The following is a 71,747-nucleotide window of genomic DNA, read 5'->3' on the forward strand; positions in this document are numbered from 1 at the left end:
ACCCAAGTTTGTCCAACCTCTCCTAACAGCTCATACCCTCTAATCCAGGCAGCGTCCTGGTGAGCCTCTTCTGCACCCTCTCCAAAGCCTCCACATCATTCCTGTAATGGGGTGACCAGAACTGAATGCAATACTCCAGATGTGGCCTAACTAGAGTTTTATAAAGCAGCAGAGTTTTATAAAGTATCATATCCTTCCATGCCTTGCCTATTCAAGTGCTGGAAACACTCAGCAGGTCAGGCAGCATGTGTGAAGAGAGGAACTGAGTTAACATTTTAGGTCTAGGACCCTTCATCGAGATCTTCTTTCCAATATCTATTCTCGCTCCCTCACCTTCAGAAGATTCACATGGGAGATGTACTATCACACGATCTCCAGGCACACGACAAAATCAATCAATGTTTTCCTGATATTTACAAATTCCACAATGTGGCTGAGTAAAGAGCTTGCATGACTTGCCTTATTTCTACAATCTTGCATCCTTAACCCAGTGAAGCAGATAATCAGATAAACCTTGAAAACAGGAAATCTCTTCCAAAATGTTACAGAAAGTTAGAAGGTTTGCACATTTACATGTAGCAACCAATTTAAGCTCTTACCTCGAGTATTCAAAGCAGGCTAGTGCCAAACACCTTAACCCTTTAACACCAGCTTTTGACCCAGACAACAAACCTATGCTGAATGTAATTGAAAAGCAACAAACCCATCTGGTCACCACGCTGTAGGAAGGAAGTAAATAAGCTGGAGTGGTTGTAGAAAGGACTCACGGTGATGTTGCGCAGAAGGAGAGTCTGGATAGCACTGGGACTCTTTGTCCTGGAGTGAAGGAGACTGACGGGGTGACCTTCTGGAAGTTTATAAAATTATGAGGGGCACAGGGCGGGGTAGATAGGCACAGTCTTTTTCCCAGGGGCAGCTTCTTCACACAGAGGGTGGTGGGTGTGTGGGATGAGCTGCCAGAGGAAGTGGGAGAGGCGGGTACAGTTACAACGTTTAAAAGACATTTGGACAGGTCCATGGGTAGAAAAGGTTTAGAGGGATATGGGCCTAATGCAGGCGAATAGGATTATTGCAGATAGACATCTTGTTGCCATGGAGGAGTTGGGCTGAAGGGCCCGTTTCTATGCTTTAATACACTATGAATATCTAAATCTACATTTCTAGATTAAGACACTGGGGAAACATCTTCTCAAGCCCCCTCAGAATCTTAATTCAGTGAGATTAGCTCTGTGATTGTTCTAAACCAACCGGCTCTAACTTTCATCAAAGGGCAACCTCCTTCACACCAAGGTTGTGCACTAATCCTCAAAGCTGGCAGGAGAAGATTGAGACAACGATTAAAAATGAATATAAAGTTTCTTTTCTTTGTAGGTAAAATATGAGGTTGTTCGAACCTCTTTAAAACATCAACTGGGGTTCAAATGGAGTGTTGCATCCAATTCTGGTCACTAGGGAGGACGTGCTGGTCTTGAAGAGGGGGCCAATGAGATTTACCAGTTGTTCAGGGATGAGGGATTTCAGTTCTGAGGATGGAGAGGAGAAACCAGAGTTGTACTTAGACGGGAGATTGGATGGAGGTGTACGGACTTAGAATGGGAGAATATAGGGAGGCCATTCCCCCGGGACCACAGGACATGGGTTTGGAGCTTGTGCAGAAGGTACAAGGACAAATGTGAGGAAAAACTCTGTTATTCAGAGTGGTTAATTTCTGGAATTACCTTCTGTGATGGAAACAGAATCAATCAAATCTGCACTAACGGGACGGTTTGCACCTGAACTGGAGGGGGACCAATATCCTGGCGGGAAGGTTTACTAGTGCTGCTCGGGGTTGGGGAGGTTTAAACTGGAGTTGCAGGGGGGTGGGAGCCAGAGTGGCAGGGCAGCAAGTGCAGAGGCTGTGGGGAAAGCAGATGTTAAGCCGACAAGCAGAGACAGAAATCGACTGGTTGATGTGTGTGGTGGGACTAATGTTCTGAGTTGCATCTAATTCAATGTGAGGAGTATTGTAGGTAAGGCAGATGAACTTAGAGCGTGGATCCATCCGTGGAATTATGATGTTGTAGTCATTAGTGAGACTTAGTTGCAGGAGGGGCAGGACTGGCAGCTCAGTGTTCTGGGGTTCTGTTGTTTTAGACACGATAGAGCGGGGTATTAAAGGGGGGAGGGGTGGTGACCATCAAGCACCCATTTACACGGATCCCATCTTATTCTTCCCACATTCTCATCAACTCTCCCCAGATTCTACCCCTCACCCACACACTGGGGACAATTTACAGCGGCCAATTAACCCACCGTCCTGCATGTCTCTGGGATGTGGGAGGAAACCGGAGCACCCGGGGGAAACCCACGCGGTCACAGGGAGAACGTGCAAACTCCACACAGACAGCTCTGGAGGTCAGGATCAAACCCGGGTCTCTGGAGCCGTGAGGCAGCGGCTGTACCAGCTGCATCAATAACAGTCTATAAAACATCACTGGGACTGGTTACTCCATCAATGTCTAAGTTACAGGTACAGCACCCTCAACGGCACCACTTTACAGTCACCGGGCAAGCAGTCAGTGCTCATCAAGGTCTCACATACAGCATTACAACAATGGACCAATGCTCTGTTTTAACTAATGTCGACTGAGTGATGTGTGACCTCAGGACACCCAGAGATCTCCAATGTTCCTCTTCAAAATATCATCATGGGACCTTTCAACCCTCAGTAGTCCAGGCCCCAGACGGAGGTCATTCATCCACAAGAGCTCTGCATCTGCTGGGAAGATCTGTCATAGAACCTCACAGAAATCCAACCAAAATAACTTTCGCAGCAAAGAATAGCAGAGGCGACCACAATAAAATCAATGAAAGGATTGTGACAATGAAAGGAACAGTTTGCAGGCTGACTGGGTTATTAAGGGGTTACAGAAAGCAAACACCCCCTCCCTCCTCCACCGGCGCACATTGTCTGCAGCGTGCACCCTCTACACAACGCACTGCAGTTACTCACCCAGGCTACTCCGACAGCACCTCCCAAACCCACCCCCTCTCCCACCAAGGACAAGGGCAGTGGGTGCAGGGGAGCACCACCACCTGCTGGTTCCCCTCTAAGTCACACCCCACCCTGAATGGGAAGTATATCACCGTTCCATCACCTTCACTGGGTCTAAATCCTGGAACTCCCTCCCCATCAGCACCGTGGGGGCTCCTTCACCAGAAGGACTGCAGCGGTTCAGGAAGGTGGTTCACCCCCAGGGTGAGTTAGGGATTGGCAATAAATGCTGGCCTTGTCAACAATACCCACATCCCAAAAATAAATTTCAAAAAATGCAATGAACTAAAAGGCAGCAGGAACGCCCGATTTCTGTTGTCTACACCTGTCAGAAGGCATGGCCTTCCGATCACTATCTCTTACCGTCTACCTCACCCTGTGGCATAGCAGATAGCAGTCTCACTGTGTGTATCAGCCTAAGACTGATACCGAATCGGATACTTTACAAAGATATGTTTGAAAAACCAGATATAATCTCAGTCTCTGGAGTGGCAATGAAATTCCTCTTACTGGGTTAGATTTACGGGGAAAACTGCAATTAAAAAAAGAATTCTCAGAAGTAATTTCACAGCCCGTGTCTGCTGACAAGGTCCCTGACTTGGGATGGAAGAAGGGGCACCCGTCCCCAGTCTCTGACCACTGCTCCTGTGCAGGAAGAAATAATGCATTGGTTATTGCAGTGAATTTCACATCCTCGGGACCCAGCAGTGTGGCTTTAGAACAAATAGGGATCATAGAATCATAGAACAGTACAGCACAATACAGGTCCTTCCAAAGTGTACCACCTCACACTTCTCCAGATTGAACTCCATCTGCCACCTCTCAGCCCAGCTCTGCATCCTATCAACGTCCTTCTGCAATCTTCGACAATTCTCTACTCTATCCACAATTGCACAAAGGAAGATGGCCTTACCCACAGCACAGTGGCGCAGCAGGTAGAGACGCTGCCTCATAGCTCCAAAGACCCGGGTTCAATCCCGACCTCCGCCGCTGTCTGTGTGGGAAGGTGGGGAGAATAAAATGGGATCCGTGTAAATAGGTGGTTGATGGTCGCCATGGACTGAATGGGCTGAAGGGTGTCTTTCGGTCTTGCATAACTCTATGACTCTAAACTTCACTGCATTCTCATATTCACTCCCTGAAACACCTGCTTTAAGGGCCCTGATTATACAGTCATAGAGCACTATAGCACAGAAACAGGCCCTTTGACCCATCCAGTCCATGCTGACCTGGTTTTCTGCCTAGTTCCATCTACCTGCACCTGGATAATATCCCTTCAAAACCCTCCCATCCACGTACCTGTCCAAACTTCTCTTAAATGTTACAATTGAACCCGCATCCACCACTTCTGTTGGCAGCTCGTTCCACACTCGCACCACCCTCTGAGTGAAGTAGTTCCCCCTCAGATTCCCCTTAAATATTTCACCTTTCACCCTAAACCTATGACCTCTAGTTCTGGTCTCACCCAACCTGAGGGGAAAAAGCCTGCATGCATTCACCCTGTCTATACCCCTCATAATTTTGTATACCTCTATAAGATCTCCCCTCATTCTCCTGCGCTCCAGGGAATAAAGTCCTAACCTATTCAACCTTTTCCTCTAACTCAGGTCCTCAAGTCCCGGCAACATCCATGTAAATTTTCTCTGCACTCTTTCAAGCTTATTGATATCTTTCCTGTAGGTAGGTGACCAGAAATGCACACAATACTCCAAATTTGGCTTCACCAATGTCTTATACAACTTCAACATAACATCCCAACTCATGTACTCAATGCCCTGATTTATGGAATTATGGATCTGTGTTCCCAGGTCCCTCTGTTCTACCACACACCTCAGAGCCCTACCATTCACTGTGTAAGTCTTACCCTGGTTTGTCCTCCCAAAGTGCATCACGTCACACTTGTCTGCATTAAATTCCATCGGCCATTTTTCAGCCCATTTTCGCAGCTGGTCAAGATCACGCTGCAAGTTTTGATAGCCTTCCTCGCTGTCCACTACACCCCCAATCTTGGTGTCATCTGCAAATTTGCTGATCCAGTTTACCACATTATCATCTGAATCATTAATATAGATGATAAACAGCAACAGACCCAGCACCGATCCCTGTGACACACCACTAGTCACAGGTCTCCAGTCAGAGAGACAACCATCTACTACCACTCTCTGGCTTCTCCCACTCAGCCAGTGTTGAATCCAATTGGCTACTTCATCCTGAATGCCAAGTGACTTAACCTTCTGGAGCAGCCTCCCATGCAGGACTTTGTCAAAGGCCTTGCTAACGTCCATGTAGATAACGTCCACCATCTTCCCCTGATCAACCTTCCTGGTAACGTCCTCATTAAACTCTATAAGATTGGTTCGACATGACCTGCCACGCACAAAGCCATGTTGTCTATCCCTAATCAGGCCCTGTCTATCCAAGTACATATATGTATATCCTGTCCCTCAGAATACCTTCCAATAATTTACCCACAGCTGACGTCAGACTCATCAGCCTATAATTTCCTGGCTTATTCTTAGAGCCTTTCTTAAACAACAGAACATTAGCTATCCTCCAGTTCTCTGGCACCTCACCCATGCCTAAGGACATTTTAAATATCTCTTCCAGGGCCCCAGAGAGTCGTGGACACAGCTCAGCACATCACGGTAACCAGCCTCCCCTCCATGGACTCTGTCTATACCTCTTGCTGCCTCAGTAAAGCAGCCAGCATAATCAAAGACCCCACCCACTCGGGACATTCTCTCTTCTGCCCCCTCCCATCAGGCAGGAGATTCAAAAGCCTGAAAGCACGTACCACCAGGCTCAAGGACAGCTTCTATCCCACTGTGATAAAATTATCGAATTGTTGTACTACCCTGTACTACCTCAATGCACTGTGCAATGAATTGACCTGTACGATCGGTTTGTAAGACAAGTTTTTCACTGTACCTCGGTACAAGTGACAATAATAAACCAATACCAATACCCCTGCAATTTCTGCACTAGCCACACTAGGTCTGAGGGGACACCTCGTCACACCCTGGGGATTTATCCAGTTTCCTCCAGTTTCCTGCCACATCCCAACAACGTGCGGGTCGGTGGGTTAATTGGCTGCTGTAAATTGCCCCCAGTGTGTGGGAGAGGGGTAGAATCTGCAGGGGGAGGGTTTGATGGAAATGTGGGGAGAATGGGTTACAGGGAAAATCAGTGGGGGAATGGGATTGCACTGTGAGCTGGCATAGACTCGATGGGCTCTAAGGCATTCTTCTATGTCAGAAATATAATGTAGGGAAACAATGTCCATCCAATTTCAGCCAGTGGAACCAATGGGACCTTGACCATTGATCGGGAGACACCAGAGACAACAGATGCTGGAGTCTGGAGCAACGAGCAGGATGCTGGAGGAGTTCAGCAGTCGAGCAGCATCTGCCTGCTGAGTTCCTCCAGCATCGTCCTTGTTGCCCACTTAGCTCATTGGCCTTTGTTGAGTCTTGCTGGGAGCAAGGTCCAGTTAAAGTCCATCAATCCACGATTCAACCCGTCACAGATCCCAGTGGTTTGGCACCTGGCTCAGGGAATGTTGTCCCTCACTCCTGATCCCACACCAGGCCTCAGATCCCATGCTCCCTGGAAACTCACCTGGCTTTGGTTCCCTTTAAAGTGACCAGGTCCACTGAAATGCCACAATGCAATGTTATTTTTAAAGTGAATTGAAACGTCTGAATATTAACAAAATAACATCCAATAGTCCAGAAGATCTGCCAGTCTGGCAGCATCAAAGTCCCAATTACCAGAGTTTTAGTTACATTTTGCTCGGAAGTTATCCTGGGACCTCTGGAGAAAATGAAGAGCTTTGTGGAATGTACCTGGGCACCAGCAGACACCCACCGTGGTCTCCTGCTGATGTCAGTGACTGTTCAGGTCAATGCATTGGAGTATGAGTACAGAGGGCAGCAGGTGACCAAAGACAAATGAACATCATGCAATGCAGTCAGAGGCCATTTGGCCCATTGTATCTTCACCAGCCCTTTGAGGGAGGCACCAATCAGTCCCACTCTCCCTGCACACCTCCCCTGTCAATCATTTCCCCAATTTCCCTTTGCAAATCCCTGTTGGGATCTACGATAAGATAAGATATCTTTATTAGTCACATGTACATCAAAACACACAGTGAAATGCATCTTTTGCGTAGAGTGTTCTGGGGGCAGCCCGCAAGTGTTGCCACGCTTCCGGTGCCAACATAGCATGCCCACAACTTCCTAACCCATACGTCTTTGGAATGTGGGAGGAAACCGAAGCACCCAGAGGAAACCCACGCAGACACGGGGAGAACATACAAACTCCTTGCAGGCAGCGGCGAGAATTGAATCCTGGTCGCTGGCGCTGTAATAGTGTTACACTGACCGCTACACTACCGTGCTACCATCACCCTGTCCTGGATCACCATGGGGAATAAAGTCTCCACACCCCCTCGATCTTTCTATAAAGTCTCACTCCTCTCCTTCACTTCCATGACACGCAGGGTTTCTGTTTCCTGGCTTCCCTACCCAACAATAAACAGAAATGTCCCAGACCCCAGTGGGATCTCAGTGGTTAAAGGGCCGGAACCTGCCGGACCCATAGCTGGGATGATGCCAAAGTCCTCTTACATAGAACACAGAACCGTCCAGCACAGGAACAGGCCCTACAGCCCACCATGTCTGTGCCGACCATGATGCCAGATTAAGCTGACGCAATCTGCTCGCACATGGTCGGTATCCCTCCGTATTCATGTGTCTGTCTAAATGCTTCTTACACACCACCACCATGTCTGCCTCCACCCCCACCTCTGGCAGCCCGTCCCAGGCACCCACAACTCTCTGTGTAAAAACTTGCCCCGCACATCTCCTTTAAACTTCCCCCTCTCACCTTAAACCCAGGCCCTCTAGTATTTGACATTTCCACCCTGGGAATAGACTCTGACTGTTTGCCCTGTCTCTGCCTCTCATCATTTTATAAACCTCTATCAGGTCTCCCCTCAGCCTTCACCGCTCCAGAGAAAACAATCCAAGTTTGTCAAACTTCTCCTTATAGCTCATGCCCTCTAATCCAGGCAGTGTCCTGGTGAACCTCCTCTGAACCCTCTCCACATCCTGTAATGGGGCAACCAGAACAGCACACGTCTAGCTGGAATGGACAAAATGGGCTGAATGGCCTCCCCTGTGCCATTGGGTGAGTCTCATTCCCTGTGGCCTGCACTTGAGGACAGGTGTGTGGGAAATGTCCCGGGTCACAGCCACACACGGGAGGGAGTGAGTCTGGGTGCCCTGCAGTGGGAGTGTGGACAACGGCCCAGAGTCAAGGGCACAGAGTGCGAGATACCCCGGGTTAGGGATCCATCCATGCAACAGGAGGTGGGGGTGCCCCAGGTTCACAGCCGTGTCCCGGGAGGGACACCAATCGGGAGAAAATCCCCAGGGAGTGGGGGAGTTGCCCAGGTTAACGGTCACAATGGGGGAACACGTCCCGGGCTTTGGGAATGAGCCGGGTTCGGGGTATCCCGGGAATGTTCCTGGGTTTGGGAATGTCCTGGGTTTTGGGAATGTCCTGGACTCGGGGTATCCCGGGAATGTCCCGGGTTTGGGAATGTCCTGGACTCGGGGTATCCCGGGAATGTTCCTGGGTTTGGGAATGTCCTGGGTTTTGGGAATGTCCTGGACTCGGGGTATCCCGGGAATGTTCCTGGGTTTGGGAATGTCCCGGGTTTGGGAATGTCCTGGACTCGGGGTATCCCGGGAATGTTCCTGGGTTTGGGAATGTCCTGGGTTTTGGGAATGTCCTGGACTCGGGGTATCCCGGGAATGTTCCTGGGTTTGGGAATGTCCTGGGTTTTGGGAATGTCCTGGGTTTTGGGAATGTCCTGGACTCGGGGTATCCCGGGAATGTTCCTGGGTTTGGGAATGTCCTGGGTTTTGGGAATGTCCTGGACTCGGGGTATCCCGGGAATGTTCCTGGGTTTGGGAATGTCCCGGGTTTGGGAATGTCCCGGGTTCGGGAAGGTCCCGCGCTCTGGGGCGGCTGCGGCCACCCCGCGGTCCCAGCCACGGATCTGGGGCAGCGGGCGCGCGCCTCGTCCCCGGGCCCGGTGGCGCGCGCGGCTCCGCGCGCTGATGGACCCGCGGGGAGGCGCGCGCGCGGGGTCCGGACCCCAGAACCGGCGCCAGGAGGGAGGAGGTGGGAGGGGTGGGGGAGTGAAGCATGTGGGGGAATGAGGGGTGAGTGAGTGAGGGGTGAGTGAGGGGTGAGTGGGGGTGGGGGAGTGAGGGGTGAGTGAGGGGTGAGTGGGGGTGGGGGAGTGAGGGGTGAGTGAGGGGTGAGTGAGGGGTGAGGGAGTGGGGTGGGGGGAATGAGGGGTGGGGAATGAGGGGTGAGTGAGGGGTGAGTGAGGGGTGGGGGAGTGAGGGGTGAGTGAGGGGTGGGGGAGTGAGGGGTGAGTGAGGGGTGAGTGAGGGGTGAGTGAGGGGTGGGGGAGTGAGGGGTGAGTGAGGGGTGGGGGAGTGAGGGGTGAGTGAGGGGTGAGTGAGGGGTGGGGGAGTGAGGGGTGAGTGAGGGGTGGGGGAGTGAGGGGTGAGTGAGGGGTGAGTGAGGGGTGGGGGAGTGAGGGGTGAGTGAGTGAGGGGTGAGTGAGTGAGGGGTGAGTGAGGGGTGGGGGAGTGAGGGGTGAGTGAGGGGTGGGGGAGTGAGGGGTGAGGGGTGTGAGGGGTGGGGGAGTGAGGGGTGAGTGAGGGGTGGGGGAGTGAGGGGTGAGTGAGGGCTGGGGAGTGAGGGGTGAGTGAGGGGTGGGGAGTGAGGGGTGAGTGAGGGGTGAGTGAGGGGTGGGGGAATGAGGGGTGAGTGAGTGAGGGGTGAGTGAGGGGTGGGGGAGTGGGGTGGGGGGAGTGAGGGGTGGGGGAGTAGGGTGGGGGGGAATGAGGGGTGGGGAATGAGGGGTGAGTGAGGGGGAATGAGGAGTGAGTGAGGGGTGGGGGAGTGGGGTGAGGGAGGAATGAGGGGTGGGGAATGAGGGGTGAGTGAGGGGTGGGGGGACTGAGGGAGGAGTGAGGTGTGGGGTGAAGGAGGTGTGAGGGAGAATGTGGAGAGTGGGGTATGGGGGAGAGGGTTTGGGAGGGTGAGGGGTGGGGGGGATTGACGGGTGTGGGAGGGGTGACGGGTGTGGAGGGGTTAAGGGGAGTGAGGGGTGTGGGGTGGTGAGGGGTGTGGAGGGGGTGAGGAGGGAGTAAAGGATGTGCAGGGAGTGAGGGGTGAGGGGGAGTGAGGGTGTGAGGGGTATAAGGGGTGAGGGGGAGAGTAGCCACCCTGTAGCTGAAACCCCAGTGCAGGTACAACCACAGAGCCGTCCGTGGTGGAGAACATTGTAGAAACCACAATGGGGGCAGTGTTGGTGGTCACCGAGACGTGGGGACTGACCGGAGAGAGCCAGTGTGGGGCTGCGTCTGACTTACTGCAGAATGTGTTTGGTTGAAGTAACGGAGGGAAGTGGTGCCAGTGTGGGATTTGTGGATTTCCCAAAGCCGTTTGTTCAGCTGCCAGTTGATGAGGTTGTCACCAAGACTGAAGGGTTTGGATCAATGTGGGGAGGGGAGTGTTGGGGGTGGGGGGTGAAATTGGAAAGTAGTCATGATCATTTTTGTTCGATTCGAGTAAATTGTAGGGTGGAGATGGTAAATTGATTTATTATTGTCACGTGTACCGGGGAACAGTGAAAAACTTGTCTTGCATACCGTTCATGCAGATCAATTCATTACACAGTGCATTGAGGTAGTACAGGGTAAAAACAATACAGAATTCAGAATAACGTGTCCCAGTTACAGAGAAAGTGCAGTGCAGGCAGACAATAAGGTGCAAGGCCATGACGAGTTAGCTTGTGAGGTCAAGAGTCCATCTTATCATACTAGGGGACCATTCAATAGTCTTATAGCAGTGGGATAGAAGCTGTCCTTGAGCCTGGTGGTACATGCTCTCAGGCTCCTGTATCTTCTACTTGATGGAAGAGGAGAGAAGAGAGAATGACCCGGCTGGGTGGGGTCTTTGATTATGTTGGCTGCTTTACCAAGAAGTGTAGACAGAGTCCATGAAGGGGAGGCTGGTTTCCGTGATGTGCTGGACTGTGTCCACAATTCTCTACAGTTTCTTGTGGTTACAGGCAGAACAGTTGCTGTACCAAGCTGTGATACATCCGGATAGGATGCTTTCTATGGTGCATCGATAAAAATTGGTGAGGGTCAAAGGGAACATGCCAAATTTCTTTAGCCTCCTGAGGAAGTAGAGGCACTGGTGAGCTTTCTTGGCCATGGCATCAACGTGGTTGGACCAGGGCAGGTTATTGGTGATGTTCACTGCTAGGAACTTGAAGCTTTCAACCCTCTCGACCTCAGCACCATTAATGTAGGCAGGTGCATGTACACTGTTCCCCTTCCTGAAGTTAATGACCAGCTCTTCAGTTTTGCTTTCATTGAAAGGTTGTTGTTTCCCCAGTGGTTGGTATTAGGTCCACTGCTTTTCTTGATGCACATTTATACCTTGAACTTGGGTGTATAGGGCACAATTTCCGATCTGGGGGTAACTGAAAATTGGAGGTGTGGTGAAGTGTGGGGAGAATTGTGATAGACATCAGTGCTGGTGGACTGGGCGGTGAGGTGGCAGGTCATACTTAATGTGTTACATTTCAATAGCACAGCCCCACACACAAAGTGCACTTTACAGCAGCCAATTAACCCACCGACCCGCATGTCTTTGGGAATTGGGAGGAAACCGGAGCACCCGGGGGAAACCCACGTGGTCACAGAAAGAATGTGCAAACTGCACACAGACAGCACCAGAGGTTGTCTCTGGAACCTGGGTCTCTGGAGCTGTGAGGCAGCAGTCCTACCAGCTGAGCCACCCCACCCTACTGTCACCTTAAAAAATATGTGAAGGACTTTCTTTGCAGATACAGCTGAATACTGATGAGATTCATTTCTTTCATATCTTCATTTCACTGCACGTGTCAATAACTTTGCCAGCACTCCATTAACCAAGCACTGACCCACTCAGAATGAGCAGATTTAACTCTCCATTATAAACGTAGGTAGACAGTCAGGCTAACACACAAACTCAGGCACTAACATTTACAAATTAAACCTGCAAGTAATGCAGAAAACGCTGGAAACACTCAGCAGGTCAGGCAGCATCTGTGGAGAGAGAAACTGTTAATGTTTCAGGTTGAAGATCCTTCAACAGAACTGGAAAAGAGAACAACGTGTTAGTTATAGTTTGCGGAGAATGATCTCCCCATCTCCATGTCTGTGGATTGGCAACATCCACCTCAAGCCCACAGATTCCCATCGTCTCACTTCACTATACTTCCACCTCCCCCAGTGAGGACTCCGTCCCATTCTCCCCCAGTGAGGAATAGATAGAGTGGACAGCCAGCGCCTCTTTCCCAGGGCACCAATGCTCAATACAAGAGGGCATGGCTTTAAAGTAATGGGTGGGAAGTTCAAGGGAGATATCAGAGGAAGGTTTTTTACCCAGAGAGTGGTTGGGGCATGGAATGCGCTGCCTGGGGTGGTGGTGGAGGCAGGTACATTGGTCAAGTTCAAGGGATTACTAGATAAGCATATGGAGGAATTTAAAATAGGGGGATATGTGGGAGAAAGGGGTTAGATAGTCTTAGGTGAGATTTAAAGGTCAGCACAACATTGTGGGCTGAAGGGCCTGTATTGTGCTGTACTGTTCTCTGATTCTATGATTTTAGTGATAAAGATGTCAGTATAGTAAACCTTTAACACTTTGATTGAACAACCCAGTACCAAATGTTGGTGTACTTTTCACTCTCAGTACATGGACATCTCTGGCGCTCTGGTATTTAACAGTATATATATCCATCTAATTCTGAATTTTATATTTACAGTTAAACTGCAACCACAGAGACATTTAGAAAGCAACGACTACAAAGGCTGAGGATCTGGTGGATGCGGTCAAGGTGCTACATCACTGGATGGTAGGTGTGATTACCCTGTGATCTTTACATAGGAATTTAGAATGAAAACAGTTGACAGGAAGACTATAGATGTGAGACAGACAGACAGATAAGAACATATGAAGCAGGAACCGGAGGAGGTCAGTTCATGACTGAACCAATCAGGGTCTCACCACCATTTTCCCACTCTCCTCCCCATATCCCTTTTGACCCTCTGGGTCACATCTGTTAACCGCTGCCTTGAATATATTTAATGACTACACTTCCCAGCTCCCTGAACTACAGCACGGAAACAGGCCCTTCGGCCCAACTCGTCCCATGCTGACCAAGATATCCACCTAAGCTAGTACCATTTCCCTGCATTTGGCCCATATCCCTCTAAATCTTTCCTATCCATGTACCTGTCCAAATGTCTTTTAAATATTGTTAATGTACATGCCTCAGCCATTTTGTCTGGCAGGTCTTTCCATATACTGACCACCTTCTGGGTGAAAAAGATTCCCCACACCTTAAACCTAGTTTTTGATCCCCTTTCCCTGAGAAAAAGACTGTGTGTATTCACCCTATCTATGCCCCTCATTATTTTATTCACCTCTTTGAGGTCACCCCTCAGTCTCCTACGCTCCAAGGAATGAAGTCCCAGCCTGTCCAACCTCTCCCTATAACTCAGGCCCTCAAATCCTAGCAACACTTTTGTAAATCTTCTTTGAACTCTTTCCAGCTTAATGATGTCCTTCCTATAGCAGGGCGCCCCAAACTAAACACAGTACTGCAAGTGCGGCCTCACCTACATCTTGTACAACTGCAACATAGCATCCCAATTCTTATACTCAACGCCCTGACTGATGGAGGCCAAATGCCTTCTTCACCACCCTGTCTACCTGCGACACCACTTTCACTGAACTACATACATGTACTCCTAGGTCCTTCTGTACCACAACACTCCCCAGGGCCCTGCCATTCACTGGGAAAGTCCTACCCTGGTTTGACTTCCCAAAATGCAACACCTCACCCTTATCTGAATTGAAAGCCATTTGCCGTTCCTCAGTCCACTCACCCAGCTGATTGAGGTCCCCCTGTTATTTTTGACAACTTTCTTCACTGTCCACAACACCGCCTATTTTAGTATCATCCACAATCTTACAAACCATGTCTTGTACATTCTCATCCAAATTGTCTATATGATAAACAAACAACAATGGGCCCAGCACCGACCCCGGGGGAACAGCACTAGTCACGGGCCTCCAGTCTGAGAAACAACCTTCCACCATCGCCCGCTGCTTCCTACCATCGAGCCAATTATGAATCCATTTAGTTAGCTCTCCCTGGATCTCCTGCAATCCAACCTTCCAGACCAAAGAATTGAAAGAATCACAACTCTCTGAGCAGAAATTCTTCCGCACGATCTAAGATGGGCAACCCCTTATTCTGAAACTATAGCCCTAGATACCCTAACTAGATGGAACCATATCCCTAGATACCCTAACCAGGAGGAACCATATCCCTAGATACCTAACCAGGAGGAACCATATCCCTAGATACCTAACCAGGAGGAACCATATCCCTAGATACCCTAACCAGGAGGAACCATATCCCTAGATAACTAACCAGGAGGAACCATATTCCTAGATACCCTAACCAGGAGGAACCATATCCCTAGATACCTAACCAGGAGGAACCATAACTCTTAGCATCCATCCTGTCAATCCCCCTCAGAATCTTACGGTTTGATCAAATCCTTGCTCATTCTTCCAAACTTCGAGGAGTAGAGGAGCAGCCCAATCTATTCAACATTCCATATGGCAGCTCCTTCATCCCAGATAGCAACCCAGTGAACGTTCTCTGCACTAATTCCAATGCAAACATATCCTTCCTTAAATATGGAGACCAAAACTGTACACAGTACACTGGACAAGGTCTCACCAGTGTCTTGTAAGGTTGCATCAGAACTTCGTTCCCTCCGCTCCATCTGCCGTACCGGCTGGGATCACCCTCACACTCCTTCCACCGGTTCCCCTCCCTGCCTCCCTCCCTTTATTCCACGCTCCACCGTCCTCTCCTGAGATTCTATTATCTCCTGCCCTTTGTCGCTTTCACCTATCACCCCCCAGCTTCTGACATCATTCCCACCTTCATCTGCCTATCCCCACCCCCCTCACCTGGATCCACCTATCACCCACCAGCTTTCGCTCCACCCCTTCTCTTCACCGTTTTATACCAGCTATCTCCTCTCTTTCTTTCCAGTCCAGACCAGGAGGTTCTCGACAGGAAACGTCGACTGTCCGTAGATCCTGCCTGACCTGCTGTGTTCCTCCAGCATTTTGTGCAGATTCCAACATCTGCAGTCTCCCGTGTCTCAGAACTTCCCTAATTTTATGCTCCATACCCCTTACAAGAGAGGCCAGCATTCTATTTGCCTTTCTAACTACTCGCTGCACCTGCATTCTAACTTGTTGCGTTTCATGTAACCGGACACTCGGACTCCTTTGTACCACAACATTTTGTAACCTCATTCAACTTAAATAATAATTTGTTTTTTCTCGTTCTTCTTTCCACAGTAGGTAACCTCACACTTTCCCACATTCTCCTTCCATCTGCCAACTTCTTTCCCACTCACCTAACCCATCCATATCCCTTTACAGACATTTTGTGTCCTCCCCACAACTTGCTTTGTGTTGTCAGCAGATATGGTCCCTTCATCCAAGTCATTAATGTGGATTGTAAATAGTTAAGCCTTCTGCACTGATCACTGTGACACCCAAATACTTTGAAAATGACCCATTTATCCAACTCTCCATTGCTTAGCCACCTCTCTATCCATGCCAACATATTACCCTCATCATGTTGTATACCCCCAACATATTACCCTCATCATGTTGTATACCCCCAACATATTACCCTCATCATGTTGTATACCCCCAACATATTACCCTCATCATGTTGTATACCCTCAACATATTACCCTTATCCCATACATGCTTAACTTATGTGACTCTCACCTTAAATAAGGAACCTTCTGTAAGTCCAAATACATTACATATACAGGTCCCTCTTTATCCACCCTGATTGTTCCATCCTCAGAGAACACAGCAAACGTGCCAAACACAACCTTCCTTCTATAACACCACACTGACACTGCTTGCTGAAGCAGGAATTATGCAGAGCAATATTATTTTAATGGCTAGGCAAACACCTACTTTATATTTTACTGATGTTGGTTGTTTTTTTAATTTAACCCTTTGATGAGTCACTTTGTTAAAAATGCAAATAAAGAATGGGGGAAGAAGATAAACAGATAAAACACATCAGGAAAGAAGAGAAACAGAATATTCAGGAAAGAAGATTTAGCTGGACTAACAGTGTAAGCAAAATAGAAACAGACTATAAGAGCAGATAAACTTGAGCAAGGATACAGAATGAAAACAAAGAGAAAATAAGAAATGAAGTGAAGGGAGGAACCAAGTTAATGGAACATCCCAACTCCCCCAAACATGGGAAAATGTTTTTCTTACAGCATCCTCTGTGGAAGTAGAATCAGCAACTACTTGTGCAGGGGTAGGGAGTCTAAACACTGTAATAGTGGGAAGAATAACTGGTTAATTTATTTAAATTTATGTGAGAAAGACTGGCAAGTTTGAAGTACCGTTCACACCCCTGTCAGTATTCCCCAAGCCATCTTACAGCCAATTAGAGAACTTTTGAAGTTTAATCAATGTGTCGCTGGCAAAATTCAGCTTAGATCTGGGGGTCACATAAAAATTATCCAGAAGTTTTAGTAAAATGGACATTTTCCTATCATTATTCAAAAAAAAACACAATACTCAGACCACTGCATCATCCAGATTGCTCTCTCCACATTTCTGCAGGTACCTTATGAGCTGAAAGACAGAGTGGTGCAGCGGGCAGAGCCACTGCCTCACAGCCCCAGAGACCTGGGTTCAATCCTGATCCCCGGCACTGTCTGCGTGGAGTTTGCACATTCTCCCTGTGACCATGTGGGTTTCCCCCGGATGCTCCGGTTTCCTCCCACATCCTAAAGATGGGCAGGTCGGTGGGTTAATTGGCCACTGTAAATTGCCCCCAGTGTGTGGGTGGGGGGTAGAATCTGGGGGGAGTTGATGGGAATGTGGGGAAAATGAAATGGGATCAGTGTAGGGTTGGTGTCAATGGGTGGGTGATGGTCGGCACGGATTCAATGGGCTGAAGGGCCTGTTTCCCTGCTGTGTGACTCTATGATTATTGTACAGAACTTCAGAATGAGGGCACGTTCCCCATTAATCAGCCTCACTCAGTCCCAATTATGGGCAGCTGACGTTTGAACCATTACCAGTTGTGAATTGACCAAATTGTAGTTGAACCATCTCTTGACTAGGAGATAAGATTTCTCTTGAGACTCTTGTGGAATTTCCTGATCCTGATCCCCATCTTGATGAAGGTCCTGACACAGAATGTGGACCATCCCTTCACCCCCCCCCCCCCCTGTATGCACCCACAGATGCTGCTCAGCCTGCTGAGTTCCTCCAGCAGATCATCTGTTGCTCCAGATCCCAGCGTCTGCAGTCCCTGGTGTCTCCAGTGTGGAATTTCTGTTCAATTTTCAGGAAAGTGAATGGAGCCAAAATTGTTTTTTAAATGTAATTTTCTGTGAACCTGGTTTCTTGGTGGAGTGCTCTGAATCCCCTAAACAGCCCCACCCAAAAACCTCCAACTATTTGTCCCACAGCCCACCCACTGTCCAGGGTGCTTCACATCTCCAAGCAGGCAGACACTGGAGGACTGGGATCTTGCTCTGTGACAGGCTGCCCTCACTGTTGGAATTCCTTGTGTATCATCTCCTCCTCTATCCACTTCCAGAGAAAAATTCAAAAATGTCCAAACTGTCCATTCAATGTTTCATTCCGAGGGATCAGAATGAGGTTTATTATCACTGACATATGTTGTGAAATGTGTTGTTTTGTGGCAGCAGCACAGGGCAAGGCAGAAAAATTACTACAGGTTAAAAAAGTGAATAAATAGTGCAAAAGAGGAATAACGAGGTAGTGTTCATGGGTCCACGGACCATTCAGAAATCTGATAGCAGAGGGGAAGAAGCTGTTCCTGAATTATTGAGTGTGGGTCTTCAGGCTCCTGTACCTCCTCCCCGATGGTAGTAACGAGAAGAGGGCATGTCCCATGTCCCGGGTGGTGAGGGTCCTCAGTGATGGATGCTGCCTTCTTGAGGCACCGCCTCTTGAAGATATGCCTCTTGCGATCCTGCACGTTGGAGCCTCCATACCAGGCGGTGATGCAACCAATCAGAATGCTCTCCCCCGTACATCTGTAGAAATTTACAGGAGTCTTTGGTGACAGACCAAATCTCCTCAAACTGCTAATGAAGTAGAGCTGCTGGCGTGCCTTCTTCATGATCGCATCAGTGTGTTGAGCCCAGGACAGATCCTCTGAGATGTTGACGCCCAGGAACTTGAAGCTGCTCACCCTTTCCACCGCTGACCCCTCCATGAGGACTGGTGTGTGTTCTCCTGACTTCCCCTTCCTGAAGTCCACAATCATTTCCTTGGTCTTGCTGACGTTGAGTGTGAGGTTGTTGTTGTGACACCACTCAACCAGCTGATCTATCTCACTCCTGAACGCCCGGATCACCACCTGAGATTCTACCAACAACAGTGGCATCATTGGCGAATTTATAGATGGCGTTTGAGCTGCGCCTAACCACACAGTCATGAGTATAGAGTAGAGCAGTGGGCTAAGCACACATCGCTGAGATGCATCTGTGCTGATTGTCAGCGAGGAGATGTTATGTCTGAATCGCATTTAACAGGAAGACAACATTACATCATCTATTTTGGGGCTTAACTTGTTCATTTTCCGTTTGGCCGCGTTGATCTGTTCTGGGGAACCGTCCCGACACCTGTCTTACCTTCGAGACACAGCCCGAGGTTCTCACAGGAGAGAACACAAAGGAAGCAGAGACACGAAGAAAGTTTTAACTATCAATAGAAGCAGGTTTTAGAACACATTAAAACTTACTCCCCGGGGGTGGAGGCAGAGACTCTCAGAACATTGAACAAGTCCCTGGGCCGGTTCATGAATCACCAATAGTACCGACCGAGTGCTGGGGAATGGGATGGGCGTCGGTGGGTACTGGAGCGTCAGCATGGACACAATGGGCCGAAGGGCCTGGTTCTGTGCCGTATAACTGTAGTAACACAACACGCAGTGTTTGAAGACCATAACCTCGGGGAGCGAACGCTGGAGGGAGGGAGAATTTGCTGTTAGACGTGGAGAAATGAGGAAAATATTAAACCCCATGTCATTCCAAAAATACTGACCCGGGAGAGACGAAAACCGAGGGAAGGGGACTGGTGGGAGTTAATTTAGTGGAATTAAAAAATTATAATTGTGAAGAAAATTGAACCGACGATTTGCGGTGCTGGCAGCGGCTCATTCCTCGGTTTAATTTGTGGCTGGAACACGGACTGACTGTGGCCAGGGTTTGCAATGTGCATCCACATTGTTTATCCCGAAATAAAACACAACCCAGTGTGAAAACTGCAAGGTGCCAGCAATAACTATTCCAAATAAACCCTTTAAAGTCCGCGGCCGTGGAGCCGTGATGTCAGACACCTCGGGCTACAACTCTGCGCTGAAGTTTCGCCGGTCTCCAACGACTTTTGATGCGTCCGGTTGGATAACCGTCGCCGAGCGCTCCCGTTGTTAAACTGCCACAAAATTCTGGGAGGTGAATCATTCCCATTGAATTATTTTCGAGTTGGACTCCAACTTCCTCCTGACCCCCGACAACAGTGTCAGGTGTCGGCGCAGACGGGTTGGGTTTATCTGAAAGGAACGAAGTTTGGGTGTGAAGTGTCAGAATTTAAATCATATTTTATCAGCGGGACGAAAGTGAAAGAAAGTAGCTTGGTTGTAGCTGACGGAGCGGAGCAGCTGGAAGGAAATGCTGTCGCTGGATCATAACATCGCCATAAACATCGGCGGCGCTTCAAATAGCAAAACAGCAATAATCTGAAAACGTTTGCTTTTATTTATAAATAAATCATCCTTCTTTCCTGTCCTTTCAAAGTGAAGCAAAAGGCAAGAGGTTTCTGGCAATCCAATGCCTCCAACAACACTTCCCTGGTCTGGTAATGGACGGACATCGTTTGTCAAGAACTAGCGTTACTATCTCTCCGGTTACAGAGAACTTTGAAACGCACAAATCATTACAAATGTTCAAGATATTCGCTTTTCCAAAGTATCGTGTTTTCCCTACAGTAATACGCACCGTTATCGGTAATGATGCGGGTGCACAGTGTTTGTATCAGAGTATAATCAGGGTTTAAAGCGACACATATGTATAAAGTCCGTGCCACAGGTCCCCGTCAGTGACTCAGGGCTAGAGAGCTGGGTCGTATCCTGAAAAAAAACCCAAATCATCGCCTAATTTCTAACCAAAATATGTGGAGAGAAAAAAATCAACGAAAGGCTGGTGTAGCAGTTGGTGTAAATATTTAGCGAGCCGGGTCCCGCACGTAGGAAATTCTGCCCCGCTCAGACACATCGAATAACAAGCGCGATTGATTCACACCCCGCTCTGAGATAAGCGAAGCCCCGGCTTTACCCTCGCCGAACCACTCTCTCCAGTCTGCGGGTATTGAAGCTGATGCTCGATGCAATCTGCGGAATATTTAAATACATCAGTAAATAGACTGCCTGCACAGCCGGCCGTTAAAACTCGTTCACACACTCCGCCGCCGCCGAGTTCCCGCTCACGGACTCTCGGCGGATGAGACAATCGCCCACTCGCATCGCCTTCTAACTCAACCTTGGAACCGTTATCCCGTGATTAAACTCTGAGCTGTTTCCCCGAGCAACAGAACAGCTTCCCAAAGTCAAAGTCGAGTTCGTTGTCATATGCACAGGTACACGCGTGAACCGGTGCAGCGGAAAACTTACTTCAGAACCAGGTTTATCACCGACACGTGAAATGTGTTGTTCTGCGGTACAGTGCGAGACAAACTTACTATAAATTACAAATCGTGCAAGAATAGCTGAATCACAGGCACACAGCACCAGAGAAAAATCAGCATTCACGAGAAAAACATAAATTGCACGCAAGTTTTGCCAGAAAGAACACAACGAGCACAAAACGGAGAGGCGGCCGGGATCGGAATCGGTGCGCGGCGGGGAACTTGTCCCCGGTTTGTTTGGTACAATCCCCGGGCGGAGGGAGAGGGCATTCGGCCGCGGGTCTCGGAGTCAAATCTCCAAGTGGTGGTCACATTCCCCGGACAGTCCGCCCCGCTCAACACTCATCCGTGACCACATTACCTGCCGCTCTGTAACGTTTGTGTCTCTGCTGCAAACCCCGGGGACGCCCGCCCGCCTGTGACAATGAACGTGAAAGATCATTCCCCAAACCCTGCCCTGGTTGTGTCCCCCTGAACTCCCCGCCGCCCCCAACAACTTTCAAACCAACACAAAACCCTACAGGGACCCATTTCTTGAAAGCCATTTGTTTGGTAACGAAAGGGTCGGAGAGTTTCACCAAGGGTCGCCGGGGACCCCCGGGCCAGGAGTTGCCGACTCGGTGACCCCACGATTTGCTTCTCTATGGCCCAGCCGGTCCGGACCAATGTCCGCGTCGCTCCAACGGGCAAAGCCCACCCCTGACCGCAAGGTGCGGGGTCCACTGATCGGCCCTCCGGCAGAGTCACACAGCGCAGAAACAGGCCCTTCGGCCCACCAGTTCCATGCTGACCATCAATTACCGATTTACACCAACCCCGTTTGCCAGCACCTTGGCGATTCAAGGACGAAATGTCGGGCCCCATCGCCCTCGGCAGGCAGCGCGGCTCCGGGCCGAACATTGTACCCATGGCGAGAGCCTCCGCGGCCGGAGCAGGGCTGGACGCGCGACTGCTAAACCCTCCCAGGAACCTCGCTCACAAGAGCGGGAGCTCCCTGCGGGGAGGTGATTACCTTTATCAGCATTTGCAGTCGGTGTGAGAGGTGCCCGTCTATTGGCAATGATTAACGGCCCGTTCCTCGTGGGCAGTGACTGCCGTAAAATAATATGATTCAGATGCCGGCGATTATCGATGGTAAGTTTAATAACAGTGAAGCAGTCAGGGCCACAGTGAGTGTCTCCTCCCGGCGGGAGGAACACGCCCGGACTCCGAGGGAATGGGGAGCGGCCGCGGACACGCACCATGCCGTGCCGAGATTGTCAATGTTTTTATTTGCTGGATCCCTTCAAAGACTGCGGGGGCTGTAACCTGAGCCCGTGTTTAGATTTCAGCAGAGTCCTGTAACCGATCAGAGATAAAAAAGATGGTTTAGATGAGACTTGGGGGGGGGGGAACTAAAAGGGTTTTTTTTGTTATATTGAATAAAAGTTCTCCGGTGGCCAGGGGCTGTTACGTTGGAGAGGTGTGGCCGGCGCTCCGGGGAGTCTGTTGTAAAAGTTCCACCCGCCGAGGTAACTTCTCTATCACCAACATCGCGATCAGTTGGAGCGGAGAATACGCGCGTTTTGGATCGGAATCCAAGTTGTTGTAAATTCCATCCCTTACTTGTGTTGAAGGGATCGCGCAGCAGAGCGGCCGTGAGTTGGATGTACTGGCGGAGCGCGGAGCCCTGCATGGGCCGCGCGGAATCGAGCGAGAAGTGCGGGGAGAGTGCGCGCTCGGCGGAGGTAAGGATGGCACCGGCGGCCAAAGCAAAGCAACACCGAGCCGGCGGCCAGTTCCCCCGCCTCCTTTCCCCTGCTGCGGGCTCCGAGACCGTGTCTACACCTCAAACCTCGTGCACCCAAGGAGCCGCAAGACCTGTAACTAGCGGGACCCCCGCCGGCCACTGTTCCCCCGAACCCACCGGGATCCGGCCGCAGGACTCGTCTCCCAGTCCACATATTGACCCTCCCGTGAATGGCAGCCTTCAGACCGATCTATGTGTCTGAGAAACAATTACGACTCAAGACATTTTGCGTTTAATTGCAGCCAGTGTTTAATGTGTTCCGTCCACACGTAACCCCACTTCAATTTGGTTCGAAATGTTTAATAACCCCGTGGGTATCCGCTGTGTGTTTTTAACCCGGGCTGATTTCCTGTGGAAGGGATAATTTGGGCGAGAGTTAATCTTTGGATCAGTTAATGCGGATCACCTGCGCTGGTGATTAATCCGAGCTCCGCTCTCCAATGGACGCGACCGGCGCTCTCCAGTTGTAATTACCTCAAGTGTTCCCCATTAAACCTCTTCACCTCCTGGGTCACCTCTTCAGAGCAACGCAAGGTGGACGAAAACTACATTAATTACGGGGAAGAAAAATCAATTTCTCCGCCCCCTCCCTCAATGACTCGACTGGCTTTCACTGACGTTAACAATTGGACTATAAATTCCTCGCCTGCGCCGGGTCGCAGGGAACTGTCACATTGGCACCAACGTTAACCGCTCACTCCGGGGGTGGGGTAGCTGTGGACCCAACCCAGGGGATCTGATCTCCAAGCTTTGGCTGGTAGGGAGCTGATCTTCAGGGTGGGGTGGGAAGGAGAGGGGGCGGAGCGTATTGGGAGACTGGGGGCAGTGGCCGGTGCGGAATGCGATGTAAACTCTCCCCCAATCTTCTCTCTTGCAGCTGGAAGCGATGTCGGCTCAGCCTGAAGCTGTGTTCGGGAGAAGCTTGAAGTCCAGGAACGCCTGCAGCCTGGTACACGGTCCCACTCGCTTCTCCCTGGCTGCTGTTCGCTGTCGGCGTGAACGCGCGCGTCCTAACTCTCCCCTCTCTCCGCAGACCAACTCTGACCAAGTCTCCCAGGACGGGTGCTGCCCTCCCGCTTCGCCTACCCCCACTCCCCAGCCGGCCGCCGCCGCCCCCGCCCCCAGAGCCGGCAGGAACATCTGCACCAGCTGCGGGCTGGAGATCGTCGATCGCTACCTGCTGAAGGTGAGACCATTAGCCCCGAGGTTAGCGGGTGGACCGGCCGGTGGGAACTGACTCCAGCGGACTGTCCCCGACTTCCGAACTGTAGCCTCGGGGTTCCGTGGCTGGAGCAGCCCGGGACACCAGGGACTGTAGACGCTGGAACGTGGAGCTGGGTGTCGCTGAGGGGTGTCCCGGTCTCTGTTGGGACCGTTGACCGGCCCTTCCCACCCCAGATGCACCTCGACCCGCCGAGTTCCCCCAGCAACAATTGGCCCATTGACACCAACCCTACACTGATCCCATTTCACTCTCCCCACATTCCCACCAACTTTCCCCCCCCCCCCCCCAGATTCTACCACACACTGGGGGCAGTTACAGCGGTCAATTCACCCACTGACCCGCCGAGTTGCTCCAGCCCTGTGCGTGCGTTGGGCGGGTCCCTGGAGCTGGGAGAGATCTGATAACGGGGCCGCGCACTCACTCCTGATCCCTCGATCCATGGTCAACGCTCCGACCTCAACCGACGGACACACCGGCACAGCCCCGTCAACTGGCCGTGAGCGGACTTTAAAATCTCAGTGGTCCATCCCGTGGCGACGCCCACAGAAGGGCAATGATTCGCGGTTCTTGCAACCCCGATAGAAAGGCTCCTGACCCAGAACGTTGACCGCCTGCTTTTCTCCACGGATGTTGCCTGGCCTGCTGAGTTCCTCCAGCATCATCGTGTTTTTCACCCCGATAGAATCGTCACCAAGTGTTAACATCCTGTTAAATTCCCCCCCCCCCCCCCCCGTCCCGCCAGTGCAACACCTCCCCTGTGATGGTGACCAGACCCCACTCGGGGCTCAGAATCCAGGGTTATTATCACTGAGGTATCATGTGAAATGTGTTTTTCTGCTGCAGCAGTATGGTGCAAGACACAAAATTACTGTACAGAAATAAATAGCGCAAAAGAGGAATAACCAGGTAATTCATGGACCGTTCAGAAATCTGATGGCGGAGGGGAAGAAGCTGTTTCTGAATCGTTGAGTGTGGGTCTTCAGGCTCCTGTGCCGCCTCCCTGATGGTAGTAATGAGAAGAAGGCATGTCCTGGGTGGTGAGGGTCCTCGGTGATGGATGCCACCTTGGGGGCCACCTGCTGAAGATGTCCTTGGTGCCTCTGGTCCCACCAGTGTTACAGCTCCACCCTGCCCCCCTGACCTGTGCACCTTGTACCCACCTACCTGCAAACTTGCAAACTCCCAGCTGGCCCTGCCATTCTGATGCTGGGTTTTCCACCTGAAGCGTTGACTCTTTCTCCCTCCACAGATGCTGCCCGACTTGCTGAGTGTTTCCAGTGTGTTCTGTTTTTAGTTTGGGATTCCAGTATTTCATTTTTGGCTCTGACATTTATTTGACATTCCCTGTGGCCACTTTTGCTCTCCAGATACATCACCTCACTCTCAGATTAAATTCCATTTGCTACTTTTCGCGTCTGTGAGAACTGGTTTTATTCTGGGAATCAACCCAGAACTCGGCCCCTGTTTAAATTCTCCCCAAGGGGAAGATTCCAGTCAGTGATGTGAGGTGGGTGGGGTGGGGCTTTTGGGGGGGGTGCAGGTGCAGAGTAGGAGATGAAGAACTGGTTCATTTGAAAGTGCTTTCCGTTCATCCACTTTTGGAGTCCCGCAGCACAGAAACAGGCCCTTTGGCCCATTGAGTCCATGCTGACCATCACCCACTCACTTACACCAACCCTACACTGATCACATTTTATGCTCCCCACATTCCCATCAACCAACCCCCCCTCCCCCCGATCCCACCCCTCACCCACACACTGGGGACAATTTATAGCGGCCAATTAACTCACCAACCCACACATCTTTGGGATGTGGGAGGAAACCGGATCACCTGGGGGAAACCCACGTGGTCACGGGGAGAATGTGCAAACTCCACACAGGCAGCACCGGAGGTCAGGATCGAACCTGGGTCTCTAGAGCTGTGAGGCAGTGGGACCACCTGCTGCACTACACAAATATTTAATTGTATTCAAATCCCTTTTGAAAGTCACTTGTGAATCTGTTACTGTGGGTGTCCAGACTGATTAGTTTGCCTGAGCATCCTTCCCTCAGATCCTATCTCTGGCTGTGGAGGGCTTCTGCGCTTAGTGATCCACACTCCTGGTGGTATGTGGTATGAACTACCCACTAAGAACTTGCCTTCCTCCCACAGGTGAACGAGTTGTGTTGGCACGTCCGATGTTTGGCCTGTAGTGTGTGCAGAACTTCCTTGGGCAGACATACCAGTTGCTACATCAAGGACCAAGAGATATTTTGCAAACTGGATTATTTCAGGTACCAGCTGTAGCTGCTTTGTTGGATTGTGAGAGCACTGCTGGGATCCCACTGGACAACGACCTCGCCTCTGGTCTCTAACCTGCTGCCCAGTGGATGTGAACCAGCCCTGGCCTCGGGTGAGGTGGGAGGGGTGCTCTGGCCTCTCGGGGAACCTTGGAACTTGTATTTTCAGTGAAGCCCCAAGACCATTTGGTCAGGAATTTTGATTTTTTTCCCTCCTGTGCTGTTGCAATGAGAAGGCACTGCATGCAGACAGATCATGTGTGCTCAGTGTAGTGATCCTTGCAAGGTGTTAATCGAATCACTTCATACTCAGCCCCACAAGGTTTGATCAATCTGTCAGACTTCTGTGCGGTTAATGTTTGTAGACCGTCCAGGAGGTTTAACTGGTCAACTGCATTTCCAATATCTTGGCTGTCCATCTGTCCTCCCTCCCTGAGAACTGGAGGGAATACTCCATCAGTTGTCCCAGTGACACACTCACTGATAGGAAAGGGGGGGTGGGTGGTCCTGCTCCTCTAATCCAAGACCATACTGGCAGTGCAGCAGGGGGTGGGGGAGAGGGAGGAACGGTGGGGAGTGTGGGGGTGCTGCCCACTCAGTAACGTCTCCAAAAGCAAAATGTTGACATTGACCTGAAAACAGCAGTTGGTGGAAATGCTCAGCAGGGTCCTGTACAGTTGTGTTTTGGTCAATATCTTTTCATCAGTGCTCATTGCCTACCTTGGTCTTGTACCTCAAACACTCTTCAGAAACTTTCCCAGACCTGATGATGGGTCTCAGCCAGAAACATGCACAGTTTATTTCCCTCCACGGATGCTGCCTGACCCGCTGAGCTCCTCCAGCACGTTGTGTTGCTCCAGATTCTGGCAGTTGTCTTCTGTCAACACTCCTCAGCTCAGCACACTGACCCTCCAGAACCCATCTGCGCCAACCCCATTCCCCAGCACTTGGTCTGTACTCTGCCTTGGTGACTCGAGTGCTCATCCAGATACTTGCTCAATGTTGTGAGAGTCTCTGCCTTCCCCGACCCCCTCAAGCAGTGCGTTCCAGATTCCCCCACTCCCACCCAATTTTCCCCGTGGGGATAAAGATTCTTCCTCTAAGCCTCTTGCCCTTCACCCTAAATCTATACCCTGATTAGAGACACCTCTGCTATGAATCATAGAACAGTACAGCACAATACAGGCCCTTCAGCCCACAATGTTGTGCTGACCTTTAAACCACACCTAAGACTATCTAACCCCTTCTTCCCCCCCCCCCCACACATATATCCCTCTATTTTAAATTCCTCCATATGCTTATCTAACAATCTCTTGAATTTGACCAATGTACCTGCCTCCACCACTGCCCCAGGCAGTGCATTCCACGCCCCAACCACTCTCTGGGTTTTAAAAAAAAACCTTCCTCTGATATCTCCCTTGAACTTCCCACCCATTACTTTAAAGCCGTACCCTCTTGTATTGAGCATTGGTGCCCTGGGAAAGAGGTGCTGGCTATCCACTCTATCTATTCCTCTCAATATTTTGTACACCTCTAGCATGTCTCCCCTCATCCTCCTCTCCAAAGAGTAAAGCCCTAGCTCCCTTAGTCTCTCCTCATAATGCATAGTCTCTAATCCAGGCAGCATCCTGGTAAATCTCCTCTGCACCCTCTCCAACGCCTCCACATCCTTCCTATAATGAGGCAACTGGAATGAGACTTGTGGAGAAAGGATTCTCAAGATGTACCCATTCTGGGCCCCTCATAACTTTGATTCTTTCATTGGAGGTATCAGTGACTCTTCACTGTTCACACTCCTCCTCCACCCATGAGCTCCCCCATGATCCACCTCCCTCAATCTACCAGCAACTTGAAGCCATTCAAATTCCCCAACACTCCATCTCTGCCCTAACATGAGCCAAGGTTTGACCCCATCTTCTCCAGTGCAGCTCAGCTCCCTCCTCCCTGAAACCATTGCCGTGAACCTCACTGCAACCTCATCTTTTCCCCCAGAGTATGGAGACAGAACTGGACACACTCCAGATGTGTGGACCAACCAGTGTTTTGTGAAGGGTCACCTTAACCTTGCTGCTTCAGTATTGTCTGCTGTTATTTGTGAATCAATACTCCCAGGCACTTTAGTGCTGTACTCAATGCTCTGCCACTCAGGATTTAGCCACACTGAAGAGGCTAGGTACATTCTCCCTATTCCCACACATCCACTACAATGGCTCCATTAGGTCGATTTTGTCTCTTGTTCTGCCAAAACGTTTGGCAGCAATATCTGTTAACATTCCTTTTCTAGTGCTTTGGGAAAAGTCTTGCTCTTGTAGAGTAGATATGAATAGAAGTGGTCTCTCCCCTGGTGAGATTAAACAGGCATAAAAATCTGCCCCTTTCTGGTAGATGCAACAGAACTCAAATTGTGCCGTGGGCCAGTATTTCTCCAAGCATACTCAGAGTATTGTGTTCGGTTCAGGTCGCCTCATTATAGGAAGGATGTGGAAGCTTTAGAGGATGCAGAGGAGATTTACCAGGATGCTGCCTGGATTGGAGAGCATGTCTTATGAGGATAGGTTGAGCGAGCTCGGGCTTTTCTCTTTGGAGCAAAGGAGGATGAGATATGACCTGATAGAGGTGTACAAGATAAGAGGCATAGATCGAATGGACAGCCAGAGACCTTTTCCCAGGGGGACAATGGCTAACATGAGGGGGCATAATTTTAAGGTGATTGGAGGAAGGTACAGGGGAGATATCAGAGGTAAGTTTCTCCTCTTTCCCCCCCCCACACAGTGGTGGGTGCATAGGACATGCTGCCGGGGATGCTGGTAAAGTCAGGTACATTAGGGACATTTAAGAGACTTTTGGATAGGCACATGGATGATAGAGAAATGGAGGGCTATGTGGGAGGGAAGGGTTAGATAGATCTTAGAGCAAGATAAAATGTTGGCACAACACCGTGTGCCGAAGGGCCTGCACTGTGCTGTAGTGTTCTATTGTCATTAAACCAAATTCTCACATAGTCTGCAGTGCCTTAGTGTGGCAATTAAATACAGTCAGGGTCGTAGAGCACAGAAATGGGGTCCTTCAGCCCATCATGTCTATGCTGACCACCATCTGTGCTAATTCCATTTGGCAGCTCTGGTCTGTAACCTTTTCTGCTTTGGTAATTCAAATGCTTGTCTAGATACTTGAATATTAGTCTGGTAGGTAAATAGTCCTGAGTGTGTGGGTGAATTGTGGAATCGGGGAGGGTTGATGGCCATGAATGGAGAATAGAGTAGGTGGTTAGTATGGACTCTATGGGCCAAAGGGCCTGTTTCTGTTCTAGATCTCTCTATAGTTTATTGAACACCTTGGGCAAGTACTTCACGGGAAAGGACCTTGGAGCATCGAGTGTGTGCAAGTGTTACAGGAATGAAGTCCCTTGGCCTCATTATTTGATTCATGGAGCTGTATAGCAATAAAATGACCGTTCGGCCCACCATCTGCACACTGACCAGTGGGTGCCCGTCTATCAATCCCTCTTCCAGCACTCAGCTTGTAGCCCTGTTTGCCCATGTGATTCAAATCAGTGACCCGGCTTCCACCTCTCTCCGCAGTGTGTACCAGGTACCTGCCATGCTCTGGGTGAGGGAAGTCCTCAGACCCCCTAAATCTCTTGTCCCTTGCCTTAAATCTATGACCTCTACCTCTGATACGAGGGGGAAAATATCCTGCAGTCTACCCTATCTGTACCCCTCCATTTTATGTCCCTCAGTCACACCCCCTCTCTGCTCCAGGGAGAACAGACTCAGTCTCTCCTCATAACTGAGCTGCTCCATCCCAGGCAACGTCCTGGGGAACCTCCTCTGCACCCTCTCCAGCTCTCTCACCTCCTTCCTACACCCTGGTGACCAGAACTCCAGCTGAGGGCTGACCAATGGTTTATAAAGTTGGAGCATAACCTCCCTGCTCTCGTGTTCAATGCCCCGACCAATAGAACATGAAACAGTATAGTACAGAACAGGGCTGACCATGATGTCAATAATTGTGGTTATGCAGCACTGAAACAAGCCCTTCAGCCCATCGAGTTCCTGCTGGCCATAGCGTTGGGTGTCAGCATCCACTTTCCCAGTTTCTACCTGTGACCATCTCTCTGGTCCTCCAACCCACATTGACCCTGGTTGTGTTTCCACAGGCGTTACGGGACGCGGTGCGCTCGCTGCGGCCGACACATTCATGCCACAGACTGGGTCCGACGGGCCAAGGGTAACGTCTATCACCTGGCGTGCTTTGCCTGCTTCTCCTGCAAGAGGCAGTTGTCCACGGGCGAGGAGTTTGCTCTGGTGGAGGAGAAGGTGGTTTGTCGGATACACTATGACTGTATGCTGGACAACCTCAACAGTGGTAATGCTTCACGTGGGGAATGGCTTTTGAATTTTTTCACGGCCCCTGCTAATAAGGTTGAAGTTTGGGACACTCCTGGAGATCATGACCACATGCTTCCAACTGATTGGTGATTGGCCCATCCATTGGTGATTTCCAATTGCCCATTGGTGATTGAAAGGCCTGGATAGAGTGGACATGGAGAATATGTTTCCAGTAGTAGGAGAGTCTAGGACCAGAGGGCACAGCCTCAGAATAGAAGGACGTCTCATCAGAGCAGATAAGGAATTTCTGTAGCCAGAGGGTGGTGAATCTGTGGAATTCATTGTCACAGACGGCTGTGGAGGCCAAGTCATTGGGTATATTTAAAGTGGAGGTTGATAGATTCTTAATTAGTAAGGGCATCAAAGGTTACTGGGAGAAGGCAGGAGAATGAGGTTGAGAGGGGAAAAATAAATCAGCCATGATCGAATGGTGCAGACTTGATGAGCTGATTGGCCTAATTTTGCTCCTATGTCTTGTCGTCCTGCACCTTCCTACAGCCAACCAGAAAGAATTAATCCTGAGTGAATTACCAAACTGGTAGTTCACTGGAATTGAGAGTCGGTCTTTCCCTACATTACATCCTTCCTTTGAATGTTAGTTTCTTGTTTAATCAGTAAACCACTTGTAAATGACCCCTACCAGAGTTCCTCAGCTGTACCCTGAAAAATTTTCTTTAGTTCCTGGAGCTCCCAGTGCACTCCTTCCACAGGCTGAGAGCACCACAGGTACAAAACTTATTGCCCAACCTAAACCCTGAATTCCTTATTCAAAACCCTAAAAGTGTTTTGACCAATGATAGATGGAGTTTGAAGCTCAGTCTCTAATTCAGCTGAGTGGTGTGACCATGGAAATGCCAATGATTTTGTACAGTAAACCCACAAATTGAGTAAAATTTTGCTTTTTAACTTTCCATTCATTTTTCTGATTGTGTGAATTAGTTCTCTCGGTCACCATCCCAAGTTTTCTGGTGACTTGTTGGGTCATGTTGAGTAGGAGGTTTCCATGTAATATTGGAACTTGATTGAACTGAATGTTTGAAGTCCCAGTGAGCTTTACTGAACCCTTCAAGTCAAGTGCACCACAGAGGCCATCTATTTCATCTGTGGTACTTGGCCAAGACTTTTCCAAGTCTGTCAGATGCTAGTTCTGAAACAACCTTAGAATATTGGGTTGAGTGGTTAGTTTTGGGACATGGGACAGAACAGGAACAGGCCCTTCAGCCCACGTTGTCTGTGCTGATCACGATACTGAATTGAACTAAATCCCTTCATGTAAATTGTCCATCTAGAAGCCTCTTGAATACCTATGCTCCCACCACCACCTGTTCAAGGCACCTACCTGTGTGTGTGGGTCTATATTTAAAATATATTTTTAAATCCAATATCTCTTAAAAATTTCCCCCTCTCACCTTAAATGCATGTCCTCTGGAATAAAATGTTCCATTCCCCTAATAATAACACCAACTTTCGATCACTGGTGCGGGGTGTTTATCACTAGCAGTTATTGACCAATCCCAATTTTCTTGGTGCTGGCGAATTGAACCTCCAGTCAGTGTGGGAGGTTCCCAGTGTCCAAGGACAGATTAATGTTGATGCAGAGGGAGTTGAGAGGGATTGAGCACCAAAATATTAACTCCATTTTGAAGGAAGGGATTTGAACTGGGGATTGCTGCTGGGGGATTGCAGAGATCGTTTGCTCGCTCCATTCCCTGTGTAATTTGGTCACTGGCGTGCTGGGATGTTTTGGAAGTACTAGGGGAATTGGTGGATGTGGGTTTGGTGTTTGGAAGTGGCAGTGCGATAAAGGGTCAGCCATAATATTACTGAATGGCAGAGCTGACGTGAAGGGCTGAATGACCTCCTCCCAAGTTTAAACAACAAGCAGAAGTTGTAACCAGCAGGGGATAACTTTTGAAATGAATTGCAATGGGATACAGCAAAAGATGAATCGTGTCGAAGTGTTGGGCAAAATCTCAATCCTTTCTGTATAAAACATGGAAATCGCTCTGACTTTTGTTTTGACGATTTATACTTTACATCAGTTTGGGATGTTGGTGCGGTGGTGGGTGGTCAAGTTACTGGGATTGTAGCCAGAGGTGTGGGTCACTGATCCAGAGACCTGAGTTCAAATCGCATCATGGGGAGAATCAGAATCGGGTTTATTATCACTGATGCATGTCATTAAATGTGTTGTTTTGTGGCAGCCGTGCAGTGCAAGACATAAAAATCACTAAGTTACAAAAGTAAATAAGTAGTGCAAACGAGGAATAATGTCCATGGACAGTTCAGAAATCTGATGGTGGAGGGGAAGAAGCTGTTACTGAAACATTGAGTGTGGGTCAGGAAAACACTAGTATTGGTAATGGAGATGATTCTATTAGTTGGGGCATTGAATAATAGAGACCATGAACCTACAAACGTTCTCGGAAGGACATGGCTTTCCATACCTGGTCTGACCTACATACAACTCCAGCCCCAACCACTGAAATGGCTGAGTGAATCACTGGGTTTGGTGGACAGGAAACATTGGCTCTGCCGTCAATATCCGTACTCTGTTAATAAACAGAAAAAACTATCTGGCCAGAGAGCTGGAGGATTTCTTCTGAAGCCACGACTGGAATACTAGGTCTACTTCAGTCTGGGTTTCAAGGAACAAAAAATATCTTTAAGATAAATTTGTAATTTCAGAGTTTACATAGACAGGAACATGTAATATCTGGCAATATTTTTGTGTTTTGGGAATAGCAAGTGAATTACTGTCATTAACTTACCCCAGCATGTAGCTGGGGTACCACAATCTGAAACACACAGAATGCATAGTAACCATTTTAGTTAAATAATTTTCACCTTTAAGTAAAATATTTTGCATAACAACTGACCAGAATTGCTAGTACACTAATTGCCTTCTCGTCCTCCCAGTAAAACCCATGCTGCCTGTGGTTTGTTGGACCACAATAAATGATTGTAACTGCAGTGGTCAGAGAACCAAAGAGGTTTGTGCAAGACACATCCTGACCTTACTTGCAGGCTGAGAATTGCCAGAGCTTTGACCTTCCTGACCCATTGCGTCCCTTCAGATTCCAGCATCTGACGTCTCGTGTCACAGGTTTTTGGGGTTTGGAATAAATATTGGAAATAGCCAACAGGTCAGGCAGCATTTATGGAGAGAAGAACAGTTGATGTTTTGGGCTGATGGCCTTCAGATTGCTGCGCTTGGAATTTTTGTTTGAGGGAGATAACAGCTGGAAGCCCTATCAGTAATCCTTTGGACAAGGAATGTGTAGTCTACAGGAGGTCCAGAACATTGTAACTTGAGTATAACAGTACCTGTCTTTTGATGAGGGAGCAAGTGGATTGTGTGGTGTAGTCAGTTACTTTGTATAGGAAAAAAATTGCGAAGCATCTTCAAATGCACAAATTGAGTAAGTGAATTTTTGCAGGGTGTGGAGTTGGTGTGGAAGGAGTGATTCCTACAGAACAAGATATGAATCAACCCAAGCCAACAAAACGAGCACGAACCAGCTTCACAGCAGATCAGCTCCAGGTAATCACCTTAAAAGAATTTATTCGTGTTCCACCTTGTAACCCACTTGCTTTAGGAGGACGTGTTTTTCTGCAGCATCTTTTTGTATCACATTTTTAGCACCTTGCAGGTATCGAAGAACGTTTGAAGTGTAATCGGTTGTGTAGGCAGTGACCAGATAATCTGGTTTGTAGAAGTCAAAAGGAAGCTGCAGATGCTGGAAATCTGAAATAAAAACAAACTGCTGGAAACACTCAGCAGGTCAAGTGGCATCTGAGAGTGAGTTAATGGTTCATATTTGGGACCCTGCAGAATTGGTTTGGTTGCAATAAATGGAAGCTAACTATTGGTCAGGACACTACGGATCCTTGCCTGCTCTTAATTCATTTTTGGGCTCTTTGCATTGCTGACCAGGCCAACATTTATTGCCTATCCCTCAAGAAGGTGGGGGTGGAGCCATATCTTGAACTACTACAGTCCTGGTGAAGGTGCTCCCACAGAGCTGTTGGGGAGGGAGCTCCAGGACTTGGAACCAGTGATGATGGGTTGGTAATGTATTTTCAAGTCTGGATGGTCCCTGGTGGCAGAGGTGGTGAGTTTGGGAGGTGCTGCTGGAGTAGCCTGGGTGAGTAATAATGCAGTTTGTAGATGGGGCACACTGTGGTAACTGTTGTCGGGTCTGGTTATTTTCGAATCCACAGGTTCTTTCAGAAGTGCAAGAATGAGTTGAAAACAACGGTGCTTCAAAGTTTTATTGGAAAAGTTTAAAACAAAGAAACAGTCACAAAGCACATGGCACTGGCTTTACTACTGGGAGATGAGCTGAGACAAAGGAACCAAAATGAGCTAGGTCTGTGGGCTGGGGGGGGGAAGAGAGAATGAGAGAGACTGGAGGCAAAAGAGGAGCAAGGCAAGCAAGAGTGATTAACCAAAACACCTTTCATACCTGAGATAAGAGGTCCTCCTGAACTAACAATAGTTCAATCAGAAAACTTATTAGATGCCTGTGGCAAAAGCAACCAATGAGAAAACATGTATTCACCTGATGGATGAACCAATAAGCTGAGAAGCAGCCATTCCTGGTGCAGCCACTTGAGGTGTATTAAACACTATACATGTCTTTTTTTAAAAAAACACTACTTAAAACAGTTGAATCCAACACTGCCAGTGGTGGAGAGTGGGAGTGTTTAGTGTGGTGGATGGGGTGTCGCTCGAATGGGCTGACTTTTTTGTTCTGGATGGGGTTGAGCTTCCTAAGTTGCCAGGTCAGTGGATGAGTGTGGTGCTAACAAAAGCAAGATAATTACAGGTGCCTAAATGTGGCAGGGAATGCTGGAAACACTCAACAGGTCGGGCAGCATCTGTGGTGAGAGGATTGGTGTTCTGGTTGATGTATCAGCAGAGAAATGTTGGCAATGGGTTTAGTTGCGGGGGTGGGGGGGGTGGTGTCGTGGAGGAGAAATCAAAAGGTAAGTAGTCCCCAAAGAGATGGTGTGTCGCATCTGAAGGGGAAGTCAGAAGAGGTGGGAATGTGTGATACAAAACTGGAGTGGCTGGGTATCTGAAACGGAGTTCAGTGAGCCTGGAGGTGCTGAGATGGAAGGTGTTCCTCAATCTTGCATCAAGCCTGGTTGAAACAGTACAGAGGCCAAAGTGGAGGGAGTGGTGAAGAATCAGTGACCAGTTTGGGATGACCCTTCCAGCCTAACAGATGGCAGAGGCATTGCCTCGCACTTTGGCCACCTGGGTTTCTTCCTGACCTGCCTGTGTGGAGTCTTTTTTTCCCTTGCAGATGCTGGCTGAACAGCTGGGTTTCCATTCCTTTTGGAACAGTAGCCTGCATCATGGGAAGTGTGTGCCCAATTAACCCACCGACCCCCACGTCTCTGGGATGTGGGAGGAAACCGGAGCACCCGGGGGAAACCCACGCGGTCACAGGGAGAACGTGGAAACTCCACACAGCGCTGGGGGTGGGGATCAAACCCAGGTCTCTGGAGCCGTGAGGCAGCAGCTGTACCCATTGAGCCACTGTGCTGACCCTCCAATTTATTTGGGAGATGAGGACCCCTGAGGGTTTGTGAAGCTTTGGATTTGTCTACCCCAGAGAGATGTGAGGGTGAATCACTGAAGATACAAAAGGCTGAGACTTTGGATGATGAGGGTTATTTGGGGGGGGGGGGGAGGGGGTGGTGGAGAGGAGGAAACAAAGGGGCAGAGGGTGGGGGATGGAGTTACCTGCTGTGTAGCCACAGAGCTGGTGATCAGTGTGAAAACTTCAGATGTTCAAACCCCACGGCAGAATTTAAATTTGGTTAAGTGTGGAATTTACCCATGGCTAATTTCTTACTAAAGACCATCAAAGCAGCAGGATTGCCATTAACACCCACGTGGCTCAGTAACGTCCTACAGGGAACAATCTGTCGCCCATGCCTGATGTGGTCCGTGTGACTCCCGACCCATCAATAACCCAGCAAGCCCCTCCAATGTATGAGCCTTGCCAGTGATGCCCAGATCAGGAAATGGGTGTAGCGGGTAGAGCTGCTGCCTCTCGGCTCCATTGTCCCAGGTTCGATCCTAACCTCTGGTGCTGTCTGTGTGGAGCTTCAGCTCCTCTCAGGCAGCAGCTCCCAGATTCCAACAAGTTGCTGTGGGAACAGTGTCTTCCTGGCCCTGCACGGTAGTGTAGTGGTTAGCATACAGTGCCAGCGACCCAGGTTCAATTCCTGCCACTGTCTGTAAGGAGTTTATACGTTCTCCCCGTGTCTGCGTGGGTTTCCTCCGGGTGCTCCGGTTTCCTCCCACATTCCAAAGACATACGGGTTAGGAAGTTGTGGGCATGCTATGTTGGCACTGGAAGCGTGGTGACACTTGTGGGCTGCCCCCAGAACACTGGAAAAGATGCATTTCACTGTGTGTTTTGATATACGTGACTAATAAAGATATCTTATCTAACTGTCCTCTGCTAACCCACACTCCTGCCCCTATAACCTTGTGTATCAAGACCCCCTCTGATTTTTGAACTCCTTCATTAAATCTCTTGTTAACCTCTTGTTTAAACCCCTCCTCCCTGTCCCAGTTTCTCACACTTCCAACACTGATTGAAACTCTCTCCCAGCTCCAGAGACCCAGGTTCAATACCGACCTCCGGCGCTGTCTGTGTGGAGTTTGCACATTTTCCCTGTGACACGTGGGTTTCCCCCGGGTGCTCCGGTTTCCTCCCACATCCCAGAGTCAGTGGGTTAATTGGCTGCTGTGAATTGCTCCCAGTGTGTGGGTGAAGTGTAGAATCTGGGGAGAATGAAATGTGGTCAGTGTAGGGTTGGTGTAAATGGGTGGGTGATGGTCAGCACGGACTGGGTGGGCTGAAGGGTTCTGTTCTATGTCATGTGACTCTAACATTGGAGCAATAAAGGTGGACATGTGTTCTCAAGAACCACGTGGTGTTGAACATTGGAGTGTGTAGTGAGAGATTCCGGAAGGAAGCACAGTGTCTGGCAAGTTGAGCAGTGAGCAAACAAAATGTGAAGACACTTGGTTCAAAGTAGATGCAGAAAGTTTGACAGGACTGTTTTGTTGTCTTGGTGAGTGGCCAGTCATGGTGCTCATGGACTCGATCACTGGAGTTCACGGGCACACACTGTGGTGGAAGAGTTGTGTCACTCTGGTTGGGTGACAACATGTTCTCAGATGTGGCTCAGCCATGTGTTCCACATTACTGTGGATTCCTGAGAGGGCAAGTCATCTGTCTGCACAACTGGATTACAAAACTAGCACATAGAACTGGAAGGCAAAAAGATTGTCTGCATTGATACTGTGGTTAGGATCAGTAGAGAGGGTTAAATTTCCATATCACTCTTAATGAGCTGACATACTAAAGCCCTTTGCACTAATTGGTATGCTAGTGCTCTTGCTGCAAGAGGAAACGGCAGTCAATTTGTGCACAGACAGCCCTCAAAATGCAGTCAGATGTTGTCTGTGAAGCTGGAGCAACCTCTCCTTCAACACAAGTGTTGTGGGTTCTTTTTACACTTGCCTCAGGCAACAGTTGTGGTTTATTGTCTCACCTCAGTCTGGGTGGGGGGTGGCTGGGTTTGATGGGGTGAAGAGCCGACAGGGTTTGATGCTTTTCTACAACAGTGGATGGTGGTCTGGAGAAGAGGGCACTAACACAGATAATGTCAACAGGAAAAAAAGAAGTTGTGATCTTGAAGTGGAATTGGACTCAACTGTGTATTTTTAACTTATCCCCAAAATTCAGCTGGACACATTGTATCCTCTTCTACGTGTTAGAGGGGTGGGTATCACTGGTCAGGTTTTATTAGTTTGGAAAGGACTGGTGAGCTGTTACAGAATTAGTTGCATCAAGCAGGATGAAGTTGTTTGGACGTAGCAGCCATTTGAAGTTGTGGATTCAGATGCTAGGAGTTGGAGCAAGCTGCTGAGTACAAGTGTGTGAGTGGGGTAAAGGACTGGTTGTAATGACATCCCCGTTATGTAGTAAGGGGGTAAAGACCTTCCACCTTCTCCCAGTGGTGCTTCAGTGATACTAAACCAGGCAATGGAGAAGGGGTGGGGGGGGGGGGGTGGTGGGGTGGGGTGGGAGGAGCTCGGGGTACCCAAATCAGCCATCAAAGTTGTTGGGTATGGAGAAGTTTCTCCTTGCTGGTGAAATCTGAACTGGGGACTGAGGGCCTCCAAGTGCAATTCAGGAGAAGGTTCTTGCCCAGAGGGAAGGGCAGACACTAGGGTGAAGCTGGATGGTGGAAGGGGAGGTGGTGCTGGGTCAAGGAATGTGGGTAGAGGGGGGCACTTTAAACTGGGTGTGGAATAACTGAATAGGATGGATGGGCACTTGGACCTTTTGCTTGTCCAACACCACTGAATCCTGGTAACTGCTGCTTGGATGCACAAAGTACAACCGTGAGCTGGCAATTACACTGACCGAGTCCCTCATCCAATTGAAGCAGATGGGTGGATGTTAAAGGAATCAAAGACTTGGTTAGTACAGGGAAGTGGTGCTGGGGTATCGATGCAATCATGATCTTACTGAAGGGCAGAACAGGAATGAGGGGCTGACCCACCAACTACATTTTGTTATGAATGGAAGGACCTGACCTGTGGTGTGAAACCACAGTGATCAGAGTGGGTGGGGGAAGGTTTTGGGCTGTGACTGACCATGTATCAAACTTTCTCCAAGACACCCTTCATGTCCTTGTTAGGATGTCACCAAGTGAATAGAAAATGTTGGTGAGGCTGCACTTGGAGTGTTGTGTACACATTTGGTTGCCCTGTTATAGGAAAGATGTTATTAAACTAGAACGAGTGCAGAAAAGATTTACCAGGATGTTGCCCAGACTTGGGGGCCCGAGTTACAAGGAGAGGTGGTGTAGACAAGGACTTTATTCCCTGGAATGTAGGGGATTGAGGGGTGACCTGACAGAGGGGTATAAGATCATGAGGGACATAGGGTGAAAGCACACAGTCTGTTTCCCTGGGAGGGGGTGCTAAAAACAAGAGGGCATAGGTTTAAGATCAGAGGTGAGAGATTTAAAAGGGACATCAGGGGCAGCTTCTTCACACAAAGGGTGGTGCATATTTGGAATGCGCTGCCAGAAATAGTGGTTGAGGCGGGCACATCAGCAATGTTTAAAAGCCATCTGGATAAGTCCATGGATAGGAGGGGTTTAGAGGGCTGTGGGCCAAACGTGGGCAGATGGGACCAGCTCACTGGGCACCACAGTTGGCATGGACGAGTTGGGCTGAGGGGCCTGTTTCCATGCTGTATGACTCTGATGCTATGAAGTGCTTTCCAGCCAGTGAGGGGGTTTGTGATGTAGGAGGTTGAGGGAAGAATCCAGACCAGATCTGGAAAGTTGTTTCCCCCAGGGATCGGAAGGTGAAGTGTAGATGACCTACAAGGATGTGATTCAGCTAGTATGGGGAAAGCTTCATGAGGATGTTGCTGGGACTGGAGGGCTCAAGTTATGAGGAGAGACAATGGGTTGGAACCATCTTCCCTGGAGTAAACAAACTTTATAAAAATCACAAGGGGTATAGATAAGGAGAATGGTCAGTCTTCTCCCCAGGGTAAGGGAGTCTCAAACCAGAGGGCCTAGGTTCAAGGTGAGAGGGGAAAGATTTAAAGGGGACCTGAGGGGCAAGTTTACCCCACAGGGTCGTGGGTATATGGAACGAGCTGCCAGAGGAAGTGGTAGAGCTGGGTACAGGTTACAACATTCCAAGGACATTTGGACAGGAAAGGCTTAGGGCCAAACATGGGTGGAAAATGGGATTGGTGTATTTTGGCGTCTTGATCGGCATGGATGAGTTGTGCTGAAGGGTCTGTTTCCCTGCTCTATGACCCTATGGACCAGCCCACCCCTTTCTTGACTCAGTCCAGAGTCTGGATTCCTTCCCAAAATTTTCAGTTCCTTTTAAGATGCTCCTTTACAACCTGATCTGCTGTTTGTTCCTTGGTGTTGAAGGTATTGCCGAAATCCCAATTTACTGGCTATTGAAAAGTTGCAGCCGCTGTAAATCTGAAATGAAGCAGCCAATATTGTAAGCAGTTTGGTCGCACTCTGGAGTGGACGACCAAGGTGGGTTTTCAGATCGACGAGCTCTCGCCTGTTCTGATGAAGGCTCAACAACCTGCAAAGTTAACCCTGTTCCCTCTCCAGGTGCTGTCTGGTCTGCTGAATATTTACAGCATTTTTCTGTTTTCATTAGATATTTGGATTTGGGGGCATGGTGTTAAAGAGCTGGGATAGAAGATGGAACCTAAATGTCAAACAGGTGTTGCATTCTGAGATGTTAAACCAGGGCCTTGTAAAATTCACATCATTCCACATTTCCTTTATGATATGGGAAGCCAATCAGCCCATAAATCTGGCTCTCAGCACCCTCATTTTCCCAGTAACCTATTCACCCCATGTTCCCATCAACTCCCCCTAGATTCTTCCACTTGTCTACATGGGGCAATTAACCCATTGAGGGGCACATCGGAGATGTGGGTGGAAACCAGAGCACCTGGGGAAGGGGTGGGGTACTTGGTTTCATTAGCCGGGCCAGACGACCACAGCAGAAGTCAAGTGACTGAAGATGCTGGAATCTGGAGCAAAAAAAAACTGCTGCCTGACCTTGGGCGGGGGGGGGGATTGTCAATGTTTTGGGTTGACACCCTGCATCAGGATTGAGGTGGGAGACAGCCAATATGTACTAGCCCCCCCCCCTCACTTTCCCAGGGGAAGCGGGTAATAGGCAGATGGAAACAGGTGGAGGAGGGTAGTGAGCCTTGGGGGGGGGGTGGGGGGAGAGACCCTGGGTGGATGGTGAGAGTGGGAAGGAACACAGTGAATTTTCCAATTTTGCGTAAGCCAGCATTCACAGACTCCTAATGAAGTAGAGCCGCTGGCATGCCACCTGACTGCATCGATGTGTTGCAGGAACTTGAAGCTGCTCACCCTTCCCACCACTGAGCCCTCAATGAGGACTGGTGTGTGTTCTCCTGACTTCCCCTTCCTGAAGTCAACCAGCTGATCTATCTCGCTCCTGTCCACCTCATCACCTGAGATTCTGCCAACAACAGTGGTGTCATCAGCAAATTTAGGGTCACTGTCTCTGCAAACAATTTACAAGAACATTTTTCCCTGGATCCATTGCCTTGACCAACATCAATAAAATATGGATATTGCAAAGTCATCTCTGTAAAACATGAATCTACATTTTTAAAAAAATCAGCTGTTAACAAGGGTTGGTGAGGTATTGAAAGGGAGTTTGCCAACTTTCACTGCTGTAACTCCAAAGACAGCCAGCAATTACGGGCTTCTACCTGGATCGTCTTGTTTCTCTATCTGTTCTGATGAAGGTCTTGGACCTGAAACATTAAGTCTGTTCCTCTTTCCACAGGTGCTGCAGTCTTGCTGAAGGGTCTCGACCCAAAACATCAACTGTCCATTTCCCTCTACAGATGCTGCCTGACCTGCTGAGTTCCTCCAGCAGCACTTTTGTTTCCAGCATCTTCTGTTTTTATGAATGTAATCCTTGACTAATGGGCTGTTCTTTGACCAGCCTGTACACAATTTAGAACCGAGTCAGTTTCAAATGCTAATTTACTCTTGTTCTTGCAGATAATGCAAACACAGTTTTCACAAGACAACAATCCTGATGCACAGACACTTCAGAAACTGGCAGACAGGACTGGGTTAAGCCGACGTGTTATACAAGTAAGTTCACTTTGTAAAAGTTGCTCCATTTGGAATAATTTGGATTGCAGAGTTGGCTAATGTGGCTTCAGGCTCATTGTCAAGGTACCCAGGAGTTTGCATGAATCACCAGCTCCCATTGGTATTGCAGGTGCTGGCTGTGTATTGGGTGATTAGTCCAGCGCTCAGAATGAACCATAGAAAACTACAGCACAGAAAACAGGCCATTTGGCCCTTCTAGTCTGTGCCAAAACATTATTCTGCTAGTCCCATTTACCTGCCCCCAGCCCATAACCCTCCAGACCCCTCTCATTCATGTATCTATCCAATTTACTCTGAAAAGTTAAGAGTGAGCCTGCATTTACCACATCAGATGGCAGCCCATTCCACACTCCCACCACTCTGAGTGAAGAAATTCCCTCTAATGTTCCCCCTAAACCTTCCCCCTTTCACCCTAAAGCCATGTCCTCTCGTACTTATTTCTCCTAATCTAGGTGGAAAGAGCCTACTCGCATTAACTCTGTCTATGCCCCTCATCATTTTGTAAACCTCTATCATATCTCCCCTCATTCTTCTGCGCTCCAAGGAATAAAGTCCTGACATGCTCAGTCTTTCCCTGTAACTCAATTCCTGAAGACCCGGCAACATTCTTGTAAATCTCCTCTGCACTCTTTCGATCTTACTGACATCCTTCCTGTAGTTTGGCGACCAGAAATGCACACAATATTCTAAATTTGGTCTCACCAATGACTTATACAACCTCACCAAAACATTCCAACTCCTATACTCAATACTTTGATTTATAAATGCTGGGATGCCAAAAGCCTTTTTCGTCAGTGCCCTACCATTTACTGTGTATGTCCTACCTTGATCTGTCCTTCCAAAATGCAACACCTCACACTTGTCTGCATTAAATTCCATCTGCCATTTTCTGGCCCATTCTTCCAGTTGGTCCAGATCCCTCTGCAAGCTTTGAAAGCCTTCCTCACTGTCCATTATGCTTCCAATCTTAGTGTCATCAGCAAACTTGCTGATCCAATTTACCACATTATCATCTAGATCATTGATATAGACAACAAACAACAATGGTCCCAGCACAGATCCCTGAGGCACACCACTAGTCGCAGGCCTCCAATCTGAGAAACACCCATCCACAACCACTCTGTCTTCTCCCACTCAGCCAATTTCAAATCCAGTTTACAACCTTTCCATGGATACCCACTGACTGAACCTTCTGAACTAACCTCCCATGTGGGACCTTGTCAAAGGCCTTACTAAAGTCCATGTAGACAACATCCACAGCCTTTCCTTCATCTACTTTCTTAGTGACCGCCTCAAAAAAAAACCTCCAAGATTCATTAAACACAATCTACCACGCACAAAGCCATGCTGACTATCCTTAATCAACCCTTGGCTGTCCAAATACTTATGTCCTATCTCTCAACACCTTCCAATAATTTACCCACTACTGATGTCAGGCTTACTGGCCTGTAATTACCCGGTTGACTCTTTGGGCCTTTCTTAAATAATGGAACAACATGAGCTATCCTCCAGTCCTCTGGCACCACACCCGTGGCTAGGGACATTTTAAATATATCTGCCAGGACCCCTGCAATTTCTACACTAGTCTCTCTCAAGGTCTGAGGAAATATCTTGTCAGGCCCTGGGGATTTATCTACCTTTACTTGCTGTAAAGCATCAAGTACCACCTCCTCTTTAATCTCTATATGTTCCATGACACTACTGCTTGTTTCCCTTCCTTCCATATCCACGATGCCAGTTTCCTGAGTAAATACTGATGCAAAAAACTGTTTAAGACCTCCCCCATCTCCTGAGGCTCCATGCATATACGACCACTCTGATCTTCTAGGGGACCAATTCTGTCTCTTACTATCCTTTTGCTCTTAGTATACCTGTAGAAACCCTTTGGGTTTACCTTCACATTATCTGCCAAAGCAACTTCATGTCTTTTTGCCTTCCTGATTTCCTTTTTTAGTATTTTCTTACTTTTTCTATACTCTTCAAGTACCTCATTTGTTCCTAGTTGCCTATACCTGTTATACACCTCTCTCTTTTTCTTAACCTGCTCACCAATATCCCTTGAAAACCAAGGTTGCCTATGCTTGTTACCCTTGCCTTTAATCCTGACAGGGATATGCAAACTCTGCACTCTCAAAAGTTCGTCTTTGAAGGCCTTCCATTTACTGAACACATCCTTGCCAGAAAATAAATTATCCCAATCCACCCTACCTAGATCCTTTCTCATTTCCACAAAATTGGCCTTTCTCCAAATTAGAACCTCCACTCGAGGACCAGACCTATCATTATTCATAATGCAATTAGTTTCAAGATAATTATGGTCACTGGACTCAAAATGCTCACCTACACACACTTCTGTCACCTGACCTGCCTGGTTCCCTAATAGGAGATCAAGTATTGCATTCTCTCTCGTCGGTACCTCTATATATTGATTTGGAAAACTTTCCTGAACACATTTGACAAATTCTAAGCCATCCAACCCTTTCACAGTGTGGGACTCCCAGTCAATATGTGGAAAGTTAAAATCCCCAACTATTACAACTTTGTTTCTTACATCGGTCTGCTATCTCACTATAGATTTGTTCCTCCAATTCTCTCTGACTATTGGGTGGTCTATAATACAACCCTATTAGTGTGGCCACACCTTTCCTGTTCCTCAACTCCACCCATATGGCCTCTGCAGACGAATCCTCCGGGCTGTCCTGTCTCCGCACAGCTGTGATCTGTTCCCTGACCAGTAATGCCGCTCCTCCCCCTTTCATCCCTCCCCCTCCATCACATCTGAAACAATGGAAGCCCAGAACATTAAGTTGCCAGTCCTGCCCCTCCTACAACCAGGTCTCACTAATAGCAATAACATTGTAATCCCACATGCCAATCCACACCCTAAACTCATCCGCCTTTACAAGCCTTTGATTTCTGTCGATACCTGCAGTCCTCGCGTGATCTTTTTCCTCCTCCACCTCACTATCTGCTCAAACTTCTGGTTCCCCTCTCCCTGCAAATCTAGTTTAAACCCACCGGAGCAGCACCAGCAAACCTACCCGCAAGTATGTTAGTCCCCCTCCAGTTCGGGTGTAAATCGTCCCTTCGGAACAGATCCCACCTTCCCTGGAACAAAGCCTGACTATTCAGAAACATGAAGCCCTCCCTCCTGCACCAATTCCTTAGCCACGTATTTAGCTGCATGATCCTCCTATTTCTAGCCTCACTAGCACATGGCACTGGTAGCAATCCTGAGATTGCAGTCTTGGAGGTCCTGTCCTTTCAACTTTGCACCTAATTCCCTAAACTCTCTTTGCAGAACCTCCTCCTCCTTCCTATCCACGTCATTGGTCCCAACATGGACCACGACATCTGGCTGCTCACCCTCCCTCCTGAGAATATCAAGAGCTCGATCTGAGATATCACGGACCCTGGCACCAGGGAGGCAACAGGCCATCCGGGATTCTTGATCTCTCCCACAGAACCTCCTATCTGTCCCCCTAACTATCGAATCCCCTATCACTACTGCTCTCCTCTTTACCCTCCTTCCTGAGATGAGGGTCCCGCCTTGGTGTCAGAGACTCGACCACTACAACTTGTCCCTGGTAGGTTGTCCCCACCAGCAGTATCCAGAACAGTATACTTATTGTTGATGGGAACAGCCACAGGGGTGCTCTGTTCTTTCTGTCTATACCCCTTCCCTTTCCTAACACTCACCCAGCTACCTGCCTCATGACTTTTAGGTGTAACTATCTCCCTGTAACTCCTATCTATGTCTGCCTCTACCTCCCGAATGATCTGAAGTTCATCCAGCTCCAGTTCCCTAACACGGTTTGCCAGGAGCTGCAGCTGGATGCACCTTTTACAGGTGTAGTCATCAGGGACAAGTGTGCTTTCCCTAACTGCCCACATACTGCATTTGGAGCACACAACTGCCCGAGCTGCTGCCTTCATTACCCAATCCGACTTTAATTAGCTTAAAGGAACTTACCGGCCTTACCTCTCAGGGTGCTAGCTCTTCCTCAGCCTCTGCTCACTGAAGCCTCTTCAGCCAAAGCCTCAAGGCTCCACTCCTACCCTGAGCCACTCACACACGGGTCGCTCCTCTTAGTTACTCCTCTTGATATTTGTCCCTTTCCATTACCTCAAGTATTCACTCCCACTAATTAACCAATAAGCACGACTTTTAAATACTCAGCTCCTACCTGTTAGGGACCTGCTCCCGGGCTGATCCTGAAAAGGAAAAAGCCCATGCTAAACACAACCCCTACCTGAGTATGAAGTGCATGGTCCAGATGTAGAGGTACAGCTGGGAGGACCCATCGTTGGGGTGGGATGTTCAAATGGGACTCTGCTCTTGGCAGGGAATGCAAGTTCTCTCTGGTCCAATTCTCCTGAATTTTTTTTCCTCTCCTTGAACATGTTCCCCTATCGAACAGAGGTACTCACTGTTACCCATGTTTGTGTACAAGTTAGCTGCCCTGGTGCCCATTTTAAGTGATTCATTTGATTCTCACAGCATATAAACAAATACCTAAACTCAGCCCACTTTCCCTTCACCTGCTTTTCCCCATTACAGATGTGCAGGAACATCTTGCAGGTCAGAAATGCATCTGGAGGGTTTTCTGACCTTGTCTGCAAACACAAAAACAATATTGTAACAGCTGGAAATACTCGGGTCAATAAAAGGTTACGATTTTAGATCAGTGATTTGTTCTCATGAATAGACCTACCTGATCCACATTCTTCCAGTATCTCCTGAACCTATTGTACATATGTTGGTTTGCTTTCCCCTGAATCACCAGCTTGTGTTCAGATTTTATTTTTTGCTTTTAATCAGTAATAATTTTTAAACTCCTTCAATTGGACACTTTTTATATCTAAAAGCTTGCATGTGCTTCCATCGATGTTCTAAGCCTTGTATTAAGATTGTCATTTCCTAGATGCTCACCCACTGATATTTGCCTCACCTGGCCCAGCTGATTTCCAAATGAGCCAAGACCAGCAATGCAATCTCCCTCAATGGATTGAAAATTTCCTGATGGAGGGAGATCTCCTGGCCAGCTTTCAGAAACACCTTCCCTGTTCTTTGTACCTTGGTAATTGCTATTCCAGCTATGAGTTCAATGGCTGAACTCTCTGTATAATCATCTTCTGCCCATCTGTGATATCCATGCAACAGTGAATGCAGCTCAGTCTGTCACACAAACTAACCTCCCCTTCATTGAATTCGTCCACACTTCCTGCTGCTTGTGAAAGGAGCAACCATAAGGACCCCTCCCACCCCATTCGTTCTCTCCTCCCTCTTCTTGTGAATGTGTTCCACCAGGCTCAGGGACAGCTTTTATCCCACTGTTGTCAGATTCTTGAATGGACCTCGTGTGCTGAAAGATGAACTCTTGATCTCCCAATTTACCTCATCATGGCCCTTGCGCTTTATTTGTCTGCCTGCACTGCACTTTCTCTGTAACTGTAACACTATGTTCTGCATTCTGTTTTCCTTTTTACTACCTTGATGTATGGAATGATCTGGATGGCGTGCAAACAAAAGCTTCTCTCTGTATCTCAGTACATGTGACAATAATAAACCAATTGCCAAGTCCAACTTTGCTCTGTTCTCCCCACAAGTTGGTCTATAGAATAATCCTGCTTGTGTAGTAGGACCTCCTTGTTTCTGAGCCCCTGGATGGGTTCTGTCTTTGTTCCAGGGTGTCCTGTCCACATCCTCTCCCCTTTCCTAACTGACAGCATGGGTTTAAGCTGAGGTGCAAGAGGTTTCGAGGGGATGTAAGGAATTGTTTTTCCACCCAGAGGATGGTTGTAATCTGGAAGGGGGTGGAGGAGGCAGAGACTCTTGCAACAAACAAGCACTTGAATCACCAAGACAGAAGTGCTGGTAAATGGAATGTGCTGGATGACTGGGATGAGCACTGCTAAACACAATCTAAAACCTCGCTGAAGCAAGACTTAGTTGTGTGTGTGTCCATGTTTTCTGAAAAGGCAAAATGATGTTACAGGTTTGGTTTCAGAACTGCCGAGCTCGTCACAAAAAGCACGTGAGTCCCAGTCACCTGCCGGTGACCCCCGTGACAGCAGTGCATCAGGAGAGCATCACGGCGCCTGTGCTGGATGACATGGCTTACACGGCGTATGTCGCACCAGATGGCCAGATGATGACCAGCTTGCACACCTACATGGACTGTAAGTTCACTAATGCACACAACATTTGTGTTCCAAGGCCCACTCTCAGCTGTGGCTTCAGGGGCAGAAACCCTCGGTCAGAAGGTTCCAAGTTCAAGTCTTCCTCCTGGAATTTGGGAGCAAAACATTGATCCTGTGAGATGGGACTCCACTGAATGTCCTGCCCTGCTGTGGGAAGGGGCAATGTCAGAGAGGGGCCTGTGTATAGAGGTGGTGTAAAACTGAGCTCCTACTTGCCCATTCAGGTGGACATTGAATATTCTTGGCAACAGTTTGAAGAGTTCTCCCCTAGAGTCGATATTTTTCTCTCAACTGACGTCCTGCTCTCTTTCCCAGTTCTATCTTTGACCTGAAATCGTAACAACTACTGCAGTTGCTGCCTGGCCTAAGTCTAAAGTTTTTTGTTTTTATTTCTCTAGAAGTTTATCTGGTGTTTGTGGGAGCTTGCTATGCCAAAGCTGACTGATAGTTGCCCACTCACTGGGTGTGGGCAGTACCAGCAATACTGGCATTTGCTGTCTATCCCCCAAGTGCCTCTGTGTGACTCCAGACACAACACGGTGGCTCTACCTGCATCAGTTCAGAGGCTAGACTGGGTAAGGATGGCAAGTTTCCTTTGCTGGAGGATGTCTGGAAACAATCGGATGGTTTCAAGGTTCACTGTTACTGTGATAATACCTCAAATTTAAATTCGCCTCTGATGTGAGGTTCAAACTTTTCTGGATCAAAGGTCCAGAAGTTTCTGGACTAGCAGCTAGACATAACCCTCTTGCTTTTGTGCATCTTGTACCATGGAAAATATCACTTCCAGTTTAGGTTTATTGTCATGGGCGAATGTTCCCAGGGCATGAAGGCCATGAAAACGAGCTTCTTGCAGCAGCGCAGTATGTTACAGACATGACAAACATAAACTAACGGATTTAAATTATCATAAATTATATGCTCAACAAAAGTAAGCAATAGTGCAAGTTGAGAGGAAAAAAGAAATCTATTCGGAGGTGGTGTTAGGGTTTTTCAGGTCGGTTCAAGAACCCGAGGGCAGTGGGGAAGAAGCTGTTGTTGAACTGTGAGGTGTGGGTCTTCAGGCTCCTGTACCTCCTGCTCGATGGCAGCATCGAGAAGAGGGCACGGCCTGGATGATGGGGGTCCCTGATGATGGATGTTGCCTTCCTGAGACGTCGCCTCTTGTAGATGTCCTTGATGGTGGGGAGAGCTGTACACATTGTGGAACTGGCTGCGTCAGGAATTTGTAAGGAAGATCCAAATCTTGTTGAATGGGGAATTGTGTGCAAGAGGAAAGGGTTTCTGGAGGTTGAGGTGCTCCTGCCTTTGGTACTTCAGGTGGTGGTCAGGGTTTTCATTGCAATGCAAGGTGACTGAATTTTACTGGTGATTTTTGGATTGAAACGGCTGCTGTCACCAGTTTGATCTATTTCTTGAGGGTGAGATAACTGACAGCTGACAGCACAGTTATCATGGAACTCCATCAGTGGCTTCTACATGGAATCCATAGGCAAGGCCTGGTCTTGGTCTTAGAATTCCCTGCACTATCCTAGGAATGTACATCCACTCCCATCCTATCCCAGAAGTGGGATCTGAGATCCCACTAACCTTGAAGCTCCAATCACGGTGATAATGCAAGGCAGAGGTACACCAGTCATTGAGAGGAATGGGAGGAGAGTGGGGATGTGGTACCAAGACACAATCAGCTATGATGGTGATGGATGATAGAACAGGCTTGGAGGGCTGAGTGGCCTACTTTTGTCTGTTACTATGCCTCTAGATTAGGAAGCAAAAAGTTCAATTAGTGTTTGATCTGTCTCTGGGGTGGGTTTTAACTGTTGGCTTCGTTTTAAAGTTTAACGTCGAACACTACAGCATTCTGGGCCGAAGGGTCTGTACTATGTTGTGCCGACATTTTATCCTGCTCTAAGATCTATCTAACCCTTCCCTCCCACATAGCCCCTTATTTTTCTATCATTCATGTGTCTAAGAGTCTCTTAAATGTCCCTAATATATTTGCCCCCACAACCTCTGCCGGCAGTGCGTTCCACACTCCCACCACTCTGTGTGTGTGTGTGTGTGTGTGTGTGTGTGTATATATGTATATATATATATGTATGTGTATATATATATATATATATATATATATATATATAAAAAAACAACTTACCCCTGACATCCCCCTTTATACCTTCCTCCAATCACCTTAAAATTGTCCCCTCGTTTTAGCCATTGTTGCCCTGGGAAAAAGTCTCTGACTGTCCACTCAATCTATGCCTCTTATCATCTTGTTCACCTCTATCAAGTCACCTCTCCTCCTCCTCCTCTCCAAAGAGAAAAGTCCTAACTCACTCAACCTATAAGACATGTTCTCCAATCGAGGCAGCATCCTGGTAAATCTCCTCTGCACCCTCTCTGAAGCTTCCACATCCTTCCTATAATGAGGCGACCAGAACTGAACACAATCCTCCAAGTGTGGTCTTACCAGAGTTCTATAGAGCTGCAACATCACCTCGCGGCTCTTGAACTCAATACCCCGATTAATGGAGGCCAACACTTCATACACTGCTTTAACAACCCTATCGACCTATGTGGCAACCTTGAGGGATCTATGGACAAGGACCCCAAGATCCCTCTGTTCCTCCGCACTGCTAAGAGTCCTGCCATTAACCTTGTATTCTGCCTTCAAATTTGATCTCCCGAAGTGTATCACTTTACACTTTTCCGGGTTGAACTCCATCAGCCACTTCTCAGCCCGGCTCTGCATCCTATCAATATCCTGTTGTAATCTACAGCAACCTTCTACACTATCCACAACACCACCAACCTTTACCATCAGCAAACTTACTAACCCACCCTTCCACATCCTCATCTAAGTCATTTATAAAAATCACAAAGAGCAGGGGTCCCAGAACAGATCCCTGTGGAACACCACTGGTCACTGACCTCCAGGCACAATACGCTCCATCTACCACCACCACCACCTGTCTTCTATGGGGGAGCCAATTCTGAAATCTCACAGCCAGGTTTCCCTGGATCCCATGCCTCCTGACTTTCTGAATGAACCTTCCATGAGGAACCTTATCAAGCACCTTACTAAAATCCATGTACACCACACCCACTGCTCTACCTTCATCAATGTGCTTTGTCACATCCTCAGATGTAAATATCTCTGTGGTGGCTCTGAGAGACGACCTCCGCTTCTCTCTCTCTCTGACCCAAGGAAGTGTGGGGACTGGGGGCTGCCAATGTGGGGAGTTGTCTGCAGGTATCTGACAGCTCGGTCTGTGAATACTGACCTTGCTAACCAAGCTCGTGTGTGACTCCATGGCACTGTTGGGGCAGACCACAGGGCTTTGCTGGATCCTATTCCAAGACAGGATATTGTGACCTGGTGCATGGACAAACTCCATCCCAAAGCTGCAGTACTCCATGGGCAAGTTCTCCAAAGGACAACATCCACCAAGGCAGTTTTTGTATGCCTTGTTTGGGGTTTGGTAAAACTGACAAGGCCAGTGTACAGTACCAATTCCCCAGTTATCTATGCTGGGCCACTTGGGCCAACCACCTGGAAGTGTCTGGTGTTGTGTATGATCAGACTGGGGAAGGGTGACACAGCTTCACTCCTAAAGGACAACTGGTTTACTCGATGTTCAACTATCTAGTTTGTGATCAATACTGATGACTTTTCAACTTCCAGGTGACTTATTTTTTTTTTAAAATTTAATGCAACACTTCAGTGGGATTTGAAGACTGGTCTCTGGATTATTAGTCCAGTAATCACATCACTGTGCCACCAATTCATTGCTTTTGGAGGTGCTGTTGAAGCTCTAGGGCTTCAGCTGATTTTGCAGTTGGTACACACCATGCATGCAAACCAGGTGATGTCAAATACACAGTGGTCAGTATCTGGAGTGTGCTGCCGGGTGGTAGGATCAGATACAATCACTGTTTCAGACATTTACACAGGCACTTAAACAGGCAAGGCATGGAAAGATGTGGGCCTGATGTTGGAAAATGGTGTGTGGATGGGCATGGACCAGTTGGGCCAAGGGTTCCATTTGTACTACTGACACTGGTAATGAATTGAGTTGATTCCTGAATGAAGTTTCATGCCTTCCTGTTAAAGGCATGTCTTAAACACTGGATTGACAGATATGGACCTGTAATATAAGATGCATCTTGGTCACGTACATCAAAACAGTGAAATACATCTTTAGCATAGAATGTTTTGGGGGCAGCCCACAAGTGTCGCCACACTTCCAGCACCAACATAGCATGCCCACAGCTTCCTAACCTGGAATCTTTGGAATGTGTGGCTGAGGAGTTGGTGCAGGAGGGAGGGTTTTAGATTTTTGGATCATTGGGATCTCTTCTGGGGAAGGTGGGACCTGTACAGAGAGGACGGGTTACACCTGAACCTGAGGAGGGGCCAATATCCTTGCAGCCAGGTTTGCTAGGGTGGTTCAGGAGGGCTTAAACTAGTTTGCGAGGGGGATGGGAACCGGAGGAGTAGGTCAGAGGAAGAAGGGGATGGGGAAAAGTCAGATCTGACAGGTAGAGAGGCTTTGAGGAAGGAGAAGCAGAGTACAGGCTATAAAAGTAGTAAGGTGGATGGGCTAAAATCCATTTACTTAAATGCAAGAAGCATCAGGAATAAGGGAGATGAACTGAGCTTGGATAAGTACATGGGACTACAATATTGTGGCTATTACAGAGACATGGCTGACACCAGGGCAGGAATGGATATTGAATATTCCTGATTTTCAGTGTTTTAAAAAGGGATGGGGGGGGGGGGGGTGACGATACTGGTCAGGGACACTTACAGCTGCTGAAAGGGTGGATAATGTAGAAGGATCCTTTAGAGTCCATATGGGTGGAAGTTAGGAACAAGAAAGGAGCAGTTACTCTACTGGGAGTATTCTATAGGCCCCCTGGTAGCAGTAGGGATACTGAGGAGTGGATTGGGAGGCAGATTTTGGAAAGATGCAAAAATAACAGGGTTATTATCGTGGGAGACTTCAACTTCCCAAATATTGATTGGCACCTGCTTAGTGCCAAAGGTTTAGATGGGGCAGAGTTTAAGTGTGTCCAGGACAGATTCCTGTCACAGTATGTTGACATTCCAACTAGAGGGAATGCCATATTAGATCTAGTTTAGGTAATGAATCAGGTCAGGTGACAGATCTATCAGGGGGTGAGCATTTGGGGGATGGTGACCATTGCTCCATAACCTTTGGAATTGTCATGGACAGGGATAGGAGCAAAGAGGACGGGAAGATATTTAATTGGGGAAAGGCAAATTATGAGGCGAGAACTTGAGAGTGTAAATGGGGATGACGTTTTTGAAGGGAAATGTACTGTGGAGATGTGGTCTTTGTTCAGGGATCTTTTGCAGGATGTTAGGGATAAATTTGTCCCGGTGAGGCAGGGAAGGAATGGCAGGGTGAAAGAACCATGGGTGACGAGAGGTGGAACAACTAGTTAGGAAGAAGGCAGCAGCATACATAAGATGTAAGCAGCAAGGATCAGACAGGGCTCGTGAGGAATATAGAGTAGCAAGGAAGGAACTTAAGGGGCTGAGGAGAGCAAGAAGGGGACATGAAAAGGCTTTGGCGAGTAGGGTTAAGGAGTATCCCAAGGCTTTTTTCTCGTACGTGAAGAGCAGAAGGACGGCTAGAGTAAAGGTAGGTCCGATTAAAGACAAAGGTGGGAAGATGTGCCTGGAAGCTGTGGAAGTGGGTGAGGTTCTCAATGAATACTTCTCTTCAGTATTCACCAACGAGAGGGGTCTTGATGATGCTGAGGACAGTGTTGGTAAGGGTAATGTTCTTGAGTACGTAGATATCAAGAGAGGATGTGTTGGAGCTGTGTTTTATATATATATATATATATATATATAAATTTAAAAAAAATTAGGACAGGTATGTCCCCAGGGCCTGACGGAATATTGCCCAGGCTGCTTCATGAGGAGAGGGAGGAGATTACTGAACTGTTGGTTAGCATCTTTGAGTCCTTGTTGTCCATGGGGATGGTACTGGAGGGTGGTGAATGTTGTCCCCTTATTCAAAAAAAGGTAGTAGGGATAGTCCAGGGAATTACAGACTAGTGAGCCCTACGTTTGTGGTGGGTAAGCTGCTAGAAAGGATTCTAAGAGATATGATCTATGATCATTTAGAGAATCATGGACTGATTAGGGACAGCCAGCATGGCTTTGTGAAGGGAAGATCTTGCCTCACTAGCCTGATAGGGTTCTTTGAGGAGGTGACCAGGAAGATTGATGAGGGTAGTGCAGTGGATGTGGTCTACATGGATTTTAGTAAGGTATTTGACAAGGTTCCACATGGTAGGCTTTTTCAGAAGGTCAGAGGGCATGGGATCCAGGGAGGCTTGGCCGTGTGGATTCAGAATCGGCTTGCCTGTAGAAAGCAGAGGGCTGTGGTGGAGGGAGTGCATTCGGATTGGAGGGCTGTGACTAGTGGTGTCCCACAGGGATCGGTTCTGGGACCTCTACTTTTTGTGATATTTATAGATGACTTGGATGACGGGGTGGAAGGCTGGGTTGGCAAGTTTGCAGATGACAAAGATCGGTGGTGTTGTGGATAGTGTGAAGGGCTGTCAAAGCTTACAGAGGGATAGTGATAGGATGCAGAGCTGGGCTGACAAGTGGCAGATGGAGTTCAATCCAGAGAAGTGTGAGGCGGTACACTTTGGAAAGACAAACTCCAATGCAGAATACAAGGTAAATGGCAGGATTCTGGGCAGTGCAGAGGAGCAGAGGGATCTGGGGGTTCATATCCACAGATCAGTGAAAGTCGCCTCAGGTGGATAGGGTAGTTAAGAAAGCTTATGGGATGCCAGCTTTCATAAGTCGTGGGATCAAGTTTAAGAGCCGTGAAGTAATGGTGCAGCTTTACAAAACTCTGGTTAGACCACACTTGGAGTACTGTGTCCAGTTCTGGTCGCCTCATTATAGGAAGGATGTGGAGGCGTTGGAAAGGGTGCAGAGGAGATTTACCAGGATGCTGCCTGGATTAGAGAGTATGGATTATGAGGAGAGACTAAAGGAGCTAGGGCTTTACTCATTGGAGAGAAGGAGGAGGAGGATGAGGGGGAGACATGATAGAGGTATGCAAGATATTAAGAGGAATAGATAGTGGACAGCCAGTGCCTCTTTCCCAGGGCACCAATGCTCAAAACAAGAGGACATGGCTTTTAAGGTAATGGAAGGGAAGTTCAAGGGAGATATCAGAGAGGTTTTTTACCCAGAGTGTGGTTGGTGCATGGAATGCACTGCCTGGGGCGGTGGTGAAGGCAGGTACATTGGTCAAATTCAAGTGATTTCTAGATAAGCATATGGAGGAATTTAAGATAGAGGGATATGTGGGAGGAAGGGGTTAGATAGTCTTAAGTGTGGTTTGAAGGTCGGCACAACATGGTGGGCCGAAGGGCCTGTATTGTGCTGTATTGTTCTATGGAAACGAGCACCCGGAGGAAACCCACGCAGACATTGGGACAACATACAAACTCCTTGCAGACAGTGGCTGGAATCGAACCAGTGTTGCTGGCGCTGTAATAACGTTACACTAACTGCTACACTACCATGCCTGCCCTGTGTAAGTGCACCGGTCAGTGTTTTGCTGCTGTGGTTTCTTTGAATGTAGGATGATTTTGGGGAATGGGTCTGATTGGACCATAAAGCAGTTTAGTGAGAATCTTGTAGTTTTGCTTAGAGGTGTATAAAATCATGAGGGGCATCGATAGGGTGAATGCACTCAGTCTGTTTCCCAGAGCTGGGGAATCAAGAACTAGAGGGCACAGGTTTAAGGGGAGAGATTTAATAGGAACTTGGGCAACTTTCTTTTTCCCCCACAGTGGTATCAATATGGAACGAGCTGCCAGAGGAAGTGGGTGAGGCAGGTACAATAACAACTTTTAAAAGAAACTTGAACAGGCGCAAGATAGGAAGAGTTTAAAGGTTCTGGGCCAAATGCTGGCATATGGGACACCTTGGTCAGCATGGATCAGATGGGCCAAAGGGCCTGTTTGCTGTGTAACTGACTCTAATTGCAAGATTTCAAAAGCAGGAAATTCTGGAAATGCTCAAGGTCAGGCAGCATCTGTGGAGAGAAACGATGAATGTTTTGTGTCAAAAAGCCAGAACTAATGCAGGGTCTTCAACTGAAACATTACCTTGGTTCCTCCCTCTCTACAGAGGCAGCCTGAGCGTTTCTGGCACTTTATTTATTCTCAGATTTCCAGCTTTGATTTTCGAGCTAGATTCTAATCTTTGACAATTCAGTGCTTTGGGTTTCAGTGGGGGAAAGGCTGGAGCAGATGATACAAGTTGTAACCTAGCCCATAAATCTGGCCTCGCCAGCACCACCCACATTTTCATTATAGGCTTTTATTTAAAAATAACATTTGCTTTGAATGTGCTTCTACATTTGTTTTGAACTAGTAGTTACAAATGAAGTGTCATCTCTTGCAAGATCCATGCATGTTGTGAGTAAGCATCCTTTCTCCGATTGACTGGAGGTGAGCCACTGTTTTCTTAGTCTGGTGCTCTCTGAATCAAGAGGATTAAATTTTTTGTGTGACACGCTGCCAGTTCCCGTCTCTGACAGGGGAGTGGATGATTTAGTCCTTTTGTGTTCTGCCATTCAGTCGGGTTGTACGATCAGCCCGAGGGGTTGTGTAGCTTACACCTGTTTGGCTGCCTGAATTAGCTTGAGATGTGATGCAATTGGAATGTGCTGAAATATTTTCCTTCCCAATACAGGTCTGGTCGCTGGTAGGTGCTGATAACCCAGCAACTGACTGCAAGCTTGCTGAGTGAATCTCCAGTCTTTGTTTAATTTCAGTTAAAATGTGGCCTTTTAGTTAAGGGTGAGGTCTTGGATACTTAGAAACACCTGATAAAATAGGCTGAAGTCAGCATGGTTTCCTTAAGGGGAAATCTTGCCTGATGAATCTGGTGGAATTCTTTGAGGGAGTAACAGGCAGGGGAGACAAAGGAGAGTCAGTGGATGTTGTTTACTTGGATTTTCAGAAGGCCTTTGACAAGGTGCCACACATGAGGCTGCTAAACAAGATAGGAGCCCATGGTATTACAGGAAAGGTGCCAGCATGGATAGAAGATTGGCTGACTGGCAGGAGGCAAAGAGTGGGGATAAAGGGGGCCTTTTGTGGTTGGCTTCCAGTGACTAGTGGTGTACCCCAGGGGTCCACTACTTTTCACATTATATGTTAATGATCTGTATGACAGAATTGATGGCTTTGGCCAAATTTGTGGATGATGCAAAGATAGGTGGAGGGGCAGGTTGTGTTGAGGAAATGGAGTCTGTAGTAGGATTTGGACAGGTTGGGAGAATGGGCAAAGAAGTGGCAGATGGAACACAGCGAAGGGAAGTGTACGGTCACGCACTCTGGTAGAAGGAATAAAGGCGTAGACTGTTTTCTAAGTAGGGAGTGAATTCAGAAATCGGAGGTGCAAAGGCACTTGGGATCCTAGAGCAGGATTCCCTGAAGGTTAACTTGCAGGTTGAGTCAGTAGTAAGGAAGGGAAATGCAATGTTAGCATTCATTTTGAGAGGACTGGAATATAACAGTAAGGATGCAATGCTGAGGCTTTATAAGGCGTTGGTCAGACCACATTTGGAGTATTGTGAGCAGTTTTGGGCCCCATATCTAAGGAAGGATGTGCTGACTGGAAAAAACAATGATGCTGGAGGAACTCAGCAGGCCAGGCAGCATCTGTGGAGATAAGCAGGCAGTCATCGTTGCAAGTCAGGACCCTTCAGGCTTCTGTACCTCCTGCCCAATGGTAGCTGTGAGAAGATGGCATGGCTCAAATGGTGGGGATCTTTGGGATGTTGTCTTCCTGAGGCAGCAGCACCTGCAGATGCTCCTGATGGTGGGGAGGGATTGGGCTGAGTCCACTACTCTCTGCAGCTTCTTACATTCCTGTGCATTTGAATTGCCGTCCCAGACCGTGATGCAACCAGTCAGGATACTTTCAACAGTTAATCTGTAGAAGTTTGTTAGTGTTCAGTGTCGAGCTGAACCACCTTTCCATGTGATTGCATCTATGTGCTGCACCAATTTGTCTAATTATTTCTGTAGCGTTTGAGCAGTACCAATCCGTTCTTGTCTCTCCAACAGCTCACTCCCCATCGCTGGGGCTCCAAGCTCTTGCCCCCTGTGTGATGCCAGAGTTACCTACGGGTCACGCTTGACTCTCTCAACAATTCGTTCCATTGAATTTTCAGCTTGGGAGGTGAACACAATGGGCATTTGCTGCAGTCTGGGCAACTTCCCACAGTGCTGTACGAGGAAACTTCCTGTCCCCCAGATTTTCTATTTATTGTTGTTTAGTGGAGCACTTTGATTACCTTGGTTACAAGTGTGCCAAATGTTTACAATGTTGACTGTCGTGTACAAATGTTACACTAGTTTATATTGCTAAGTTATTGTTATAGAATGTATTCAGTATTTGCAAACCCTGTTTTATACTGTTGACTATTGAAAGGAACTTGTGTAAGAAGTCCTGTTGTATCCCTGTTTCATCGTTTCTGTTGGCACTCTTTGGATTCTGGAACTTAAAGATAATAAACATTTGCTACTGTTTCTAGTTTTGTCTTGTTCGATAGAATTTGCATTGTACAGATTCTGCTTTCCCTGGTGTTGAAATTGCTGCTCTTTACCTGGGGAGGAGGAGGAGATGGTGGTATGGGGATTGAATAAACATGACCCTTGTTTGAAATGAGAGAGAATGTTTTCTTGTTCAGTGTCCTGAGATTCTGCAGTAAAATACAACTGGGTTTCTGTGAATCATTAAACTTATTTCAGTTCCTCTTGCTCTGTAGTTGTATTTGCATGAAATTTTAAGATAGCAATTTAAAACTTTATTTATCCAGCCCGGTAACAGGCCCTTCCCACCCAACGCATCTGTGCCACCCACTCGCACCCATGTTAACCTACGTACCCCTATGGCTTTAGAATGTGGGAGGAAACCGGAGCATCTGCAGGAAACCCACGCAGCCACAGGGAGGACGTACAAACTCCTTACAGACAGTGGGAATTGAACCCTGATTGTTAGCACTGTAATAGTATTACACTAATGTGCCTCAATTTATTGAGCATGTACATGTCTGTGTGACTCTCTCTGCCCAGTCCTGGCCAACTGCTCCTCCATATACTCTACAGCTGTAGTGTTTTCTTTAATAGTCTACACTGTCCTTTGGGCAGATTCAGACCCATCGCTTCCGGTGCTGAAGGGGAGTTGCAGAGAGAGACAGGATGGAAATGGGGCCTTCAGGAACTGTTCCTGCCACGGTTCTGCAGTAATGGTTATGCCTTTGTAAACTCCACATGCATTAGTGCAAAGGTTTAATGGGCATAGTTGTACAGCACAAACGCCCTTCAGCCCAACACATCTGTGCCAACCACCATACCATCAGCTCTGGCTCATGGTGCTGAGAAGCACCAGAATGGTTCCAATCTGTTGAAGTAGCACCAGGACCACGTGTACCAAATGTTAGACCATAGACGGAGCTAAACTCTCTCACTGTCAGACAGAAGCTCTGCAGTCCTGCCACATCTGGCTGTGGACAACTAAATGGGTAACGGAACAAGGCTCCGGGACCATCCCCATCCTCTATGACAGCCGGGCTGGGAATGTGAGTGCTAAAGGTGGGGCTGAACAGTGCGGATACAGGCCCTTTGGCCCAACTCATCCATGCTGACCAAGGTGCCCTCCTGAGCCAGTCCCATTTGGCCTGTATCCCGCTAAACCTTTCCTGTCCAAGTTCCTTTTAAATGTTTTTTTTAAACAGCTGCCAGAGGAAGTGGGTGAGGCAGGTACAACAGTGTCATTTAAGAAGCACTTGGATAGGTACATGGGGGGACGGGGTTTGGGAGGGATATGGGCCAAACGCAGGAAATTAGGCTCACTGGGTGGGCACCATGGAACAGCTGGGCCAAAGGGCCTGTATCCGTGCTGTATTACTCCATGACTGAAGCTCTATGATTCTAATCAGCCCTTGCCCTTCCAAATGCTGTCAGATCCTCCCTCTCAAAATCCTCTCCACTGATGTTATACTTCCCTGGCTTGTCCCTGCAGCCCTTCTGACCTAGAGGCACAACACCAGCCATCCTCCATTTGTCCAGGACCTTCCCCCATGGTCTTCAGTCAGAGGGGCCAAGTGGGTGATCCATCCCAGTTCCATCCTGGCTCCCTCCTGAGATCCCGACCCCCACACAGCCAATCCGATTCAATCCACGTGGTGTCAAGAAACAGCTGGCAGCATTGGACACAGCAAAGGGTGTGGGACCAGACAGCACCCCAGCTGTTGTGCTGGAAACCTTGCTCCACAACTAGCTGTGCCTCTGACCAAGCTGTTTCAGCCCAGTTACAGCACTGGCATTGAGAGCACATACCACCAGGCTCAAAGAGGGCTTCTATTGCTCTGTAATCCAACTCTTGAATGGATCTCTTGTCTGATAAAGATGGACCCTTCATCTCGCAATCTACCTCACCGGGGTCCTTGCACCTTATCGTCTGCCTGCACTACACTTTCTCTGTAACTGTAACACTTTATTCTGCATTCTGTTATTGTTTTCCCTTGTACTACCTCAATGCACTGATGGGATGAAATGATCTGCATGGATGGCATGCAAAACAAAGTTTCTCACTGTACCTCAGTACATGTGACAATAATAAACCAATTTACCAAATGTATTTACCAATAGAGTGAGTGCACTCAGTCTTTTTCCCAGGGTTGGGGTGTCTAAAACAGGTTTAGGGTGAGAGGGGAGAGATTTAAAGGAGACCTGAGGGAAATATTTCCACACAGAGTATATAGAACGAGCTGTCAGAGGAAGTGGTAGAGGCAGGTACAATTGCAACATTTAAAAGACACTCGGACAGGTCCATGGATGGGAAAGGTTTAGAGGGGTATGGGCCAAATGCAGGCAGATGGGACTGGCCCAGTTAGGCAACTTGGTCAGCATAAATGAGTTGGGCTGAAGGGCCTGTGTATGCTGTATAACTGTGACTTTAAGCGGTCTTAAGGAGAAGCTGGGTAAACACAGAAGGGAGGGAGGGTGGGGGAGGCAGGGAGGAAGGGAGGGTGGGGGAGGCAGGGAGGTAGGGAGGGTGAGGGAGGTGGTGAACAGCAAGAGCCTGGAGACAGTCACTGAGGAGAATCTTTATCAAATTCAAAGGGGATTGTGGTCTGTGAAGGTCGTTGTCTGGCTGTGAAGACTTTGTGGAATCTCGTCATCGAGTTGTAGAGTCATACAGCATGGGAACAGGCCCTTCGGCCCAACTCATCCATGTCAACCATAGTGCTAGTCCCAAGCTAGTCCCAAGCTAGTCCCATCTGCCAGCGTTTGGCCCATATCCCACTGAACCTTTCCCATCTATGGACCTGTCCAAGTGTCTTTTAAATGTTGTACCTGCCTCACCCACTTCCTCTGACAGCTCGTTCCATATACTCACCACCCCCTGGGTGAAGAAGTTGCCCCTCGGCTCCCGTTTAAATCTTTCCCCTCGCACCTTATGCCCTTGAGTTTTTAGTTCCCATTCCCTGTGCATTCATCTATCTGCACCCCTCCTGATGTTATACACCTCTATGTTCACCCCTCAGTCTCCTACATTCCAAGGCATAAACGTCAACCTCAACCTCAACCTCCCCCTATAACTCAGGCCCTCGAGTCTTGGCAGCATCCTCATAAACTGCTCTGCACTTTTTTCTGGTTTAAGTTCAAGTTCAAGTTACTTTATTCTCATTCACCCAGATGCTATAAAAACACATGGAGGAGCGAAATGTCATTTCCCCAGACTCACACAACAGAGGAGACACATAGAACAGAGGACATACAATAAACACAGAGAAAAAAATAGTGCAAGTACAATCAGTGCAAACAACGGTATATACAGAATACAAATTTAGTGCAGTGTCAGCGCAAAACCGAGTTGGACGAAGAAAATACAGAACTCGGTCTTTCGTAAAACGTCACTGTGATGTTAACTGATTCGATGAGACTTCCAGCTCAGTGACTTGAGTGGATCAAGCAGCATCTAGGGAGGGAAGTTGACAGTCGATGTTTCAGGTTGAGACCCTTTATCTGACCTGCTGAGTTCTTCCAGCATCTCGTGTGTTGCTCCAGATTCCAGGATCTGCAGTCTCTTGTGTCTCCTTTGAGTATACTGCCCTCTGGAGCTGACAGTGAGTCCTGCTTCTCACTGTACAAATGACTCACAGAGTCACACTGCAGGGAAACAGGCCCTTCGGCCCAACTCGTCCATGCCAACTGTGCTGCCCAGTGAGCTAGTCCCATCTGCCCGAGTTTGGCCCACAGCCCTCTAAGCCTCTCCTGTCCGTGGAGTTACCACGATGGGTTTTAAATGTTGCTGGTTATCGAGAGCAGCGGATGGAAAAGGGACATTCCAAACGCTGGGACTTCCCCTCATGGCACCCCTGACTTTGACCACTTTTGAAGGCTCAGTTTGTAGTCATTTGCTGTCCTTGACATCATTACTTTGAGGGAACCGGATGTAGGCGGATGTGTGAAGGAAAATCAGGTGCGGTTGATCTGCTGGCGTACTTTCAGCATGTGATTTGTGAAATATTGAGGGGGACCAAGGGATGGGGTGTATTTGATAAAGTCCTACACACGGTGAGAGTCACATCAGGAGAGGTTGAATAGAGCAGGGGTGAATTCTTCAAACTGTACAGGGTACTGGTGAGGCCGCACCTGGAGTACTGCGTGCAGTTCTGGTCCCCTTACCCGAGGAAGGATATACTGGCTTTGGAGGTGGTGCAGAGGAGGTTCACCAGGTTGATTCCGGAGATGAGGGGTTAGGCTATGATGAGAGATTGAGTCGCCTGGGACTATACTCGCTGGAATTCAGAAGAATGAGAGGGGATCTTATAGAAACACATGAAATGATGAAAGGGATAGATAAGATAGAGGCAGGAAGGTTGTTTCCACTGGTAGGTGAGACTAGAACTAGGCGACCTAGCCTCAAGATTCGGGGAAGTAGATTTAGGATGGAGATGAGGAGGAACTGCTTTTCCAAGAGAGTAGTGAATCTGTGGAATTCTCTGCCCAGGGAAGCAGTAGAGGCTACCTCATTAAACATTTTTAGATAAGATAAAATAAGATAAGATCTTTATTAGTCACATGTACATCGAAACACACAGTGAAATGCATTTGTGTTCTGGGGGCAGCCCGCAAGTGTCGCCACGCTTCCGGCACCAACATAGCACGCCCACAACTTCCTAACCCATCCGTCTTTGGAATGTAGGAGGAAACCAGAGCACCCGGAGGAAACCCACGCAGACACGAGGAAAACGTACAAACTCCTTACAGACAGTGGCCAGAATCATACCCGGGTCGCTGGCGCTGTAATAGCGTTACGCTAACCGCTACACTACACAGTTAGATAGATTTTTGCATCATAGGGGAATTAAGGATTATGGGGAAAAGGATCTGAGTCCACGGCCAGATCAGCCATGATCTTATTGAATGGCGGGCAGGCTCGACGGGCCGGACGGCCTCCTCCTGCTCCTGTTTCTTATGTTCTTATGGTCTTAAAACAGTCTTTTTGAAATTTCCTGCAACGTTTGACAAGCTGCATGTGGGGAGGAGATCTAGGACCAGACGGTTGCTATCGATTTAATTTCACCCCCTCCCACCTGTCTCTTCGATGGGACGTGCGTCCTTGACTGTTCAGCTGCCAGCTCTGATCCCCTTTCAGCCACATCTCCGTAACGCCCATGACATCATACTCCCCAACTTCGATCTGCGTTGTAAACTCACTTACCAGATATCATAGACTGTGCACATGCAAATGCAGCCTCTCAGCCCCCCTTCTCGAAGTCATCCCCACTCCAGGGATGGTAGGTTTGCTGTTTGAGAAGAGACTGTGTAGGCTGGGACTGGATTCTCTGGAGGTTGGGAGAGTGAGAGGAGACCTCAGTGACACACACAGGGCTCCACAGGATGAATGTCTCTCCCAGCTGAGGAGTCTGGGACCAGGACTCACAGTCTCAGAACAAGGGGTGGTCTGCTTACAGCTAAGAACAAAGAACATAGAACACTACAGCACAGTACAGGCCCTTCGGCCCACAATGTTGTGCTGACATTTTATCCTGCTCTGAGATCTATCTAACCCTTCCCTCCCACATAGCCCCCATTTCTCTATCATTCATGTGTCTATCTAAGAGTCTCTTAAATGTCCCTAATGTATCTGCCCCCACAACCTCTGCCAGCAGTGCATTCCACACACCCACCACTCTCTGTGTAAAAAACTTACCCCTGACATCCCCCTTATACCTTCCTCCAATCACCTTAAAATTACGTCCCCTTTTGTTAGCCATTGTCGCCCTGGGAAAAAGTCTCTGACTGTCCACTCGACCTATGCCTCTTGTCATCTTGTACACCTCTATCAAGTCACCTCTCATCCTCCTCTCCAAAGAGAAAAGCCCTAGCTCGCTCAACCTATCCTCATAAGACATGCTCTCCAATCCAGGCAACATCCTGGTAAATCTCCTCTGCACCCTCTCTGAAGCTTCTACATCCTTCCTATAACGAGGCGACCAGAACTGAACACAATACTCCAAGTGTGTTCTAACCAGAGTTCTATAGAGCTGCAACCTTACCTCACGGCTCTTGAATTCAATACCCCGACTAATGAAAGCCAGCACACCATACACCTTCTTAACAACCCTGTCGACCTGCGTGGCGAACTTGAGGGATCTATGGACATGGACCCCAAGATCCCTCTGTTCTGTAAGCTGAGGAGACCCCATACAGTCACAGAGTCAGGCAGCATAGAACAGGCCCTTTGGCCCAACTGGTCCATACTGACCAAGATTCCCATCTAAGCCAGTCCCATGTGTCCATGTTTGGCCCATATCCCTCTGTGACCCCTACTTTGCAAAATTACCAGGACAGCTTTTCCCTGCCATGCACCTGTCCGAGGGTCTTTTCAATGTTGTTACTGGCTGGTTTCTTCACCCAGAGGATGTTGGAATTCCCTCCCACAAAGAGCTGAGGGTGTTCATTCAACCTGTTCAAAGCGGAGATGGATTTGAGGATTGGAAGGGAATCGAGGGGCACAGGGTTGGGGCAGGGAAATGGTGTTGAGGTGGATCGGCCATGGTCCCAATGAATAGTGGGGCAGGTTTGATGGGCTGAATGGCCACTCCTGCTCCTGTTCCCTTCACCATTAAAGGTTCCTGGAACCGGCTGAACAAGGGAAGAACTCTGGGGACCGGCTGGGGAACTGTCCTCCAGTAAAGATGGAGGGGGAGGAGGGAGTGGGGGGGGGGAGGGGGGGTGGGCGGGGGTGGGGGGGTTGAAGGTGGAGGTGATGATTCATCTGATGAGTACCCAGAACACAGGGAGTCACGGATAGATCCATAGGGAATTCAGGAGAAACTTCAGAACCAGGGAGTGCTGGGAATAAGTGCCCGTATGTGTCACTGAGGTCTCCTCCCACTCTCCCAACCTCCAGAAAACCCAGTCCTAGCCTAAGGGGCAGCCCAGTGGCTCAGCGGGTAGAGCCGCTGCCTCACAGCCCCAAAGACCCAGGTTCGATCCCAACCTCTGGCGCTGTCTGTGTGGAGTTTGCACGTTCTCCCTGTGACCACATGGGTTTCCTCCGGGTGCTCCGGTTTCCTCTCACATCCCAGAGACGTGCGGGTCAGTGGGTTAATTGGCCGCTGTAATTTGCTCCCAGTGTGTGGGTGAGGGGTAGAATCTGGGGGGAGTTGATGTGAATGTGGGGAGAATGAAATGGGATCAGTGTAGGATTAGTGTCAATGTGTGGGAGATGGTCGGCACGGACTCGGTGGGCCGAAGGGCCTGTTTCTATGCTGTGGGACTGTGACCCCTACTTTGCAAAATTACCAGGACAGCTAATTCCTGTGTCCTGCAGCCCCCCTGTCCTCCACCAGCCCCTCCCCACCCCCTGTCCTCCCCCAGCCCCTCCCCACCCCCATCCTCCCCAGCCCCTTCCCACACTGTCCCATCCTGATCCACATGGTCCCAGCCCCAGAGTTACCCCCAGCAGCCGCTCCCTCCCCCACCCAGTGACCCCACGGATCGACCCTCGGCCCCTCCCATTCCCATCCCCTCGGTTAGATCTCCCCAAAACACAGTGTCAGTCTCCCCCTGTGCTCCGGGTCTCCCATACCTCCCTCCCACCCCACCACCCCCCAACGCCACCACTACCACCAACCCCCCCGCCCCCTCCCCTTGGTCTATCAGACTGTTGTGTCTGGGCTCGGGGGTGGGGGGGCAGGAATGGCCCCAGTGTTGGGAAGGCTGAAGTCGAGGTGGAGCATTGCTTTAGTGAGCAGAGGTGCACCACAGGCAACGTAAAACTTACTGAACGCGGTGTTAATGTAGGAGGTTCAATTAGTAACTTTGCAGACGGTATTGGTATTGGTTTATTATTGTCGCTTGTACCGAGGTACAGTGAAAAACTTGTCTTACAAACTGATCGTACAGGTCAATTCATTACACAGTGCAGTTACTTTGGGTTAGTACAGAGTGCATTGATGTAGTACAGGTAAAAACAATAACAGAACAAAGTGTCACAGCTACAACATAGCGGTTAGCGTGAAGCTATTACAGCGCCAGCGATCAGGGTTCGATTCCCGTCGCTGTCTGTAAGGAGTTTGTACATTCTCCCCGTGTCTGCGTGGGTTTCCTCCGGGTGCTCCAGTTTCCTCCCACATCCTAAAAACGTATGGTAGGTTAATTTGGGGGTTCAAAAAAAAATGGGCGGCGCGGACTCATTGGGCCGGAAGGGCCTGTTACCACGCTGTAAATAAAATTTAAAATTTAAAAATTTAAAGTGCAGTGCAATAAGGTGCAAGGTCACAACAAGGTAGATCGTGAGGCCAGAGTCCATCTCATTGTATCAGGGAACTGTTCAATAGTCTTATCACAGTGGGGTAGAAGCTGTCCTTAAGCCTGGTGGTACGTGCCCTCAGGCTCCTGTATCTTCTACCCGATGGAAGAGGAGAGAAGAGAGAATGTCCCGGGTTGGTGGGGTCTTTGATAATGCTGGCTGCTTCACCAAGACAGCGAGAGGTAAAGACAGAGTTGAAGGAGGGGAGACTGGTGTCAGTGATGCACTGGGCTGTGTCCACAACTCTCTGCAGTTTCTTGCAGTCCTGGGCAGAGCAGTTGCCGTACCAAGCCGTGATGCATCCAGATAGGATGCTTTCTATGGTGCATCGGTAAAAGTTGGTGAGAGTCAAAGGGGACAAACCGAATTTCTTTAGCCTCCTGAGGAAGTAGAGGTGCTGGTGAGCTTTCTTGGCCGTGGCATCTATGTGATTTGACCAGGACAGGCTGCTGGTGATGTTCACACCCAGGAACTTGAAGCTCTCAACCCTCTCGACCTCAGCACCGTTGATGTAGACAGGTGCATGTACACTGCCCCCTTTCCTGAAGTCAATGACCAGCTCTTTTGTTTTGTTGACATTGAGGGAAAGGTTGTTGTCATGACACCATTCCACTAAGCTCTCTATCTCCTTCCTGTACTCCGACTCATCGCTGTATGAGATACGGCCTACAACGGTGGTATCATCTGCAAACTTGTAGATGGAGTTAGAGCAGAATCTGGCCACACAGTCATGAGTGTATAGGGAGTAGAGTACAGGGCTGAGGACGCAGCCTTGTGGGGCACCAGTGTTGAGAATAATCGTGTCGGAGGTATTGCTGCCTATCCTCACTGATTGCGGTCTGTTTGTTAGAAAGTCAAGGATCCAGTTCCAGAGGGAGGTGTTGATTCCTAGGTCTCGGAGTTTGGTGACAAGCTTGCTTGGGATTATTGTATTGAAGGCGGAGCTGTAGTCAATAAACAATAGTCTAACGTAGGTGTCTTTACTGTCCAGATGCTCCAGAGCTGAGTGTAGGGCCAGGGAGATGGCATCTGCTGTAGACCTGTTTCACCGATAGGCGAATTGCAGTGGGTCGAGGTTGTCTGGGAGGCTGGAGTTGATGTGTGCCATGACCAACCTCTCAAAGCACTTCATGATGGTGGATGTCAGAGCCACTGGTCAGTAGTCATTGAGGCATGCTACCTTGCTTTTCTTGGGTACCGGGATGATGGTATCAGCGGTGATATTTTCAGTGAGAAGGGCAGATGTGGCTCCAGGGCGATGTTGATCAGTTGGAAAGATGGGAAGAGCAATTGAAAGCTGATGAGTGTGAGGTGAGGCACTTTGGGAGGACATACAAACCTATCCAGATGTATCACGGCTTGGTACAGCAACTGCTCTGCCCAGACCGCAAGAAACTGCAGAGAGTTGTGGACACAGCTCAGCGCATCATGGAAACCAGCCTCCCCTCCATGGACTCTGTCTACACTTCTCGCTGCCTCGGTGAAGCAGCCGACATAATCAAAGACCCCACCCACCCCGGACATTCTCTCTTCTCCCCTCTCCCATTGGGCAGAAGATACAAAAGTCTGAAAGCACGTACCACCAGGCTCAAGGACAGCTTCCATCCCACAATGGTTCCCTAGTACGAAAAGGTGGACTCTTGACCTCACAATCTACCTCATCATGGCCCTTGCACCTTATTGTCTGCCTGCACTGCACTTTCTCTGTAGCTCTAACACTTTATTCTGCGCTCTGTTATTGTTTTCCCTTGTGCTACCTCAATGCACTGATTTTCACTGTACCTTGGTACATGTAACAAATATAAACCAATTTACCAATTTATTTACTCCGAGCACTGTGTCCATTTCTGGTCACCACACTACGGGAAGGGTGTGGCAGCAACAGAGAGAGTGCAGAAGAGATCCCCAGGATGTTGCCTGGAATGGAGGGCTGTGGTTATCAGGAGAGATCGGACAGGCTGGGCTTGTTCTCACTGGGACATCGGGGACTGAGGGGTGACCTTGCAGAGGTTTATAAAATTATGATGGGTGTGGATATCATAGAGAGTCAGAATTTTTTTCCAGTGTGGGGCAGTCTGGAACTCAGGTTTCGGGTCAGAGTTGAGGAATTTAAAGTGGATCTGATTTAAGTTTTTCACACGGAGGGTGGTGGGTGTGTGGAAGGAGCTGCCAGAGGGAGTGGTCGAAGTGGGGACAGTTATAATATTTAAAACACATTAGGATAGGTACATAGAACATAGAACAGGCCCTTCGGCCCAACTCATCCATGCCGACCAAGATTCCCATCTAAGCTGGTTCCGTTTGCCTGTGTTTGGCCCGTATCCCTCCTAACCTTTCCTATCCATGGACCTGTCCAATCACCTCCACCTCCACCAACTCATTCCCCCCCCCCCACCCCCCCTGCCCCGGTCTTTACTGGAGGACAGATTCCCCCGGCCGGTACAACTGTTCCCCGGAGCTCAGCTGGTTCCATGAACCCCCAATATTGAGCTGCTCCCCTTTATTAATAATGATGTTACGGACAGCAAATAACCACAGACCGAGCCCTGATGTGGGCACTGATAAACGGTGCCGTTCGGGGGAAGTCCCAGTGTGTGGAATGTCCCTTTTCCATCAGCTCCTCTCCCATAATCCGCAGTCCTTTTTACGACAAGCCTTGCTGTCAGCTGCAGAGGGCAGCAGACGGCAGCTGGGAAACCTTAGCAACAGCTCAGATCCCTGGATTCAACTAGTTCACCAACTCACAGCCAGACAGGCATTCCCCACCACCTCCCTCCCACCCAGCCCCCCACCCCCCCCAACCCCTACCACCGAGTCCAAGGGGAACAGGTCCGGTTTCCCAGTCCCACCAAGGTCACTCGGTCATTCCTGGTAGATACACACCCGGAACCTGCTCAATGTCCCTTCTCCAAAGCCGTGACATCAGCTTCTTCCCTCCCTGCTGTCATCAGGTTCTTGAACCCACCTGCAAAACACTGATTCTACATCGGGCTGTCTTTCTTTTTCTCTCTCTCAACTTGCACTCATGTCGTTATATTTACTTTGTCGTATAAGTTATGTAAAATTTAGATTAATTTACATCGATGTTAATTTGCGTTTGTCATGTTTGTAACGTACTGTGCTGCTGAGGTGGTGAAGAAGCTGTCTGGCCCGCTGGCCATCAGTCAGCGCACTGAGGACAGGAGTTGGGACGTTATGTTGTAGTTGTGTAAGTCATCGGGAGGTTGGAGCACTGTGGACAGTTCTGGTCGCCCTGTTACAGGAAAGACGTGGTTAAGCTGGAAAGAGTGCAGAGGAGATTTACGAGGATGTTGCCAGGACTCGAGGGCCTCAGTTACAGGGAGAGGTTGGCCAGGCTGGGTCTTTGTTCCTTGGAACGTGGGAGAATGAGGGGCGACCTTATAGAAGTGTTTAAAATTATAAGAGGCAGAGATAAGGTGGACGGTAACAGTCTTTTCCCCAGGACCTCACCTTTGACTCACCATGTCTGTGCCGAACACAATGCCAAATTAAACTGAATCCCTTCTGCCTGCACACAATCCACATCCCTCCGTTCACTGCATATTCATGTATCTACAGCTTCTTAAACACATCAGGGGTAAGTCTTTTACTCAGAGAGTGGTGAGTGCATGGAATGGGCTGCGGGAAACGGTGGTGGAGGCGGATACGATAGGGTCTTTCAAGAGCCTATTAGATAGGTACATGGAGCTGTGTAAAATAGAGGGCTATGGGTAAGCCTAGTAATTTCTAGGGTAGGGATATGTTAGGCACAGCTTTGCAGGCTGAAGGGCCTGAATTGTGCTGTAGTTTTTCTAGGTTTCTATGTTCTATGTTCTACCACCATCATATCTGCTTCCACCACCACCCCCCGGCAGCGTGTTCCAGGCACCCCCTGCTCTCTGTGTAAAAAACTTAGCTCACCCATCTCCTTTAAACTTTCCCACTCTCACCTTAAAGATCTGTCCTCTAGTATTTGACATTTCCACCCTGGGCATAGACTCTGACCGTCTACCCTGTCCCTGCCTCTCATCATTTTATAAACTTCTAGGTCTCCCATCAGCTTCCGCCGCTCCAGAGAAAATAACCCAAGTTTGTCCAAGAGAAGCAAAGGACTGCAGTTGCTGGAATCTTGATGAATAAACAACAAGAAGCTGGAGGAACTCAGCAGGCCAGGCAGCATCCATGGAGAAAAG

At 48.6% G+C, this 71,747-nt stretch overlaps 1 protein-coding gene across 2 annotated transcripts; it reads left to right on the forward strand.

Moving 5' to 3' along the window:
* Positions 1-22,455: 22,455 nt before the first annotated feature.
* On the forward strand, positions 22,456-59,490 carry LOC127568365 (LIM/homeobox protein Lhx8-like). 2 transcript variants are annotated; one of them, XM_052012018.1, is made up of 10 exons: positions 22,456-22,491; positions 22,597-22,707; positions 23,647-23,718; positions 23,803-23,955; positions 26,147-26,268; positions 30,434-30,642; positions 34,106-34,209; positions 42,318-42,413; positions 48,434-48,617; positions 58,785-59,211. In XM_052012018.1, the coding sequence occupies exons 2-10, from the start codon at positions 22,627-22,629 to the stop codon at positions 58,856-58,858; spliced, it is 1,095 nt and encodes a 364-aa protein (XP_051867978.1). In that variant the 5' UTR covers positions 22,456-22,491; positions 22,597-22,626; the 3' UTR covers positions 58,859-59,211. The 2 variants fall into 2 exon arrangements, with proteins under 2 accessions (XP_051867978.1, XP_051867979.1); XM_052012019.1 differs by lacking the exons at positions 22,456-22,491; positions 22,597-22,707 and adding an exon at positions 23,437-23,526 and having other exon boundaries at positions 58,785-59,490.
* The last annotated feature ends 12,257 nt before the right edge of the window (positions 59,491-71,747 follow it).

Source organism: Pristis pectinata, chromosome 3 (assembly GCF_009764475.1).
Source record: "Pristis pectinata isolate sPriPec2 chromosome 3, sPriPec2.1.pri, whole genome shotgun sequence".
NCBI lineage: Eukaryota > Metazoa > Chordata > Chondrichthyes > Rhinopristiformes > Pristidae > Pristis > Pristis pectinata.

Coding starts and splice junctions, on each gene's coding strand:
- LOC127568365 (XM_052012018.1), top strand. CDS start 22,627: ATGTACTGGCGGAGCGCGGAGCCCTGCATGGGCCGCGCGGAATCGAGC. Junction 26,269..30,433: donor TGCAAACTGGATTATTTCAG/GTACCAGCTGTA, acceptor GTGTTTCCACAG/GCGTTACGGGACGCGGTGCG. Junction 42,414..48,433: donor TAAGCCGACGTGTTATACAA/GTAAGTTCACTT, acceptor ATGATGTTACAG/GTTTGGTTTCAGAACTGCCG.